A 58,115-nucleotide genomic window follows, 5' to 3' on the forward strand; every position below is an offset into this window, starting at 1 on the left:
GGCTAACGCACACAAGAGAGGTAATGTGTTAGTGCAAAAGGGAAGAAGGGAAGCTATTCAAGCAAGCAGACAGGACAGTGGCATTATTGGTGTGGTAATTATAATTAAAAATGGCTGCCTATGTGATAACTTTGTAATTCCTGTTTTCATTAAGACTTTAATTTTGTATTTGTCTTTGGGTATATTCTGTAGTTCTGGCTCATGTATCTTCTTGATCCTTGTTAGGCAAAGTTCTACTTGCCTTCATCAGATTTTATTATGTTTATAGAGTCTTCCTCAACTGACAATGAAATTATTTATTTGTTCCTAGTCTACTACAGAAATAGATGTAATTTTGTTTCATTTTAAGCAGGTATGTGAAGAGATATTACATCACTGTAACTACAATATCTACAGTGATTTCTGATACTTATTTGATTGATTTGTTATTTTGTACTGGCCATTCATAAACAAAACCATGTTTTGTATTGATGTCAATTTTTCAGAATTTCAGTTCACAAATGAGCCCATGCTCTGAATGGAACATGTGATGATAAACAGAAGCATTGCCTAATGACATAGTAATAAAAATTTCAGGATGCATGTGTCTGCTTTCATGTATAGAATACTACCCGCACCCATAGTCACCTGAAACACTTTCATGCTTAGTGCAAAAGTATAAAAATATTTAGTACTGTGTTGCAGTCAGAAACATCTAGTCCCAAAGAAGGAATTTTTGAAATAACAGTTTTGAATAAATGTATAAACATTATAATATTCTAAGTGCTTTCCTTTCTCTACACTCAACGCTTTCCCATGAGAGCCTGTTTATTCATTAATAATTCTATCTTCTCAAGGAAATTCACACATCAATCAAATATATGCTGTTTTGTTTATTTATCAAAATTTATTGCCTAGGCTTTTGGGTTTCTATTTCAAGTCTTTAATGTAATTGTAACACCAAGTTTACTTCCTAAGCAAATACTACACATTGATTTATCTCTTTTATTTGCTTGAGAAGATCTTCAAAAATAATCCAGTTTCAGAAACTTGAGTTATGTACAAAAGGAGCTGACCATCTCAGCATATTAAAAGATTTTTTTTGTTGACTGCTAGTGCAGAAAGAAAAAGTACAGTGCTGTTGATTTTGAGTCCACAGCTAGTGTGGGATGGAGGGGGCACTCAGCATGGGGTGAGTCTCCTCTTTTGGAAGCACACTGATAAAGTGGAAGAAGAAAACATTCCCAGAGGCATTTTTCCTCTCTTGTCATGATTGGCTCTGTTTTATTCTTTATTTCTCAGCTCTCATAGTTGAATTTAAAAAATGAAATAAAAAGGAGGACATGATTGATACTAGATATAGTGGAAAAGAGATTTAATGTAGATAAAAGGGAGCACATAGTTAGAGGCAGAGACAACTCGGAGAGTATAGTGTGGACATGGCCAGCACACCACGCCGGGCCATGGGAGGTGATGTGGGAGCCAGGAGACCAAGAGGCCAAAGGATAAAAAGGACCAGCAGAGCAAAGATGGTTGGATTATATAGGGAAGAGGAGCTGGGGGAAGGGCAGCCCAAACACTGGGCTGGAGAGTTCCAGGTAGGGGGCAGGGTATTCCAGCTATACCCTGTAACAGGTAGAGAGCGAGAGATGCTGGGAGAACGTGGCATCTGCTTCATTATGTTAAATAAGCATCTTAGTGACTTTTCCTGGGGTTGAGACCTAATAACAGTGTTCTGAGTTTTGGCTGACTGGAACTTTACATTTAGTGATTTATTAGCCATTTCCTGATTTCTAGAATCTTTGGTTCAGTAGAATTTAAGCACCAAGAGAGAAATGTCCGTGTCAGGATATGCCTCAAAACTGAGTGCGTAGGAGCCTCTCTGAGGTCAGCTAATGCCTGGGTATTATCCGTAGGATAACTATGGAGCCAAAGCTCCATGGATCTCACCAAAGTAGAAGATAGAGAAATGTAGCTGCATCTTTGCTGGAATAATTCAAGATGGCTACCACAGTGTGTGATACCTGAAAACTATTACAGAATAGTTTAGGTACATAACTATCAAATAATGAGGAAAGACTGTTCCGTATCTCAATGTCTTAGCCATTCCCACTTACACTTCATGAACCTAGACTTATTTTGAGACCAGGTTTCTCTGTGTAGCCCTGGCTGTCCTGAACTCGCTTCATAGACCAGGCTGGCCTCGAACTCACAGACATACACCTGCCTCTGCCTCCCCGAGTGCTGGGACTACAGGTGTGGGCCACCACACCCGGCTATGAGCCCAGATTTTTAAGGTACTTCATTTCTGTGCTAATTAGCGAACAGCGAAGCTCACACCATAGACAAAATTGGATTTTCTCCATTCTTTTAATTTTTATTAAATATTTAATTTTGTTTGTATGGAGGTCAGAGGACGACTTTCAGGAGTTGGGTCGCTTCTTCCACATTGTGGGTTCTGGAGATCGGACTTAGGTCATCAGTTTTGGTGACAAGCACTTTCACCTGCCAAGCCATCTCACTGGCCTCGGCTTTTCTCCATTCACATGCAGAACACTGGCCAGGGGATCAAGTTTTCACACCAGAACTAACAGGCTATAGTTACTTTATCTCTCTAGTTCTTTTCTATACAAAAATAAGTGAAAGCCCACGGTAGATGCAATAGCGTTTAAATAAATGAACAGAAAAACAGCCAGAACTTCTCCCTCTATTTCCTTCTAAAAGGAATAAGCCCTGAAAAGGTGTTTATTTCATTTACATTGTCTTTCCAGTCACATTATAGTTTCTACTGTGTAGTTTACATATTTTACAGAATTAAATAAAACTGCCATGACAATTTCTTTTTCTTAAGCCAGACTTATACCTACTAGAAATAAGGAATCTGTGCTAATGTTGCCCCTTCATTCACTCAGCATCACGCGCAGTCTTAGGAAGAAAAGCACAGCTTGGTAATGGATGTGGGCTGTTCTGTAATTATTCTTGGACACATTCAAAACCTTCATGTTTTCTTTCTGAGTCTCAAGTGACTATGAAGCTTGAGGCAGGCACGTCTGTCCTCTTTCTTTCCTTATCCCTAAAGCTAAGAGCAATGCTCAAAACCTAGCAGTTCCCAAATAAATATTGTTTAAAAAGACAATAATTATAGATGGGTGCCTGGAGAACTTCTCATGGTCAAACAAAACCTCCCTGACTCAGGCCAAGGAAACTGATTAAACAATATATCGTATTTTAAAACTTCCTTGTAAGGGAGAAAATAGTAATATATTCTCCAATATCTGTTTATAATAATAGTTGTCATTTTGTAATTCTAAATTAATTTACAATTACTATAAATTAACAAAGTACAGTAAAATACATAGTTGGATATACGTCTGTATATATTCTTTTGAGGAACAATTTCCAGTTAACAGACCTTTCTCTCTCTCTCCCTCTCTCTCTCTCCCTCCCTCTCTCCTTCTCCCCTCTCCTCTCCCATCTTTCCTCTCCCTGTCTCTGTCTCTCTGTCTCTCTGTCTCTCCTCCCCTCTCTCCTCCCCTCTCTCCTCTCTGTCTCTCTCTCTGTCTCTGTGTCTCTGTCTCCCTCCCCCCCCCCTCTCTCTCTCATACAATTATTTTATGTGTCTGGTATGTGAGTGCATTGCCTGCATGTATGTATGTACATCATTTTCATGCTTGGTGCCCATGAGGCCAGAAGAAGGCACCAGATCCCCTGGAATTTGAATTACAGTGGGTAGTGAGCCACAGCCTGAACGTTGGGGAATGAGCCAGGGTCCTCTGCAAGAAGAATAATTACTCTGTACACTGATCTATCTCTCTATCCCCAAACTCTTTTCTCATATAAGGTATGCTTAGTGTTATAATAATGCTCCATGATGCATGTCTTTTAAATCTCTTTGAAAACACAAATGAATTCATATGTACTAACAAATGCTCTATCTTTTTTTTGTTTTGTTTTTTTCAGAAACTTACGTTTTATTTGTTTCAATTAATTTTTTTTCTGATGCTGCAGATTGAACTTAGGACTTCATGCATGCTAGCCAAACATTCTACCACTGAGCTACACTTTTGGTTCTGAAGTAATTTTGTTCTGTGTGGGTTTTTTTTTCTTCTTTGAGACAACGTCTCACTATGTAGCTCTGGCCTGAGTTTAAAAAATAATCAAAATATTTCTTTAAAGAAAAACACTGGTAGAAGATGATACAGATAAAAGTTCATTTGCTTTGTGGTGCACACCTGTAATCCCAGGGAGGCAGAGGCAGGTGAATCTGTGAGTTCGAGGCTAGTCTGCTCTATACGGTGAGCCCAGGACAGCCAAGGCTACACACAGAGAAATCCTGTCTCATAAAAACAAACAAAAACAAAAAACAAAACAAAACAAAAAGTTCATTTGCAACTTCCACACACACCATCTTTCCTAGGTTGCTGATTCAGGGTGGGGATTTTCAGGATTGGCACCATGACTTTTGTGCTGCTTCTTGTTAGACAGAACCTAAGGGACACAATACCTTCAATTCTAGGGGGGTATTTTTTGACCCATTATTGAGAACCAGAAACAACTAAAAGAGGTTTCTCTAATGTGCACATTCATATATGCCCTCCAGAAGTTGTCATCAAAGAGCCCCGTTGAACCTCCAATGTGTGAGTGCCCGCTGAGTATTAAAAAGTTGACTGCAGCACAGTCTACATCTTTGGTGAGTATGCTGGTGGTCCTTAGTGTACAAAATCTCCATGAAGGACTTACTGTGGGGAGTAATGTATGTTGCTGTATCTTGTCACTCGGTGTTGAGATGTCATTGGGGAGGTGGAGCCTATGGTTTGGCTTATGTGAATGTCTGGACTCACCATTTGTGTCACTTGAATTTCCGGCCCTACCAAAATACCTCCACTCAGCACTGGTCCTATACAAGCATCAGGCATGCCACTGTTGCCCATGTCAGGCATACCGGGGCTAGCCACCACTCTCTCAGCATAGTATACATTGTGTGTGTTGGCTAGCTCGGCAGGCACACAAATGTTCCCTTGAACATCATAGACGGGTGCCATTACGGTCTCGGTCACGACTACATTGGGCGGAAGCTGAGAATCAAAAACAATCGTCGTGGGTTGTACACAGGAGTCAGAAGTGGTGTAGGTCTCAGTCACTATGATGTCCCCATGAATCACGGGCTCAGAGGCTGCGGCCATTTCTGCTTGGAATTCAGCCTCTGAGAGAGTCACTCCTGAAGATTCGTTGACAAAGTAATTCGGCCCGAGCAGAGGGAGGTCAGTGCTGATGGGTATACAAGCCTGCTGCGAAGGGAACGGCTCAATTTCCGTGTCCAAGCAGATTTCAGCCAGAGTCCTGAATTTCGGATCTAAAGTCTCCATGTAGCTCTCGTCTAAGTCATCCACAATCCAACTGCAGCAGCCGATGGAGCCCACGGGGGACCCGGCTCCTTCGTTGTCATAAATGAGCAGGCAGTCGTTGGCTGGCCGGCCTTCATCTTCATCCGCGTATGCATACGCTTTCTAAGACAGGGAGGAGGACAGAAATTAGAGGGTCCCTTTTCTTTACATCAACCAATAAAGAATAGCAGCAACGCTCCAGAGAGTTCTAACCCAAAGCTTTTGTGGGCTAAGTTAAGAAATAAAGCAATACTTTAATGTACCACTAAACTATTGTGTTCCTACGTTGGAGATCATTGTGTGTGTCAATGGGGCATAGAGTCTGAGGAATGCATATGAGTTTTGTTGTATTTTGAATCAGTTCTTTTGGATTTATAGATCTTTGTTTTTTTTTTTTTTTTAGAAATAAAATGTGTTTAGTTTTGTTAAAATATTTATTTTAAAAAATATTTTTTTGCATTTATTTAGATGTGCCATGTGTGGGTACGTGTGTACCATAGACCTCTTGTGGAGGTCAGACTCAGATTGTTGGCTTGGCATAAAACACCACACATGCCGGGCCATCTCTGATGTCTTTATATTATAAGAGAACTAAAGGGAGGGAAGGGGAGAGGGGAAATGAGTTGCACACTGAAGTCCCAGACAGCAAAAGAACAAAATCTCAGTGTGACTCGCATCTTTTTTCATACTGTACTGCTTCTCCTGTGCTCTATTCTCTACTTTCTCCAACTAGAAATGAGTGAATGTGCATCATGAAACCAAGACCAAATCACTGTGACCATTTCATAGTTTAGACGACCCCTCAGATTGTCCCATCTTGCGTGGAACACTAGTTAGTGGCCTGAGTGGAAAGGCTTAAGTATAAATTTATGATTTTTCCAAATGATTTAAAAGTGTTGCTGGGATAAACATAATTTGAGCCTACTTGTTGACTAAATTGATTAATGGTATTGATCCATTATTTAATAATCGATATGATTTTTTATGGTTTGCAGTAGCATTTCAGCTATTATTTTTTTTTTGCGTATTTTTGATAATTTAGTACATGGGTACAATATTGTGGTCACGTTTGCCTCATTACTCTCTCTTATCTTCTCCCACCGCCTCTGCTCTTTTTAATTTCTTTTCTTCCTTTCTAGTCTCCTTGCTGCTTTCATGACTTTAAAGTTTTTTTTTTTAGTGTTCTGAGTTGGAGCTTATGTAATGAGTTGGGGTTGCTTGCATCAGCACAGGCAAAGGTGGGGCAAATTGCCACCGGTGAGTGGAGAAAATGTCCACTTCTACCTCTATTAACAGCCACTAACTGGCTGGCCGTGGTGGTGCACGCCTTTAATCCCAGCACTCGGGAGGCAGAGGTAGTCGGATTGCTATGAGTTCGAGGCCAGCCTGGTCTACAAAGTGAGTCCGTGCTGGCCAAGGCTATACAGAGAGACCCTGTCTTGAAAAAACAAAAACAAAAACAAAACCCCAAAACAAACAAACAAAGCCATTAACTGCCAATAGCTCTTCAAGTAGAGGTAGGGCCTCGTGAGTACCTCCCTGCTCATGACGGAATGTTGAAGAGACTGGTCTTGTGTGTTCACAGCTTACTCAGACTTTTTTCCTCCAAAAGCAATGGTGACATTTATATATTAGCATTTGAGGAGTAAGTCTAATGGAGATAGATAAAATGCATTGCTGATTAAACAAAACAGTTTCTCAGAATGAGAAATTATTTATTCTTTCAAAATTATCTTTTTTTTAATGCCTATTGGTATTTTGCCTGCATGTATATCTGGGCACCATCTGTATACATGCTGCTAGAAGAGGGTGTTGGATCCCCTGGAACAGGCGTTATGGATGGTAGTGAGCTACCATGTGGGTGCCGGGATTTGAACCCAGGTCCGCTGGAAGAGCAGCCAGTACTCTTAACTGCTGATCTATAGCTCTAGCCCAAACTTATTTACTGTTTATGACACTCTACTAGCCCAACACAGGATCTTGGAGCATTTCTTTGGCATGCTGACAGAACCCCAGCACCTTTTCCTTGGGGGCACAAATGGATGGGCCCTAGACTGAGAGGAGGATGCCTCGATCTTAGGATCCTACTTGTTGTGATAATGTGTAGTTGAGTTTTAAATATTTTGTTCCACCACAACAATTGAGATGTAATATGAATAAATTAATAAAACATATTAAAATATTTTGTTCCTAGTGCTGTCATAATAATAATACAATAATAATGATGACAGCTCCTCCTCCTCTAACTCCTCCTATTATTCTGAGCCAGGTTGTCATCTATCCCAGCCTGGCTTAGAACTATGTAGCTGAGGATGATCTCAAACTCCTGTCCTCCTGCCTCTACCTCCCAAACGTTAGATTATAGGTGTGCACCACCAAGTGTGGTTTGTGATGGGGACTGGACCACGGGCCTTGTGCATGCTAGGCCATATTCTACCCACTGAGCCACACTGCTGCCCTGCCCTGTACCACATACTTTCTCTTTCCATTGGATCCACCTGCAGAACAAGAAGGGCATCATAGAGGACGTGAATGCCGTTTTGATTTTCTTTATCAGTATCCTTTTGCTATGTTATCGCTATGGGAACCAAAGGGAAAAAACCAGAAGGAAACAGGAGGGAAGATGCTAAGATAAGGTAACCAGGGGATGATGGGGGGGCTGTTGTTCTCTTCACAGTAGTGAAATGTGAAACACTGCTGTAAATTGCTGTGTGTCTTTTAAGAACTGGAAAAACATTTTAAACAGTTTTTAAAAAGTGAGATTGGGATTGGGGAAAAAGCAGTGGAATATATTTCCGGTCCTACAGTTATGGGTAAATTATATTTCCGGTCCTACGGTTATGCTTTCCAAGTCTATGTGCGTAAGCTATAAGAAGCTTACCTCAGAGAAGTAGCTGTCCAGGAAGGCCATGTTCATGCCGGTGTCTTGGTAGTCCCGAAGTGTCCCTATAGTTGAACTCCTCTTCCGCAGGGTCCCTGTTGCTGCTCCAGCCACCAGGCCTGTGGCTGTCTCAACGCCTGTGTTGAGCTCCACTCCTGACACGCCCCCTTCCACTGTTCCTCCACCAGCATAAGTATTGGTGTAGATTTCTGGAAAGACAGGGTGTTTCTGGGACAGTGTCCAAATAACCTGGATAGCTTATGCATGTGGAACACAGTCAGCTCCTTCCCCACCATCAACACAGCACAGAAAGAATTCCAGAAGGCTAAGCTATGGCAAAAGTTAAGTGATACAGAGAGAGACAGCTATGGGACATGGTTCATTCTTGTGCACAAAACGTTTGCCTGGGTATTCAAAGACACAGAATGTAGAGGCAGGCCTGTGCAAGCCTGCCTCTGTGTAGGAGCAGTGATCTTTATGCCCTGGTCCATTTAAGGAGGCACAACTAATCCCACCCCCTCACACACACAAAGCAAGGACCAGGCTGCTTCCAGCCACCAAAACTCCAGTCTTCACTTGCACTGGAGATCTGGCTCACATATGCTTTGTGAGGTACTTTTAGGTATTTTGTGCTATGTGGGCCTGGTTAAGTCAGCAGAGTATAAGACATAGGTGTGGGGAAAGCATATGTGAATTTAAAGAGCATCTTTCAACTCACTGTTCAAAGAATACATTTGCTGCTTTTCTTTTCTGTAAATAACTTTTATTATAGATAACCATTACAGTAACATGTACCTACTTCATTCCAGGCACTACTCTAATTATAGCACATTGAAGCACACAGGAAAATCGATCCATCCATCCACCCATCCACCTACCGATCCATCCATCCATCCATCCATCCATCCATCCATCCATCATACTCAATACTGCATGTTTATATATTCTATAAAACATATATGCGATTTAAAAAATGTTTACACCAATGCTGTGTAAAGATTAAAAAAATCACATCATATAGAATTACAATCACAACACCAATTACATGGGTGCCATGTAGCTTTCCTCTCAAGGAGGACTACATCCACATAGGCTGAGCCTTCACTAGGGACTTCTTATCAGTAAATGGCAAAGCTAGAAACAAAATCCCAATAATCGTTTCAGAATTTGCCTGTTAAATTGTTGTGTTATACTTTCCTTGACTGTAACTTTAGATAGAAAAATTGAGTGGCCACTTCAAGCGTGTCACTTGCACTCTGAATGCACTCTTATGCAATGAGACTCACACGTATGCTAATTTATAAGGTACCTTAACTTGAGATTGTTTGATAAAGTAATTCTGTAAATTTTAAAAAGGAAAACAGAACTGGATGTCAACTGACCAGAGGAATCAATGCGATCTTGGGTATTAGAGGCTGTCATGGGTACACATATATTTGACACATCCTGAAAGAAAAAAAAAAGATTTCAAAATAAATGTTTCATATTTCTTCCCTTAAAAGATGAGACCTGTTTGCTTTTGCCTTGCATGGAATTGTCAAGGCTAGGGAGTTCCCACTGAAACCCCACCCTTCAGTGGAAAGCAGCAGTGCACTCACCCTGTCCTCAGGATGGGCTCCCTCTATTCTCCAGGGCTGCATCACTCCTTCCCCTCCCTCAGGCACAGGGGCAAATCTTGTCCCCAGGCCTTCTGGCTGTCTTCGCTTGCAGCAACACATGAGCAGTAAAAGGGGTGACACTGGTCAAGAGAGTTAGAAAGTGGTATTATAATTGGAAGCAAAGGGCTAAATACAAAGGCAAAAATGTACAAGATATGCCCTCACCAGAGAATGAAGTATCCAATGTAACTATCCATGTTTATAAACACAAACACCAAATCACACAGGACCCAAGCGCTGGAAGCCAAGAGGTGCCGGCCTCTCCACTACCTGAGTTGAAGGGAAGGCCCATTCTCCCTGGGTTCCAGGACTCCTAAGCCAACTGATGACATCTTCAGGATTCTAACTCAATTATCTGAGTCCTAGTCTCCCATCTACATGCATGGAAACTTGTATATGTCTATGGATAGTGTGCAACTTACTGGTGTATACACATGGATGATCTTTGACTTATGACAGTTTCCCATGTGACTTCTCAACTTTAGGAGATTGCAGGAAGGATATACAGCCAACAGAAACTGAATTTTGAAATTTGAATTTTGACCTTTCCCCAGGATATGTAGCCTGATGAAAATGTTGTTGAATCTGGTTTTTAAAGCCTAGGTTGTGAGAGTTTAAGGTGCCAATGCTTAGGTGCCATCAGGCATGAATTATTGTAAAGATGTCTTAGTAATTCTTATGTGTGCCTAGGGTTGAGAACTGTTGACTTAAACTTGTTTATCATGACTGCTAACATGCCATAGGTCAGGTTCTGGCACATTTCCAAAGACATTTTGAGAATCAATCATAATTTTTGTATAACCATGCAAATCCCTAGGTCATTTTAAGAATGTCTGTACAAACACCAGATATTAATTTTTTTATATCTCAAAATGAAAATGTTTAAGTTTTTGCTCATTCACAAACACATGTCAACAGTACAATTTAATGAGCTTAATCATTTTGATTTAAGAGGCCAGTGTTGGATCGTCCATAAGTGTTTTAGGGACAATCTAAAATCCACAACTGAACTCTCTTTTGAAGACCTGTATGTTTTAAAATAAAGCACAGGGAAGGCAAGCCTCCTTTTGACAGTTTGGCTCAGGGGTTTGGCATTCCTAGGACCAAGGTCTTAGGGTGAATCTAGGGTTCTTCAAATTGTTTTCCCTGGATCTTGCTCTATCAGAGGGAGAAGCTCACCTGAGGGCCCAGTAATCACTGATCCTTCCCTGCCTGTGACCAAAGCTGGGAACACTTACTGCTCCAGGCATATTACACGAGGGTCTCCACACTGGCCCCCAGTGCACTGTTTCTACTTTTCTATTTCTAATTCCCCTACGTGCTAAACCCTTCCATCTTTCTCCCCAACCTGCTGTTTGCTATTTTGTTGGTGCTCAAGGCTGAACCCAGGGGTCGCATTGATCAGTGCCTTGTAGTGTCCCACCAGGCTACAGCTAGGGGCTGCTTCTTCATCCTAGATTGCCTTTCAGATTTACTTACATGCGTCACCATTCTGAGAAAGTCCTCAACTTTCAGGGCCCTGTTGAAATCCACATCGGTAGAAATTTCCATAACTCACCTCCTTTGAATTGTTTGCCCTTGCCTTTCCATTTTGAAGCATTTTTTTTAAAAAAAAAAATAAAGTTTCTATTATAGGATTTATTTTATATGCTTCTGTATTATACTTAATGATATGCATAGGTTTTCCGTCTTTAGGAAGAACTTTGTAGTTATCATTGCCAAACAGAGTCAAGCCCTTGTCTTCCCCATGATGACTCCAGACACCAGAAAGAAATGGCCAAATAAGCTTAGCAGTCCTGGCGTGTCTATGAAGGGACAATTTATAGTACTCACAGAGAAGTAGTAAGAGACCCAAGATAATCATGCCAATCCCTGCTGGGCCAAGTCCAACGTTGGACTGTCCAACTCCATCATCAGTGACAGTCCCATACGTGTCATCGGTCACCCAGGTGGGGTCTCCATTGTAGATGCCCGTAGTGCTGGATTGTTGGCATGTGTGGTGGTCATCACAAAAGCAGGCATCTAACAGTACAATCTGTGGTGACTCACACGCTCTGTTGAGACTGTCCTTCACAAGGATGGGGATTTGGTAAAATCCCGGAGACAAAGTCTGTTCGGTCATGAGGATTGCAGAGGTTTCTGGAGAATGAGGAAGACACAGGGAACAGGTCAAAAGTCCCTGGAAGCAACCCTTCCTGACGCCCAAGGCAGACTCAGCTCCTCTCTCCTAGTCCTGTGTCTTTAAGTCCAGAGTTGAAGGTTGTGCACATGGGAGAGGGCTATCTCCCTTTATATCAATTATGCACATCTTCAACTGTAGCATGTACTGCCACATTCAAGAATACCTTCATAGCATGCTCCATGGTTTACTCAACTATCTCTGTAATATTTGACAATTTATATTGAACAATTTTACTCTTATAGATAAAAATGAAGTAATAGCTCATTATAGAAACTGTTTCATTTGTAAGAAGAGAGAGTGAATATATACAGGATAGGAGGATTTGAAAGTCATTTGTGTATTTTTCTGAAATTATTTAAAGTATAGAATTTGGATCTTTGGTAAGTTATTCAAATTATATGTTTATTTCAACTGATTAAACATTGGTTTACTGCCCACTGGTATAAAATGATGAGTTAGGTTGTATTTACACACTATAGTTCATAGCTGATGTATTGAAATATTTTGGCTTTTTTTCAGTCTAATTTTCCCCAAAAGTCCAGTATATCTGAAAAATTTAATAATTAGCCAATTAATTAAGTAATTATATTACATTGTTTTTTTGGGGGGGGACAGCATTTCACTGTGTAGCCCCGGATTTCCTGGAACTTGCTTTGTAGACTAGGCTGGCCTTGAACTCAGAGATTTGCCCGCCTCTGCCCCTCAAATGCTGGGATTAAAGGTGTATGCCGCCATCACTTGGCTTTGAATTTAATTTTTTTTTGTCTAATGTAACTATGTCATAGAAGGAGAGAGAAAATTGTTTTTGACTACCGCACTACTTATTTGGTCCCTGCTTTGTGAGCAACTTTCCATCCTACTTACCACTGATGGACCTAATGTCCCATATGACATCTGTGTCTGGTGACTCGTCAACTATGCAGAAAGTAAAGGGGGCCCCGAAGTCCTGATCACTGACATAGATCATGACAGACGAAGCGCCGATGCAGACACTTTTTCTTTCAGCATAAATGACCGGACAGTAGTCATTGGCGTCAGGAACCTCAATGCATATGGTTCCTGTAGCTGTTCTCCCAGAGCCATCTGAGAAAGGAGAGCATCATGGGAGTTAGGGTAAGTCATGTTAGGAGAAGGCTCCATTTCATATCCCACAACAGTGCCACGGGAATTTTGACTAGTGCTAGTGACATGAGACGCATGGCGATGTCTACCTGGTGAGGCCGCTCTAGCTATCATGGCGTCTCTAGCATCCCCGCAGAGATTTTCCTCTTGTGTAAGCTGTCCACTCCTCTGAAGATGTATTTTCTCTTCCTCTCATTCCACTGCTCTCATTGGATATAGGGTGGAGGATGGCGTGTCCTTTAGAGGATGTTCATCCATGCCCTTCTCACCCTGCCCTAATGCCCTAATGAGGCGGACCCCACAGCAGCTGCCAGCCTTCCTTCCCACTCAGGGGCTGGCCAGCTCTGTGCATGGAGCATAACTCTGATGGGGGTTAAATAACTGCTTATATATTTGTATTGCATTTTCTTTATTAATGAGAATTTTTATATCTCTCTGTAATGATGCTTCTAGAAAAAAAAAAAATCAAATTTCCCCTTAATTTACCTGAAAGGAAGTATTGGTCAGTACAGTTTATTAGAAAAGGCAGAGGATAAAAATTGGGGTCTGAGTACAGTCCACTTGCTACATTATGCTGTTGTACTGAATAAAGTATTGTTGTTCTTACCCTGCAAGAAGCCTTAATTTTCCCATTTGAAAACTCATAGTACTCTCTCTAGGTTAACAAGCTAAGTCATTTTACAATACGTTAGTATACTTATTTTAAAAATATTTTCATTACATTTATTTATTTATATATTTATATTTGTGTCTGTGCATTTGTGTGTGTTTGTATGTGTGTGCATGTCTTTCTGTATGTGTGTGTGGTTGTGTGTCCATGTTTCTGCTTGTCTGTGTGCATGTGTGTGCATGTGCACATGTGTGCGCATGTCACTGCAAGTGCACGAAGGTCACAGGACATCTTGCAGTCATTGATTCTCTACCTCCATCATGTGAGTCCTAGAGATAGGACTCAGGTCGTCAGGTTTGGTGGCAAGCACCGTTCCTCATGGAGCCATCTTGCCTGCCCTGAAGATGTTTTTGTATACCTAAGGGATGGTGAGTTAAGAGCCTGTCTTTATCACATGTGATTCTGTTCACATACTTTATCATCACAAGACTTATAAAGCCTCTATTTGCTCACACTTTTATTAGAGACAATTCCTATCGTTCCGGAGTTGGTTCTACTTGTCATTCTTCGGTTCTCTATAGACGGCATGTAGCCTTATTACATGTTAACTGAACCTGACGCTGTTGCTTACAAAACTTGCTGTCCAGGGCTTCCGCCTATTGATTGTTGTGTACACATCCCAGCTCAGAGAAAGCCACCTGCATGATGGCTATACGTAGTTTGTGTCTACAGGGGTCCTGCGCTTAGGTAAGCGAAACTCTTCTTAATCTTCTGGGGCATTTTAGGAACAGGTTTTCTCTTTATTCTCATGCTATAATTATCTTTTTATTCTATTAATTGCAAATTTCCCCATATGACCAAGGTATGATCAAAATGATTAGACTCTGTTTTGAAAAAAAAAAAAGAAAGACTTCCATAATGCTGACAGTAAGCAAGAAAATGTTAGGTATATATTGACCTGAATGTTAAAAAGAGGCATACATGAACGTGTGGCTCCTCACTTGGACTTTATTATACTTTTGTTTTTTGAGACTTGCATTTGGTATGCAAGTCTCTGGATATGGTAAAGGCTAGATACAGCTGTTTCCTCACCTCCCGCCTCTGCCTTCCCTTAGGCTTCCATTTAGTCCTTCATCTTTCACTCCAGATATGGTGAAGGCCAGATATAGCCGTTCACTCACCCGCTGTCTCTGACTTCCCTGAGGCGTACAGTAGAGACATTTGCTGTTCTTTCTTACTATCAGCTGGCTTCCTAGGCGCTGTTCTGGAGAGTCATTAATTATTGACAAACTCCTGTTGCTCTTTACCAAAAGGAACATGTCATCGATTTTTCATGAAAGAAGGGCCCAGTCACAAATTAACTCCCATGTAATCTTTGCTTAAAGGTGGTGTAATTAGAATCATCTGGTGCTTTCTTGACCTAGAGCATCTTACAATGGCAGTGTTGTCTATTTAAGTAACAGGCAGGCTTCTTGTCATAGGTCAGTTCTGGTGACGTTGAAGAAGGGCACTCTCAGGCACACCGCCTGCCACCAAGGTGACCCTGTAATAAACTCTGGGCATGGTTTGCAATCCTGACTGGGTGGACGCATTCTTCACATACTCTACAAGTGAGATGAGCCACACTCAAGCTATGCGGCCATAAATAGAAACAAGCGCTTAATTATACATATCTAACTTTTGTGCTTTCTACTGTAAATCATACATGATTCTGACCTGGAACTAAGTGAAATAAATTATGGTTTGAGGATATTTTATGGTTATAAGCCTAATTAAATTCTCTTGATATTTTAAGTTTTATAAGCTTAGTTCTTTTTAACTTTTTTTGAACTTTTTTTGTTGGTACATTGGTGCTTTGTCTGTCTGTATAAGGGCGATGGATCCTGGAGTTATACATAGTTGTGTGAGCTGCTATGTGGGACCTGGGAATTGAACCTGGGTTCTCTGGAAGAACAGTCAGGGCTTTTAACCACTGAGCCATCTCACCAGTCCCAAAAGTTCAGTTCTTAATCTAACATACTTAAAATTGTCTTTAAGTTTTGTCCTACCACTAAATAATAAAATCTGACTTATACAACTATCAAAATTAGAATAGTTGTATTCATAATAGTTTGTATAATAGCATTAATCACATTAAAATATTGAAAAGACATTCTTACCTTCTATAGCCAGGATCTCTGCTGCATATATCCCATCAGTAATATATTTTGACTTCCTGTCAAACTCCCTAGAAAACTGTATCTCACCAGTCCTTGAATCAACTTTTAGCCAGCTGCCTGCATCATGGCCTATGATATACCTGTTTTTAAATAAAGAAGTTCATCATTATGCCTCTGCGAAAGTTAGCACTTTAAAACCACGCGAGACCTACAGTGCAATGGACCCACATTGTGTCTGTTTGATCCATCATTACAATTGTCTTAGTTTATAAAGTGTCTGTGTGTATATGTATCTATCCCAGCAAGAATCCAGTAGTAAATATATCATGTTAGGTTGATAACAAAATTTCATCATTCCTCTTGTAGATTTTCAGCTATATAGTAAATTATATAGTAAAATGTATGGATATATCTCAGGCCTAGTAATTAATTAATAATCTTGTGTTACATCAAATAAATTTTATCTAGTTTGAAAAGCAAATATTCTTTATTTTCACACGTGGCAGGCTCTGCTTGCTGCCTGTAAGCATGGGGCATGCTGGTTCCAGAGTGCCTGTCTGCTGGTGTGCTCAAGGCCTTGTGGTAATCTTACTCTGTCTCTCTGTCTGGGTATTGTTATGGATAAGGCTCTCAAGGAGTTAAGTTGATTGGAAGGAGGAACATTTGACTCTCTACCAAGTGAGATCAATGCCCCGCCCCTGCCCTGCTTCCTTTGTCTGATCCTCTCTGTCATTTATTTCATCATCTGAGCAGACTTCAGAAGTTTTGCTCAAAGCCAATTAGATCATTAAATTTATAGACTTTGTTCACTCTAAAAGTGCGGAGGAGAAAGAGGAGGAGATAAAGATAAGAAGAGTGAAGAGAAGAGCCTTCATAGAGTTTTCTAGAATTTCTTGACTTGTGTATAGTCTGTGCCCAAGTGTACCTGATGTGTACAGTTCTCTCTTCCCATTTTGGCTCTGTTCATCATATTTCTGAAACACCTATGTTTCAGCTTCTTTCACTGACTTTTTTTTCCCTTTTAAGTCAAACAGAGAGTTGAAATTCATCTCAAAGATAGCCACGGGTTTTATGGAAACAGTCAGTGAGTCATTCTTTATGGTGTGTCACTGGCTGCAATATGACCTAATCAGGCTTAGTTCAAGGTAGTACGGTTGAGCTCAAAGGAGCAAACAGACTCTCCTGGCCCTGTCAGTAGCACTTTGATATTGCAATCATTCACTGGAGGCACTTGCTTTGTAACTAGCCAGAGTTCCCACCACCACTAGCATGCTATTAGATTCCAAGAAAATGCCAAATGCTGTCATAGTGCCCCCAAACAATCGACAAGACAACAAACCAAACCAAACCAAACCCTCCCCTAAATACTCTACAAATTTCGCAGCACACGCCATGTGAATGAACAATGGCCAGAACTGCCACACAAGTATGAGAAGATCACTTGCCATACCTGACGTTTGTTGCAGGGCTCCCCGTGTCCACATCTATGGCTGTGTATGTGCCAAGCACATAGTTCATTAAGGAGTTGCCCCTTAGTCCTTCTCGTAGACTAAATGTCATGGAAGTTGGGCGGAAGGTCGGCCCTTCTCGCACATTAACAACCTGGATTCTCACTGGGGTGGCGTGCATTTGGAATTGAGAAGCCACCGAGTGGTGAAATTCAGCTTGGTTTTTAACCCCAATGCTGAGGTAAATGTTAGGTTCTTGTTCATAATCCAGCATCTGAAATGATGGATAGAAACAAACAGCTTTGAACAAGTAAAGGGCTCTGTCCTTGGGGAGGAGGATGACGTGTGGTGTACATAAGTGTGTCGAAGTGTGCTTTCATGGGTGTGGGAGGTACATGGGTACTTGTGCTTGTGAAGGCCTGATGGGGTGTGTCTCCCTCAATGGCTCTCCACCTTATATACTGGAGGAGAGTCTCTCTGTACTTGGTATTGTAGGCTGGTTTGGCTGGCCCCCAGTCTTTGTTCCCTTTGCTCTTGGGTTACCTGTAGCCTCTATGACCAAATGAATTTTTTGTGGGTTCTGAGGATTTGAACTTTGGGCCTCATGTTTAGTGGCAAGTACTTTGCCAGCCACAGCATCCCCGCAGCCCAGCGCTCCCTTTAGATAGAATAAGACAAGTCTCTGAGGGGCATTGAAGACAAGATAGTATAGTTTCACAACCAAGTTTAGTTGGTTAGGGGGCAAGATCGTTTTAGATCAAGATAAAGAAGTTATGCTATTAGAGTTGAGATAGGATAGATATTGAGTCTCATTCGGAAATTTAGACCCAACAAGACAGGAAAAACACTTCAAATGAGATGAGTGCAGATGGTCAAGTCACTATGAATGTAACATGTATAGAATTCACTATTCTCATGATTGTCACATGGTTCTCCCTGCTGTATGTAGTTTGTTTTATACATGTGTAATAAAATAAAAGTATTAAAAAAAAACTTAAAAAAAAAAAAAAAGAAAAGGCAAACACCAGGACAAGGTCCTAGAACTATGCAATTCTGGTTCTTAAACTGAAATAATTTTAATTCCATGGGATGTTTTATGCATGTGACCACTGAAACATTTAGGGCATGTGTAGGTCAGTTAAATGTAGAGGTTCATTTGTTATTTGTTTATCTTTGTTTGTCACGATGCTGGGAATAGAAGCCAGGGCCTTGAACATGCTATATGGGTGCTCTACCACTGAGCTACACCTGTCCCCCCTAAGCCTGTGGCTTAAAATTGTGATTATATTTTCGAGTTTTCAACTGTTTATATAAAAAAGAACCTTAAAATTAAAAAAAGGACATCTTTTATAAAAAATAAATCTGAAACGGATCAAAAGACAATAACCATTGACTGAGTAATTAGGACAAAGACCTCCTTTGTAGAATTCACATCTGAGACCATCTTTAAAGCAGTAATGACAGAATAAAGGAGACAATACCTACGATGCCAGCAAACATATAATTATTATTTTAGCTGATGCACACAATTCTAAGAAATCATTGCTGTTACTGCCTGCCTGATGCCCTAACTTAGTTGCACTGGGTCTGGTGGACACGGCGGCTCCTTTATTAGGCACACTCAAATTGGTAAATGCCGCACCCTGAGAAAAGGCCCCTGGAACCGAGTTTCCGGATGAAAGGTGAATGCGGTCTTTTGATCCAGAGTGACTGATGTGGGAACATGAAAGGTCACAGGCGGGAAAGCCGTTGTCGAAACAGGGCGTGCTGGGCAGTGTCTGTGAGGCGCTGCTCGGGAAGCTAAGTAAGCATGGCCGGCTCTCTGCTGTTGAGTCCTGGTTTACCGTCGCCAGGCTGGGATCCCACGGATCTGATCGGATCCCATCTTTGTCATTTGCCACCCAGGAGAAATGAGACAATTCAGTCTTTGGTTTTGTTTCGCTTTCTATAAAAAGGAATCGCTGATTTTCTTTTCAGAGCGTTGTGGGTGAGAAGAAGGTCTACGTGCCAAGCCTCCCTACAGATGGACTTTATAGCATAGGAGCTGGCGTAGAATATTGTAATTGCTTAAAAGAAAAAAAATTGTTTGCCCTTTTCAGTATTACACCAGTCATCCCATTGAGAGGGCCCCAGTTTCTTTGGTCGCTGTATGATCCTTTTTCAGACAAGCTTGCTTCAAAGGGACCTCACCTTCTCAGGCATCACCACTGTTTCATAGTTACCTCACCCCCTGACTAGACTTTATGTCACACACTAGCACCCCTATTTGTAGTCCTACTAATGGACATGCTACTTCCTTTGAGGGTACTTTGTTTTCTCAATGAAATATTGAACACTACAGGACAACAGACCCTCATTTTTTCTTGCTAATAAATATTGTATTACTAGTCTAGAAGACTCTTTTATCACAGACCACCCAACTCCTGGATATGAACAGCGTTCAGGTGCTGAGGTATTTTTTGGAGGCGTAATCTTGATCCAAGGATCACTCAGTGCTTTTTTTTCCCTTTGGAAAGAAACCTTATGGATCCCATGCTTACCTTGACCACTTTCAAAATGCCTTCATTGGTTCGTGGATCTGTTTGGATCTCAAACCAGTTCCCATCATTGCCGGAGAGGATTGTGTATTTTGCCAACCAGTTATCAGTGCCTTCTTCATCAAGATCAATTGCTTGTAATCGTATCAGTTCTGAGCTCAAACAATTTTCTTCAATACTCGCTGAGTACTGAAATAAATAGGTCAAGTCCATGGCATGAATTTGCAAAGGAATAAAGAAATTTACCACCATACAGTTAGCCTCTAAAATATAACAAACTATGCCAGCGATTTTTGTATCACTTAAAAATGATATCTATTCAATCATGGATGTAAGAATGACATGATTGTAAGACAATACAGTTAATTTTCTTGTGAAATCAATATCCTATTGGTACTTCATTTTTCTTATTTGTTTTTGACTTACTTTCCTCTTTTAAATAAGCAAATATATATATATATGCCAAATAGTAAGAAAGTTGGACTTTGTGGGTCTTCCTGGCATTGTTCATCCCTTCATGGCACAGAATAGTTAGAGACAACATGGGGGAGGAATGAACAAGAAGATTATATATATTGGGTTTCTGTGTAGCCCTGCCTGTCCTGGACTTGCTTTCTAGACCAGGCTGGCCTTGAACTCAGCAATCTTTCTGCCTCTGCCTCCCAAGTGCTGGTATTAAATGTGTGTGCCACCACACCTGGCTAAGAAGATATATCTTTACTAAAAACAGGTAGCAAGCCATTCCTGACCCTTTTTGGTTTTTGAAATTAAAAAAATTATTATGATTTATTCATCGTAGGATTTTAAAATTTCTTTTTTTTTAGTCAAGGTCTTGCATAGCCCAGGCTATTCTTGAATTTGCTATGAAGCTGTGAAGGACCTTGAACTCCTCTTTCTCCTCTTGTTTTTACTTCCCGAGGGCTGAGATTGCAGGAATTTCCCCACCACACTGCTGCTAGGGATCAACCCAGGGCTCAGTGCATGCTAGGCCACTGTTCTGTCAAATGGGCTACATTGCGAGTCCCAACTTGGTGATAAAGGTTAGAATGGGAGTTGAGGATGTCTGGGTATAAGTATAAGTAAGTTGTAAGGCCCATACAAAAATATTATTACTGTCTTATTGGATTGGCAAATTTCCCACATTTCTGTGAGCAGAGTATGTGGAGGAGACTGTTTTTTATAGAGGAGGTGTGCCTGGAACAATGAGTCAAAGATAGGTATACAGGGGCAGGGAAGATTGCTCAGTGGGTAGAGACACTCCCTGGTAAGACTGATAACAAGAATTTGCACCTTGGGACCTACATGGTAGAAGGAGAGGACCAGCTTCTGTCAGTTGTCCTCTGACTTCCATATGTGTACCATGGCACATGTGTGCTGACACATAACACACACATACACATGCACACACACACACACACACACACACACAAACACACACACACACACACACACACACACACACACACACACACACACACAAAGCAAATAAATGTAAATAAAAATAAAAAAGATAGTGGCTCCGCAGTTAAGAGCACTGACTAATCTCCCAGAGGACTCAGGTTCAATTCTTAGCATCCGCACGGCATCTCACAACTGTCTGAACTCCAGTTCCTGGGGATCTGACACCCTCACACAGACATACATGCAGGCAAAACACCAATGTACATAAAAATAAAATTTAAAAGATGTTAAACATTCACGAAAAAGCTAAACATATGTGTTACCATACATAAGAAGGTTTATATAATAAGGCTGAGTCCACCCACACTATAACAGCCAACCTTCTGAATTAGAGTGAAGGCAAACTGATCACTGCTAAGGGAGAAAGATCATTAGAATAATGACTTACTGAGGTTTTCTCTAAGATGGGAAAATTATCATTGACATCCAAAACCTTGATTCTGCAGTCACACTCAGAGGACAGCCCATCTGTGGCTCCATCGCGATCGGAGCCCCTCACGAGGAGGTTGTACATACTGTGTTGCTTGAGGAAAGAAACAGAATCAGAAGGCTTAGGTCCTGTGACTCCAACACAACCCAGTGCTGTTATTTGTCTTTTTAATAGATGCATAAAATGAAATCTGTATCACCAATCATTTGATTTTATTAAAAACGATTAGAGTATTTCTCCTTCCCTCCTGTACATCGGACTAAGGCCATGCACAAATCGTTTCATCTTTGTTTTTTCAAAACCCAATCCATTGGTACCATTAATTCATAGAAGGTCCTAACCTCTCTGTCCAGGAAGTTGGACATCGTGCGGACCTCTCCAGTGTTTCTGTTCACCATGAACATGGGTGCCCCAGCAGGCTCCTGGGAGATGATCTTGTACGCGATTTTAGAATTCAAGTGATTGTCTTCATCTGCATCGGTGGCACTTAACTTCACGACCAGCGCATCTATAAGTCAGGGTGGAGGTAGAGAATGGTTGGAATTCCACTGCAATCAGCCCACCCAGCCATTGGGTATAAAACGAGAATAGATGGTCTTTCTTCAATTTCTTTGAGTTCCTCGAGAGGAGTGACGGTAACTTACACCAGGGAGTCACATCACCCACACCAGTAGTTACAAAAGTAACAGTAGTTCACATATGAAACTCTTGATTGTTTATTCTTTCATCCTGTTAATTATAAGTTAGTAGCAAACTAGTGGTCTTTAATATGTGAAAAAAATTCGCTAGACTATCATAAAGCTGAAGGAAGTGGTTTTATCAGAATTGTTTTTACCTTGGCCTTGTGAAATTATTTTCTATTGATTAAATAAGAAGTTGATAACTCAATTAAATTCAACATTGCAATCATTTATTGCTTATCTGTGTGTATTTTTGTTTTTGAGATAACGCCTTTTTGCAGAGCCATGATTGTCCTGGAACTCACGATGTAGACAGGTTGGCCTCAACCTCACAAATATGTCTACCTTTGCCTCTTGAGTGCTGGGATCAAAGGCCTGAGCCACCACGCCTGGCAAATATGTATATTGTTAATTATCACTTACAACAAAATTTTTACTATTTGCACTAGAAGACAATTTATCAAAGTAAAAGTTATATAGTTATTAAAATTAATAATTGATCAGAGAAATGTAAGTTCTTAATTATTCATGCAGAGAAAGAACAGGCCCCGTGGCCATTCCCCACTGTCTCCAGGACTGGCAGATACTTCACCTCCCAGACTTCAAAGGGAAGACCCTACTGCAGAGACTCTTGGTACACTTAAACAGAAAACACGGGCGCACCAGGACTTTGGAGCTTAGGAAGGTGTGTCCTGGTCCTGTAGGTGACTGTTTAGAAGCTGTGCCAACAGGACTAGGAGGGCAGTAACAGCAGCGGACTGAGTGTGGCCTCCTTCTCTTCCATCTACAAGGTGCTCCGAGGAATGCCAACAGGGAATCTAAGGCCAGAGTCACCCCCACGGCCACCTCTCTTGTACCCCTCAGATGCAACCTTTCTGCTTTCCATGCCTGCTCATTCTGTATGTTTGAAACACTTGTCTTTTTCTGGCTTTCTTCTTCCTTTTGCTAATATTGCCTTTTGAATGTGTTTCAAGGGGCAATGTCCGATGCAGAACTGAAAGATAAAGGAATATTAGAGGATTGGAAAGAGGTAGGACTAGGCAGAGAGGGAGGAGAGAGAGGAGAACGGAGCAACAGCAGAGAAGCATACAAGTAAGAGGGAAAGAAAAAAAAGCAAGATGAAGAAAGCGAGGGAAGCACTAGACTTAGAATTAATCAGTAAAGAAACAGGAGAGAAGGCACACCAACACACAGACACACGAGAGAGAGAGAGAGAGAGAGAGAGAGAGAGAGAGAGAGAGAGAGGGAGAGAGAGAGGAAGGACTGTCCCTTGCTGGCTGAAGACATGCTTGCCCTTAGTAGTGGCCCCACAGGAGAATGCCTGCAGCATTTACTCCCTACTGTGGTTCACTTAGGACCTTTTAAGCCATAGGCCAGAATGGCGTCTGTTGTGGATTTTGGTTCTCTCAGTTTGCTCCTTCAGATCAAGTCAATCCACCCATTTCTGAGGATGATGCTGAGCATTGGCTCAACTGCATCTCCGAATAAGAGGCTACTTAGCATTTTAACTACACATTTTTCTATTTGAGTTGTGTTAGAATGGTTGGCGTTTATTCAAAATGGAGCTTGGCCTTTTCTGATATTTGGGTAAGCCATCATTTCAATCTTCTGAAGCTGTAAAGTGGAGGAAGGGAACAGACACGGTGCAGTAAAGGGCGGCGGTTCACTCACTGGCGTCGCTGTTTTCTTCAATGCTGGCTGTGTACACGTTCTGGGTGAAGACCGGGGGGTTATCATTCACATCCATGACTTTGACTCTGAGCTCCAGTGGCCTCTCCAAGTCTTCACCTCGTGAGTTGAGGGCACGACAATGGATCTGTGGAAAGTCAGAGCAAAGATGTCTTTCTCCAGTTAATTAGCAAAGTGCTTGGAAACATTTGCAGAAACATTCCAACAAACAATATTTCTCCCCTCCCAAACTCAGACTCCATTGGAGCCTAGTAACCAAAATACCATTAACATTTGTCCATAAACAAGTGTAATACATGGGACACTAACTTGTCTCTCTCAGACTTTTCTTACTCTTTCAAGCTCTTCCTTTGCTTCAATCTATTATTTTCTTTTTACCCACAGACTTGATTCATTTTCTTTTAATTTTTTTAAAGGAAAAAAAATAACAAAATTAAATGGAAATGCACTGCTGGGACTTACCAGGAACAGTGGGGTTATCTCCCTGTCCACCACTGAGGTGATGTTGATTTCTCCAGTCCGAGGGTTGATGGTGAACACTCCATAAGGCGGCCGATCAATCCCCGCTCCAGAGATTCGATATGTTATCCTCTGGCTCACTTCACAGTCTGATCTAATCTATAAGAGAGATGCCACAGATTGGGACCTTATTTCTGTGCAGTGTAGTTTGAGATGAAGCATCATAACTGACCTTCCCCAAGCTCTATACAATAGTGGGCAAAATGACATTAGCTCATGGGCTCATTGCAAGATTATACACGTGTGTGTGTGTGTGTGTGTGTGTATTTATGTGTGTCTACAATTCCTGTCTGATGAATATGTGCACAAAGTACACACATAGTTGATATCTACTGTTATGTCTCTGATTTTACTTGCATACAGAGTCTGACCAAAATAAACCAACCAACCAACTAAACAAAGCCCAACTCTCCAATGGATTTGTTTTATTGTATGTGTGTGTGCGTGTGCGTGCACATGCATGTGTATGTGTTTGTATCTGTGTATCTCTGTGTGCAGGTGCCCATGGAGGCCATAGGCATAAGACTCTTTTGGATCCAGAATGTGAGGCAAGTGCAAGCCTCCTGAAATGGGTGTCCATAATGAAATTCAGGTCCTCTGCAAGAGCAATTAGAGACTGTTCAGCACTGAGCAGCCTGCCTCCCCTGCTTTTTATATTTGAAACAGCAGGGCTGAGCGTCACCCTTGCTGAAGATGACCTTGAATTCTGACCCTTCTACCTCCAGTCCCTCCAGAGCCGGAATCACAGGCGTGAATCTTTATGCCTGGTTTTGTGTAGTTCTAGGGATGTATGCATGGCAGGCAAGATGCTGGTCTATATACCCAGCATCTATTTAGTACTTTAAAAAACAAAATTTAGTTTATATTAGTATTGTTCTGCTTGGGATTGAGTTCGAGACTTATAATGACATGTAAGTTAAGAGCATCGGATGAAAAAGTGGTGCGTAGGGACAACAAAAATGTCACAAATAAAAATCTCCTATGCCACTCTATGCCAATAGATAGTATAGCTAATGATCTGCCATGTGGATTTTGCTTTAGTAGTTTCATTTCCATTGATCATAAATTCAAACACTATAATTTTTGAATTTTGCCTTTAATAATGCAGATGGGAATATTTGTTAAAAACCTAAACATATCAGTTCAAGTAAGCTGGGGATACGTCTTTGGATTAGCTTAATTCTGAAGAGCTTTTCTACATAGCAGGAAATCTAGCACTTTCCCCAAGGCAAAGAAAAACTGACTTTGTCATATAAGGTGCATGCTAGCTCTATATCTAGTGATGAATTAAACAGAAACAATGTCTTGAAAGCTTTCCTCAAATCTGGACTTCTGAGAGAGAATACATCTTTTTTTGAACACAGTGCAGCACCCTTGCTCTCTTTTCAGCCTTAAGCTGCAAAGAACGGATTTTGGTGGGCTACTCTCCTTGATTTAAGTCAAGGTCCAAGGTCAAGATAGCGGAGGTAAGTGCCTCCAACTTCTGTGGACTGAGTACATGCATGTTTTTCTATAATGTTTATTCCCTCTTGCTAGCCTTTGTTTGTGGATGCCTCTTGTGACTCTTAGTTTTTGTGGCTAGTGAGATGGCTCCCTGTATAAATGCACTTGCTGCCAAGCCTGAAGAACTGAGTTAGAGCCTCAAAACCTGTGGAAGGAGAGATGCCCACAGGTTGTCCTTCAGCCTAATTCTCTCTCTCTTTCCCCCCCTCTCTCTCTCACACACACACACACCAAAGACACGTACACACACGTGATCAAAAACCTTTTTTAGGAAAATATTCTTAGTTTCAGGACTTTAGAGGGTTGGTTTTGGTTAGTTTCAGGACTTTAGAGGTTTGGTTTTGGTTTGAATGGCAGTATCATCTTTACTTCCTAAAATTAACCAGTGTAGCAAACCCTTGGCATTCTGAAGTCAGTCATCAGTCTCCCACTGTCATTAACTTGTGACGTATACAGAGCACAGTGAGAAGAACATATAGACAAAGTCCGTCCATTCATACTGGAGGTCCAAGTCCATCTTTCAGGATGATTTACCACAACCCTTCTCTTCTGTATCTGCCCCCAGCTTGGGATAGTTAATTGTGTCCTAGGGTTGGGAATATGTCTCAGCCAGTAAAGCATGAAGACCTGTGTTTGATCTTTAGAAGCCCCATTAAAGACGCTTGGGTATGGTGGCATGTGCTTGTAATCCAGGTGTGCAGCAAGTGAAGACAGGTAGATCCCTGAGGTTCACTGCCCAGCCTAGACTAATTAGTGAGCTCCAGGTCGGGGAAAACAAGGCGCTCAACAGAATGGAGGAACACCACTGAGGTCATCGGATGGCCTCATAGACACATTTACACATATGCATGTGTACCCACACACATGAGTGCATCTGCACACACACACCACACGTAAACATACATTAAAAAATAATATCTGAGCCACACAAGCCAATGGCAGCATGACATCTTTTTAAATCCCTGTGGGTTTTGGCAGATGTTGGCATAACGTTATTGTGTAATTCAAATGCTGATTGTTGTATCCCCCATATCTGGTTGTAATCCTTGTTCTTAGAATCTCCTGTCTCAGTGTTGTGTAGACACTGCTCCTCAGTTGTCCCTTGATTGTCAATAAAGCAGCTTTCAGCCTGTCACTGAGCAGGGGAGAGAATAAGATTGGACTTCCTGATGGTCGGGGGAAGAGGAGTAAGAAGAAGTTAGGGGATTGAGCCATGGGCAGAGATGCAGGAGAGATGAAAAGAGCATTTAGCTGGAGCAAAGAAAGAAATAAAAAGCAAGTTACTCGGGGATTTTGGCAAGATGGAATCAGAATAACATAGAAGGTAAAGGACAGACTTAAATTTCTCAAGATTGTGCTGTAAAGCTTTATAAACAATTATAAAAGAGTCTCAATTATTTGTGTGATAGCCAAGTTAAGAGAGGCAAACACAGTTTTATAAAAATAACCTTCAACAGGCAGGAACAAATCCTTGAGATATTCCAGAGCTTTCCAAGTACAAATGCTTCTAAGATGAACTAAGGCCACCTCTACTTCCTCCATCACTCACTCTGGCAATTGGATTCCTCTTGGAGTTGTCCTCACCCTCCCGACAGGCTGCGGCAAACTTGATCCACTCCCGCTTTTGTCTTCTGACAGTCTGCCAGGTAGTGTTGCCATTTTCAATGTCTAATTCTTTTACCTAAAGCAAAGAGATTCAAGTTTCTCATGGCATTAGAGTACACTGTACTTGGACAATTGCTTAACATTGTAAGATGTGTCCAGAGGAAATGATAAATTGAGGAAAAAAGGAAAAATTCATTTTCTGATTTATAACTGTGGACAGACATAATCTTTCCACCCCCAATGAGATTGGAATGGTCTCATATCTCTAGAAGATCCCACGGGAACAGGTTTTATTAGCTGTGCTGGGTGCTCTGATGATGGACTGTACTACAGAAATACATATAGAATAACATAGGAATAATAGTAAAAAAGGATAGATTATTGAATCTACTCTTTTTTTTGTTTTGTTTTTTTGTTTTTTCGAGACAGGGTCTCTCTGTGTTAGCCTTGGCTGTCCTGGACTCACTTTGTAGACCAGGCTGGCCTCAAACTCACAGCGATCCGCCTGCCTCTGCCTCCCGAGTGCTGGGATTAAAGGCGTGCGCCACCACGCCCGGCTTGATTATTGAATCTACTCTTAAACCAAAGAATATAACCTAATATTGGTGTTGATTTTGCATATTGATACAAAATAAGGTTATTTTTGCTTATATTAATATATTATTTTATATTAAATCAAATTTAAAGTTATACACATTTATATGTTTCAACTCTTGTATAAGGTATTGGATCTATACAACTCATTTATTTTATTTATTTTTATTTTTATTTATTTATTTTTTTTACTTTATTAATTTATTCTTGTTACATCTCAATGGTTATCCCATCCCTTGTATCCTCCCATTCTTCCCTCCCTCCCATTTTCCCCTTATTCCCCTTCCCTATGACTGTTCCTGAGGGGGATTACCTCCCCCTGTATATGCTCATAGGGTATCAAGTCTCTTCTTGGTAACCTGCTGTCCTTCCTCTGAGTGCCACCAGGTCTCCCCCTCCAGGGGACATGGTCAAAGTTGAGGCACCAGAGTATGTGAGAAAGTAATATCCCACTCTCCACTCTACTGTGGAGAGTGTTCTGTCCATTGTCTAGATCTGGGTAGGGGTTTAAGGTTTACCGCCTGTATTGTCCTTGGCTGGTGTCTTAGTTTGAGCGGGACCCCTGAGCCCAAATCTGCCTATCATAATGTTCTACTTGTAGGCTTCTAGGACCCTCTGGATCCTTCTACTTTGCCATTCTCCCATGCTTCTCTCATCTAGAGTCCCACTAGAATGTCCTCCCCTCTGTCTCAGTTTCCTGGTAATATACAACTCATTTATAAATACAGGTTTACTTACAGTCTTTCAAAAGCTGCTATTACAGATTGTTTAGGATAATTCAGTAATGAATTAATATTATTCAATCAAACTCATGATTATGTCAGATACTAGTCTAGTTTATTACAAAAATATACATCTTAGGTTGAACATATAGCAAACAGCTAGAAACAAGCAATGTTTGTCTCTTCAGATATGCTATAGATAAGTAGATAATGATCATGCACCATGTAAATGTGTACAGATAGATGGTCTTCAGAAACCCCAAAGGCCTACAGAAAATGTCATTTAAAGATGTTTCATTATTTTAAGGCTTCTCTGGCAATAAGAAATGCCAGATCGTGGCAGCACCTCATTTGACTTGAAAGAAGATGATAAACATTGAAGAACCTCTATTTGAAGATGGTTTCAAATGTGTCAAGCAAGCCACCAGACAAAGAAAATGTCCTTGCTTCGAATACAGACAGAATGCTGTCTGAAATGAGCAAAACTTGGACACAGGCAAAGTCAACTGCTAAGTTCTACCAAGCCAAGAGAAATTTTGGGTGACTGTATAGGCAGCTATCTGTTAAGTCTTAGTATTAGAAACTATTTGCCTGCATTTTCTACATACTAATGTAATATTATTTCCTTCTCAAGTTATGATTGGGTTGAAGGCTAAATAGTTTTAGTCTTACAATCAAACTTAAGCTGTTTAGGATTTAAGAAGATATTTTTAGATCTAGAAGATATTTTTAGGTTGGTAATGCAAGTAAGGATATAAAACGATTTAGGTACTCTGAAATCACAAAGATAGGATAGATAATAGAATACTTTCTTCTAAGTTGCCATAACATATGGACTGGACATTGTGAATATAAATCTTATGGTTTTCATAGTTGCTGTTATTGGGTACAGAGTATTATTGTAAGAAAAAGAGCCTTTTATTGGATTAAAATTGTAGAGAGAATTTCTTGTGTATTGTATGGATGTATCACCTGTCAATTAAAAAAAACTATGGCCTATAGAAAAGGGTAGAATAGAAGGTGGGACATCTAGCAGGCCAAAAGGGTTCTGAAATAAAGCAAGGTGGAGGGGATTCACCTGGGAAGACATGAAAGAGGACATACACATGGTACCTGAGCATAAGTAACCAGCCGTGTGGCAGAACTTAGATAAGAATAAATAGGTTATTAAGTTATAAGATAATTAGGGAATGAGCCTAGCTGTATGGCCTAGGTATTTATAAATATATATTTGAGTCTGAGCCGTTATTCTGGGAGCTTGGGGCTGGGAAAAACTCACAATGCTGCACTGTGTAGTGAAGCTCTTCTTCACTTCATCTTTGTCCCTAGGTAAGGATCTTGCCTGCCCTACCCTTCCTTCACTGCTGGCTGGGCTTTCACCGCTCCATATGAATGTGATCCATACAAAATGAGAGAATAGATTCTTCTGCTGATATCCCTGTGTGTTACTGTAAATCCGAATGTTTAAACTGCATTCACATCCCCGATGACACTCTTGTGGACACCTCTAGGATCTCTCAATGTGTATTTTATCTGAACCTCACTGGATGTTTGTCGTTTTCTGGTTTTATGTTGCTACTGTCTATAGATTCCCCAAGAGTTTGACACCACTGAGGAGTCTAGCAATTCTACTTCAAGCATGAATATACACGTATACATGTGTAAAGATGTATTATATGTATTTATTTCTGGAATTCCTAAGGTACTTATTGGATCATAGATGATCATGTTTACCTGAGGCTTTGATTGATAATCTTGGGAAGGCAGATGCCCCACATGAATGGAGTTTACTATTTCAAGAACAAAGAGTTTATACCTCCCATTTCAATCGTGCTGCTCGAAATGTCCCATATACTTATTATTTGTTGATGGAACTTGGAAATGTGATTTTATTTGCTCCAGGGACTTAAGACAATCACAATGAGGACTGCATAAGCACCACAGGAGGAACAGGATGCTTAAGCTGAATTCCCCAGTCCTGTTCTGAATGGAAGTGGATTCCCTGCCAGTCTGCTTAGTTGCAGATTACACATTTTTAACTTTGCATCTTTCTTTCGTTTACAGAGCACCAGTAGTATTTTCTCACTGATGTTCCCCTCCCATATAAAGGCTTTGGCTGCTTCTTTTCATCTTCTATGGGCTGAGAAACTTGTAAATAAGATACTAGCATAGTTTGAAGTGTAGAAGTTGCTAAGACAAGCTCTGAAAACCACGCCTAGGCATAGAAATCAGGACCTGCAGCTTTCCTGTTGCTATTTTAGCTTGGCTTTGGTTCTGTCTTTTACTTTTGTCAGGATAACTACAGTTTCTAATATTTCAAATTTTAATAGGTGAGGTGTTTTAACATCCAATTTTCTTTCCACTTTACGTAGGGAGGATAGTTTTTATACCTTACCTCAATGAATAATTCACTGTTTACTCCCAGTACCACCTGCAATAGAAAGCAAAGTATTAGCAAACATTTGCATGGTTTAAAAAGATCATAATTATAGAATTATGATATTTCTTTACTATTTTTCAAATATATACAATTAGTGATGTAAAACACAATTGGTATTAGAAGATAAGCAATATAATATGCCTTAAAAGTCTTTTGAACTTTACAAGAGTACACAAAGAAGGCTCTTGAGCTGAGGAGATTGCTCAGTGGGTAAAATGCTTTCTTTGCAAGGATGAGGCCCTGGGTTCAGAGCCCCACACTTTCTAAAAAGCTAGTGACAGTGGTGTCTATCTATAACACCAGCCATAGCGAGGTAGAACTAGATGCCTGGGCTTGTCAGGAAACCAATGTAGCAAAAAAGAGAGCTCAAGGTTTAGTGGGAAACTCTATATTGAAAAATAAGGGCATTAACCTCTGGTCTACATACTATATACATACATGGGTGAAAACACTCACACACACACACACACACACACACACACACACACGCAGAGAGAGAGATAGAGATAGAGAGATAGAGATAGATAGATAGATAGATAGATAGAGAGAGAGAGAGAGAGAAAGAGACAGACATAGTCTCTAGTAAGATGAGTTGGAAAACTGGCTTCAACAGAGTCATGACAGGTTCAAGCTGAGGAGAGCTTACTCAAGTTATCAAAATGGCCTGGAAGGAGGTCTCATAGAGGGGTAGGCCTTGAAAGGCTCTGCAGGAGGAAGATGTTTTTAATAAGAGAAATTGATGAGGGAGGACCATTTTTCAGCCACAGGAAGACAAGAGCATAGGTGCTAAGTCACTGCATTTCAGAGGATTGGGTAGTGGTAGCTACCATTGTCAGGAAGGTAGAAAAACTATGGAGATAATGATTGGAACGGCAATCGACGGGCAGACCATGAAGTACCTTTTTAAAAATATATATTTATATATGTTAAGATCATATATATATATACATATATATCTTAATATCTGGAATCTATGAGAATAAATTTTATTTTTTAAAAATTTTATTAATTTATTCATATTACATCTCAATGATTATCCCCTCCCTTGTATCCTCCCATTCCTCCCTCCCTCCCATTTTCCCCTTATTCCCCTCCCCTATGACTGTTCCTGAGGGGGATTTCCTCCCCCTGTATATGCTCATAGGGTATCAAGTCTCTTCTTGGTAACCTGCTGTCCTTCCTCTGAGTGCCACCAGGTCTCCCCCTCCAGGGGACATGGTCAAATATGAGGCACCAGAGTACGTGTGAAAGTCAGACCCTACTCTCCACTCAACTGTGGAGAATGTTCTGTCCATTGGCTAGATCTGGGTAGGGGTTTGAAGTTTACTGCCTGTATTGTCCTTGGCTGGTGCCATAGTTTGAGCGGGACCCCTGGGCCCAAATCTGCCTATCATAATGTTCTTCTTGTAGGTTTCTAGGACCCTCTGGATCCTTCAACTTTACCATTCTCCATGAAGTACCTTTTATAATCGATTTGGAGTTAAGAGTGCACTGGGGGCGACCAAAGTATCGTCTTTAAATGTATCATTACTGTAAAAGGAAGATGCATGACAAATGTTCAGGGCTGTGGCCTTTGAGAATTAGCGATTTCTTATGGAAGACAGAGAATGTGCATAGCGCTAAGCAAAGAGGATGGAGATCCCAGCACAGAGCTGATGAGACTTATGACTTGGTGATTTCATGGAGTCAGCTTGCGTTTATGTGTTGGTGGAGGTACAGAAGTGGGAGATGGCTCTGGACCAAATAATGGGATTACAGAAACAAAATGTATCAGGAGAAGACTACTATAAAAATGTTGAGGTAAGTCCCTCCTATCCATTGGTGCTTCTCATATTGTCAACAAATATAAAGTATGAAACCGTGATTTGTACAAAGGCTATTTTTCCGTGGAGCTGAAGAAAATGTGAACATTAAATGAAATGGTTTAAAAAGACCCAAGGACTCCAGTTGTAGTGGCACATGTCTATTGTCCCAGACTGTGGGAGGTGAAGGCAGCAGAGTCAGGAGCTCAGGGCGCTCTACTCAGCAGCATAGCAAGTAAGAGGCTAGCCTGGCTTATGCGAAGTTCTGTGTCAAAAAGGGGAAAGATAAATCATAAAGAAAACCAAAAACAGTGTAAAATGTGCAGATAAAAGAGATCATAAAAACAAACATCTCTCTGGAATGGAAAATCAAAATATATGCTGTATGTATGACATAATGTGTTAGGATGAAGCATACATACATCATGTAGGAAAGGGTGTTATGGCCCTGGGGACAAAGCTCAGTCAATAGTCAATAGAGTGCTTGCTTAGCACTCGATTCAATTGAGTCTATTAAATCAAAGCCTGGATTGGTTCCTGCTGACATTTGAGAGTGAGTGTGACGGTCACACTTGTAATCCAAGCACTCAGGAGATGGGTAAAGGAGGGTCGGAAGTTCAGTTTCACCCAGACCTATACAAGGCCAGCTCTTGGCACATAAGTAGATGAGTCCCTGTATTGATGAACAAGTTTACTAAAAAGTTCAAAACAGTGAAATAATGCAGTAAACACAGAAAACCACTATGAAGAATAGTTGGTGATACATTCCGCCCATGGCTGGGCCACATCTTTGGTGGTGAGCAGGGATGCACAAGTGCTAGAGGAGACTTCAGCAGGTCTCTAGAGGTCTATGCTGTGGAAGGAGACATGAAACTAAGAAAAAAGAGGTAGGCCTATCTGGCATTCTTGAATCAGGAAACATTTGAGTTCAGAAACTTAGAAATAAAACTGGGGCTATATCTCAGTGTTAGAGAGCATTTGACTAACATCCTCAGGATCTGGGGTTCAATCTTTAGCAACACACATGGGAAACAGAAATAAAACCACTATTGTGTAGAGCTGATAAAGAGTCCATAGACATGCTGGGGCGAGGAAGAACAGAATGAATAGTTCTTTTGTGTCTTGTCCAGGAGAACTTGACAATCTCTGAGGGCTCTGCGAAGACTTGGGGCGATGGTAAGATGCTATTGTGAACTCAAGAAGAGGAACTCAAGAACTGGGAACAAGTGGGGCAGCTGACACAGGCACAGAGCAGATTCTGGCCAGTGAGAGCTAGTGCAGGAGAAGGCAGGACGTGACAGGGCTTGGAACGGCGGATGAGCACAGAATGGCAGCAGCAGAATTAGAAATCCGTCAGTGTGGTGTTAAGTCTCCTCTTCATTCCCAGTCTCCTGCTCACAGAATCTCATTAGACATTAATTAACAAAGTGTCTAGGCCTGGGAGATCAGGGTCTCATGGGTGACACTATGCTTTGGTTGCACGGAGTGCATTTTATTATGACTATAGTCTTGATTCAAGGATAGAGTTTTGTTAGAAAAGCAGATCATTCTGGAAGTTATAAGGGGAAAAAAACCAGAATCTTACTATAGAGAGTGGCAATTTCCTTTGAATTTTTTTGCAAACACATAAATATACAATTGTGGTTGTTTTGATCAGAAGAAACTACACATATAATTTTACAATTTACTTTTTGTACACAGTGATTATTGTAGTAAGGTTCTGAGTCAAGATCTCTGCTTTGGTGGCTGCCTTATCTATCACATTCGTAGCTATTTGTTCATTTTGGTCAGTAGGAAATTAGGGCAACTAAGCACTATATACATCCCACAGTGAGACCTACAGACTAAATCTAAAATCTAGTTTCCAGCTGGAGGACCCACCTAGGCAATATTAGATCAATGACCTCAGCATGTGAGATCATTACCTAGAAAATCTTGGGGAGATGGCTCTGTGGCTAAGTTTCTTGCGCCCCTCCCCCAAATGAGAACCTGTGCTCAATTTCATGTCAAAACCTATGTTACAAGTCAGGTATGGTGGTGTAGGTTTGTAATCCCATGGGTAGTAGAGACAGATGGAGCCCTGGAAGCTTACCAGCCAGCTAGCATAGCAACCTGATGAATTCCAGGCCAGTGAGAGATCTTGTCTCTTAACAAGTAGCAGGGATCAAAGGAATAACACCTGGAGTTGTCCTCTGACTTCCATGTTCACACACACACACACACACACACACACACACACACACACACACACACGTAACTCCTCACACAAACACATGTATGAACAGACATGTGCTCACATGTAGTCCCACACAGACATGTGTAGAACTCCCTACCCCAGTTGAAAACTCCTGTCTTCTTTATCGGCAGCATCATACTCTTTCCTGTTTTCTCCCTTTGCTCTTTTCTTGGATGTTTCCCTCCTCCCTTCCTGACACCATCTCTGGCCTGACAGAACCACAGGAGCATCCTCACCCACATTTGGAAGACACGTGGAGCTGAGAGCTTCAGAGCTATAATCAACCAATATTCTAATTTAACTTGAAAGAAGTGAGAGTGAGTCTTAGCTGGGCCCTGCTTTAAAAAATCACGTAGAGATTTGCCAGGTAATTTTCACTTTGCAGTGAAAACAATCTCACCCTGGTTTCTGCTGCCTCCAAGCCTGCGAGGTTAACACCGCATTTATTCAGTGTTGGGGCAGCAAGTGAATGTGTCTCTGTTCTGCTAATCAGGACTTTTATTTGACACCTAAAGGTGTTTTTGAATCATCTAGTATTGTTTTATCAACTTGCTTTAAGATCGTTCTGAATTCTGGTGATGTATTTGTGCCCCATGCTCTCGATCAGCATGAGTGCCGACTACTTCCACTACCTTTCCGTTGTCCTTCAGAGTTTTCATTCACGAACCCTAACAATATTTGAAATGACGGATGCTCGGATGCGCTTCCTCAGTTCTCTCTATAGTGGGTGATAGCTACATTTGTTCATTGTAAGATCACAGCGTTGCAAAGGGTAAATTCTCACCTATTACAAACATTGAAAGCTTAAAAGAAAATTCATATAATTTTAAGGGTGGGAAACTAGAGTCTAGAAGCCCCTACCTCTTGATGAGTAAGTACTTTAAGAGTTGGAGTTTGTTTAGTTTCTCCCTTTTCCTTAACTTCAGTGTCCTGTTTCTATTGAGCCAATTGATTGGGTTAAGTTTACAATTATAAAACGCAGTGTGATTAACCAACAATATGCAAATATGGAGATTTTGATGGAAAAGAACTAAATGTAGAAAGCAAAATGTCTTGCTAAGGATGAATGGATCTGTCCAAAACTCATTTTGGATAAGCCTATTTATTATTAGAATTAAACAAGGTTCACAGAATGCTTTATTTGGCTTCATCCTTGGCTTGTATGTGAAGTCCCATAGGGAACTTGTTACGGTAAATATGTAGACAGCATCTATAGAACTTTCTCTTATCAGGTCATTAGATTCTTATCACTGAAGACTGACAGGTGGGCCTTGTGTCTGCAAGGCAACTTTCCAGCCCTGAGCTTTGTCTATTGATCTATTGCACTGTTTATTTTGAGACAACAACCTACTAAGTTGGTTAGCTAGTCCTTCTTCTTCTGCTTCTCCTGCCTCAGTTTCCTGGGTATCTGGGATACAGGTCACCAGTCCTAGATAATACTTTAAACTTATTCTGAATTGTATGACCTGAATCTACAAAGCAAATCATCTTGAAGTGATTTATTATCAGACGAGTCTTACAGGCTGCCTAATTTTGTTGGACTGTTCAAAACTACTTTACTTGTAAAGGATTCCCCAAGAGCTTTTGAGTCTTTTGAGTTAATGCCAACCATCACATCTGGGATTATCCCCTGGTGTCTCCTCAGACAGTTTCACAATGCACTGCAGGGCATCTTTGTCTGTTTGCTAAGGGTGAATGGTGTTCATTGTTTGAATGAATGGCGTAAATTCTTTTGAAGGGAAATTTGGGGGAGAAGAACTATCTTGATAGCTCCAGTTTAAAGGCATGCCATTTATGTTGACTTGAGGAAAGGGTGAATGTACATATATGTTTTCCTTATGTATGTGTGTATCTACATGTGTATGAAAGCTGAAGATCTAGAAAACAATTTGTTTAAAAGTAATTTTGCACTTAGACCATTTGACATGATTGTGAACTTCATCAAAATACTTTCCTAAGCTGATAACTGTTGTTATGATTGCAACCAAGCCATAACAGACTCTCTTAAATCAGTATATATTTAAAGGTTAAGAATTGATATCCCCCAGTGGGGGGTTGCATCTTAAATTGTAATTTGACTGGGTAGAAAGCACTGTAGTCAGAGATAAATTCCTATGACTTAGAGATAGAGGAGTAGAATTTGAGTCATTTTTTCCTCCTTGTGCTAGTAAGTGACTATGGACAGTCCCCCAGCTCTTCTTGTTTCAGGCCTTTATCTATATAGAATCAAGCTGTGGAAGACATGGGTGCAGTGGATTCTAGGCACAGCTGTAGAGATGAAGGAGGAGTAGAAGATGCCTTCTGCTTTGGAAAGTGTGGTTGGTGTCTTCCTCTATACACAAAAGTGCTGGCTAATCGGAAGAGCTGACATTTCCCACATTGGCCAGATGTGGAATTTATATCAAAGAGATAAGCATCTCTTGTCCTCGTCACAGAGCCCAGCTCCACGGATGAGTGGCCAACATCCAGGGCATTCCCGAGGATCCTTGCATATACCCTTCACATCTCTTTTCTCTGATGTTTGCATTTTAAGGCCAGGACACCCGCAATTCCAGATCTCTGGGTAGAAGTCTTATCTAGCGACACACTGTGCCTGCTGGAGGTGTCTGTGGTACCCTGCAGCTCTCTGTCCAGTTAGCTTTATTGATGATAGCCACAGTGGCCGATCTCTCCCTCCGAATCACATCATTTGAGGTTCAGGTCTCCCTGCGAGAGCTCAGCATGTGTGACTGTGAGCCTAAATCCTGTCTCCATGCTGTCCAGGGAAACATCTGTCAATGCGTGCTTTAGCTCTAAAGGAAACATCTCATCTGGCAGAGCCGCATGGCCTTCAAGCTGTGAACAACAGCTATAGGCTCCCAGAAAGCTGGAGAATTACCTTGCCTGGAAAAGCCACCTTTTCAGAACGTATGTGGGCCAGTCATTCTCTGATGTGGTTGGCTAGAAAGGCTGCCTAAAAGACGCCCACGCACAAGGGAACTGGATGAACCAGTTGTCACGATGGTAGGCCATTAGCAAAGGGAGTTAGAGGCACCTGCTGTTGAAGGAGCAAAATAGCTGGAGAAATGTGGGCTTTCTAACTGAGTTAGTTTCTGTGGGCCTCAGTCATGAGACAGCTCTTTATCTACTCTTCTTTGCATGTCCTTATTTTATACTGAACTGTATTTTTGAGGAAACATTTTAGGTTAGATTATGCTGTCTCCCATATAGCTGTACAAATTTGTGAGAATGCAGTAAAATGTAAAGCCCATGACGGCAACAAAGAAAGGACAACAGAGCCGGGCGTGGTGGCGCATGCCTCTAAGCCCAGCACTCAGGAGGCAGGGGCTGGCAGACCTCTGTGAGTCTGAGGCCAGCCTGGTCTACAAAGTGAATCCAGGACAGCCAAGGCTACACAGAGAAATCCTGTCTCAAAAACAAACAAACAAACAAACAAACAAACAAAAAAAGAAAAGAAAAGAAAAAAGAAAGGACAACAGATTCTGAGATGCATCAGACTCCATAAGAGAGGCATGTCCCGGGTTGGAAATATACCCAAGGTATAGAGGGACTGGATTTTAGTGCAACTGAAAGAATTTTGGTCTTGAAGAATTGCATTCGATCTTAAACGGTCTGAATAAGTGCTGGCTCGTTTTCCTCCTTGGCATTGTTTTTTTAATTTGCAGTGCCTTTACTTTTCAGACTCTCTTGAAATAACCTCATTAACTGTAAAATGCTTTGTTACTTTAAGGTGACAGAATGGTAGCACCACGGCAGACCATACCCTACAGAGCCAACTCGGCCTTGTCTCAGTTTAAGGCACTCAAGCTCATTGTGAAATCCATTATCTGCCTATTAGTGAGTGGGTGGCAAATGGCTAATGTGATATAAGGCGACTATTGGAAGCTGAATCTAGTCATTCACTAAATGGGTTTTGCTGACAAAAATAATTGACAGGCAATGTCCTCTGTATACATGGCAAGTTGTGATGTTAAATCCCAAAGGAACTGTAAAATATACAATATTCCATTCCTATCTAATTTTAGCAAATGTCAGAAATTTAGGAGCCTTGTGTTTTCTTACAATATTTGTTCCCAGACTATCTGGTGATTTTATATCAACATTATTACCTGGGCTCATCTCAATATTAAAACACATTATTCCCTTATATTCTGTATCTTATATTTATATCTAAAGTAATATCTACTGAATAAGACTTTTCCACCATCTATATGACTTTCTTTTTGAAGTTACTTGTACATCCAGGACCAACTTATTAATGAGCAGTTCTTCCTCAAATAATGCTCATAAAAATTATTGAGTAAAGCACTTAACCATCTTCCTAGGCATATGGTGCAGATGCCAAGTTCAAGCCTAATTATACTACTTTTGTTTGTAATTGAAGGTATAGCGAGCGCTGGCCTTTTCGCTTGTAAGCCATGTAATTTTCTATGTAGAAAGGAAGGACAAACAGTTCTCATGGACGTAATGTTCCGGGACTTAATGTTGGTCCCTCCTGTCTCACAGCCTGTCATCAGAACTGGCCTATGTCAGTGGGGAATTCCAGCTGCCATAGCTTTGGGAACAGGAAGGAAATGCGACCACAGCCTGGTCAGTGGTCTAGGTGCACCATGAAGAACTTTCCCCCGCGTACTTAGGCTCCAGGAAGGAACCGTAAAACCCGGTATTTAGGTTGCAGGATGTTCTTAAAGGAAGAGAAATGTCTTCTAAAAATAAAAAGCAGGCACGGCACATGCCTTTAATTCCAGCACTCAGGAGATAGAGACAGATGGAGCTCGGTGAGTTCCAGGCCAGCCTGATCTAGAGCTAGTTCCAGGACAGCCAAGGATACTTAAAGAGACTTTAGTTTGAAAAACCAAAACCAAAATAACCAACACCAAAACCCAAACAAACAAAAAACAAAACAAAACAAAAGCATTTCAGTCTAAAAAGCCATGAAATATTTTTAGAGCTGGATTGTGTGTGTGTGTGCGCGCGCGCGTGCGCTTGCTTGTGTGTGTGTGTGTGTGTGTGTGTGTGTGTGTGTGTGTATGTGTGTATGTATGTCTGCATCTCCCTCTTTGTGTGCTGTATGTTCATGTGTATGTGTGCACATGGTATATTCATGTGCCTGGGGGCCAGAGGTCAAGTCTGGGTTTTGCTCCTCACAACTGCCATCTCCCCTTATTTTCTGAGTCTTTCAAGTGTTCTGGAACTCACTGATTCAGATAGGCTGCATGGCCACTGTACCCAAGGGATTAGGGCAGGATTTTTATCCTGCAACTCTCTCTGGCGGTAGATATTATTGGAAGAGCTGTCCTCAAGCTAGAGACTATAGTATGGTAGTAATTCTAGGTATCTGTGAGGATATAAAAATTATTCTTATGTAAAATCGCTGCCCTAAAACACGCAACAATTTGAAGGAGAAAATATAAAATTGTCCAGTTGTCTTATAAAATACATGTACTATATACAAGTCTTTGGCCACTTATACCACCATCACCACCAACCACCACTACCAAAATAAGATGTCGGCTTTAGATGCAGCGGTCTGTGGCATGGTGTGATGAGGATGCTATAGCCTCTGTGAACTAAGCCAAACATGTACCACTTTCTAGGGTTGGCTATTTAGTACAAAGGGAAATCCAGACAATGTGTTTTTTCCACCTATAATTGTATTTCTAAGAGTTTGCTTGCCAATTTTTTAACGACCAATTGAGTTCTATGTACCAACATAATGCTGTTTTCGGTGAGGGCTAATATAATGAGGTTAGGCTAGCTCTAAGTATAATTAAAAATTTTTTTCGAGACAGGATTTCTCTGTGTAGCCTTGGCTGTCATGGACTCGCTTTGTAGACGAGGCTGGCTTTGAACTCACAGTGATCCACCTGTCTCTGCCTCCTGAGTACTGGGATTAAAGGCGTGCGCCACCGCAGCCTGGCTGTATAATTTAAATTTTAATGCCTGTTTTCAACTTAGGGTAAGATAATATTACCTGCTTCATCACCTACATATTTTACTTTCCAGGAACCAGGGTGTTTGCTTGGAATGTTTACATTTCATTTGTAGAATGCTTGGTCACTGTATGTGGATAATAATTCTTATCTGATCAATGGCTACTTTTTATGATCTTATTAACTCTTTAAAATATAGGCCTCATTTGGCTAATCACTGTCCAGCCTCTGGTGATCCTTGCCTAATAAAATGTATACAGCCTGTAGCATTGCCCACCTCTTTTGATTCTCCAGGCAAATTTGTGAAAACCAAATTCTACAGCCAGACATGAACTACTACTGGGTTAAGATGTTGGTAGCAGTAATTAGAGAATTCCAGAGCTTCTATTGTGGAAGCAACTTAGTGACATCATGTCTAAGTGCACAGTCTCCACAGGGCACAATGAAGCTCTGGGAGAACAGATTGCTTTCCCAAAGATACACAGCGTCTTTGAAGGGAACCATGACTCAAACCTGGGGCAGCCGAGTCTTGGTCAGAGTCAATTGTTCCTCACCTCCCCATCCGGTTTATGGCTGAAGAACATGATGAACACCCTTAGGAGAGAAATCGCAAAGCACCCTGTGCTGAAGTGAAACACCCCACTGAAACCTCCAGGTTTGAGCTGTCTGTCAAAACCCTGTCGTAGGTACAAGAACTTCTTATGGCTGAGAACTAGCTGACACAAAGGCGGTAGCTGAGAGGTTGCCACACCTTCATTAGTGTAAGCTGCAGTGATGCCCTAGACAGGCTTTGATTTAGTTAATGAGAAAAGGGACACAGCTCAATGGCAGGAAACTAAAGACAAGTAGGAAGAACACGTATTTCCATGTAGATTCTCCTCAGTCATTTGCACTTGCCTGTCTTGACCCATGCTAGACAGCTCTACTTCCCATTTGCAGACATTAAGGGTGCTGTGGCAAATGCGTAAGCGCCTACTTCTCTCACAGTTACCACGGAAGCCTAACACAGAAACTTCAGTTTCTGGAAGAAGTGAAAAAGAAGCAAGCCTCAGTGACCACTAACACTACCATGGAAAAAATAAACTGGCACTACCCAAGAGAGATCCTTAGAACCGGAATCATGATATACTCATTCCAGATCAAAGAAACAAATGAACTCTTCAATTAAACAATTTTTATCATTAAACATGCCTGTGCAGAAAGCAATAAGCCAGGTTGGTTGAATGCTTATACACGGCGTCTAAAATCTGGACATGTGTAATTTTCCCTGCCCCCCCCCCCCACCCCCAAAGGTACAGTACAGCAGAAACGTGAAAACAGCTCACAAAACTGTAGCAAGGAGAGCATACTGACACTTGAGTCTAGCTATGAAGTACCCAGGAGCTTCTGGAATTTTCTTTCAGGCCCTTTTCCATCCAATGTTGTTATTGTTGTTGTTGTTGCTGTTTTTACTGGACATTGTTATAGGGCATCACACCGATACTTGAAAATTTCTTGAATAAATTTTTAAAAGGAACGCTTTAATAATCTGTCTCCAAAATGGAGAATAGAATGTTCCACCTCTGTTCTCATGTTCCCTTTCCATCTTGGGCTCTGTGCCCTTGGGCAGTGTTGGAGCCTCTGCAATACGTCCAGTCCATCGCAACACAAACTCTAGAACAAACTTACGGTGCCAACTGGTCAACGATGTGTCCAGCCATGACTATTAAAAACAGTGTTCTCAGGAACCTGGAGAATGCCACTTGCCTGAGATAGCGTGGTGTCATGTTGAAAGTTTCTGTAAGCATGCACATGCGGACGCTTCTGAGAAACTGACAGACAACCAGGCATTTGATTTTTTTTTGAAAAAATACCTTTCTCTCTTATTTTTATCTTATTTGTAAGATGCACTTTGACTTATTTGCTCTGTCATCTGATCATGAGTTGACTGAAGTCCGATCTAGTCTAAGCTGTCTTAATTGAGTCTCTGATCAAAATTTCCTAATTGACAATAGTTTGATTCCTTTTCCATCCCAATCTTAGAGACATGGAATTAGAAGTAGTTTTTCTTCCTTCTTTCAAGGGTATGAGAGGCTGGTTGTTTTCAGAGTGGGGAGCAGTCCATACCTAGACCGCCTCAGAGTGGGACAGAAGTAATTCTATATCCCAAACATAAGTGTTTGCTTTAAATAAGTAAATCATCTAAATCTTTCTGGCCTGTAGGAATGCTTTTGTAATGTGACTTAAATGTTTCATAAGTAGTTGCAACATAATTTTGGCACAGTTAACAATCCTTGATTTTGCAAGAAACTCACAGGGAAATAACTGTTTGTCAGAATTGGGCTTGATTAACTTTTGCTCCCTTCAAATTTAAAGCCCTTGGAACTTTTACAGCAACCTGTCTAATTTAAGTATAAATAAAAAGAAGCACAATTTTTCAAATGTCCAAGTATGAAGTTTAGAAATTCCCTAGTGTCAACTCTGATTTGATGACATACTGAAGTTAACTTAATTCAGCCCCATTCTCACCCTGTTTCTCCATCTCATTTAGTGCCCCAAGCCACAGAGAGCTCTAGGGGACCAACAGAGACTGAACTCCTTGCTCTACCTTTGCAGAAAGCAGATTAAAAATAACAAAGTCAATGTAGAAAGCTGAGGGTAGACAGAAAAGAAGAACTGGACCTTTTCTTCCCAGACCCCAAAGTTCCACTTACTATGAACAGGATCAGAAGGCAAATATTTCTGACGAGAAGCCAATCCATTTCTTGAGTCTCTCTTGTCCTTGAACCCCAGTGAGAGTCAGTTTTGGTCCTGGTGTTCCAAATCCCAAATTAGTCTTGGCAGCAGGGTGCGCTTGACGATGCTCTGTCAGGAGGGCATGGATGATAACTGTGGTGCTCCCTGGGCAGAGGATGAAGATACTCTATAATGACTCTGTTTCTCCACCCCAAGCTCCTGATCTGGTCTGGAAGGCTGGCATTGTTTGGGCTCTGGGTAAGAACTTAGACACACCTTGCTTCTTATTGCAATGAAACCCTTTGTTGGACACCAAAGAAAAATCTTACAGAGCAAGGGCAAGATTTACAGGGAAGATACCCAATGAATAATAAATTACTCACAACATAAAAAATAATTAAAATGCTAGGGCCTATCATCATGGTGAATAAAATTAGAAGGCTCCTTCTGACTGCCAACATTGTAAAAGCAAAATTACATAGACCAACAAAACACAGATACACAGACACACACACACAGATACACACACACACACACACACACATGCACACACACACACATGTCCACCACACAACCAGTTTCAAGCAATGGAACCTTTAGCAGAGAATAGTGTGAGAAGGCACCAGGCCAGAGACCCTGAGAGGGAGGAAGAATAATAAGATTCTCTTCTTTCTGGTGGTTTCTGCTTTCCCCTGAAGAAGTCCCACGCTTTAAAGACAATGCCAATTTTAAAGATTTCCTGGAATGAGCATTTAAGTTGAAGAGAGTCTGATTTATCTGGTACTGGTGTTTCCAAACACAAACATCTATGATGCAATGGAATTGAGTTTTCTTACTGCTCAGCACATTTGCATGAGAAATTGATTCCAATTTCAAGCCAGCTAATTAAGTAAAGGTAATAGAACACACACACACACACACACACACACACACACACACACACACACACACGGGATGTGCTTTTAATTATCACACATATTTATTAAGAAGCTGAACTTAGAAGTTATATTACTTAGGAGAAAACAAAAACCAAAGTAGTATCCAGATCATTTTGATGGTCATTTTCCTCTTTTAATTTCTTTCTTCCTCTTTGTGAGAACACGTCTTGAATGGAGTGTAGTCTCTAATGGAAAAAAAATGCAGTTTGGCAGCCACACTGAAAACATAGAAAGAAAATGCAATTAAATGTTCTCTAATTGCTAATCTAACCTGACCGGGGCGTTTCAAAGGGAAATGGCATCTTCTGTCCCCCGTCACTTTAGTGTAGACGCTGCTAGGCAGATTAATGGAGTATTTGAAGAAGTGCTTGGTGTCTTGAGAAACTTAGCTTAACAGTTGTGGAGGCACAGGGCAGAGCACAGGCAATTAGCAGGCTGGTGTGGTATGCCCAGATGAAGAGAGGTGGATTATATGTCTGAAATGCTTTTAGGAAAGACAGAAAGGAGTCTTGTTCCCATAGTGGGAAAAAATTAATCATTACAAAGAGGCAGTATTAAAGACACCCATCAAAGTGAAGCTTTAATTTTTAGAGTATCTGCGTGGGTCAAAGTTATGTAAAGCGAACAAATAAAAAGCATGTTTGGTATCAGCTTTAAGATGCTTCTTCAGAGAGCCCCAAGTTATCTGAAGGTAGGTGCTATGCCTTCCTTAAAAAGGAATTTAAAAATATTGTATTAATGTATTCATATTACATCTCAATGGTTATCCCATCCCTTGTATCCTCCCATTCCTCCCTCCCTCCCATTTTCCCCCTACTCCCCTTCCCTATGTCTGTGACTGAGGGGGACCTCCTCCACCTGTATATGCTCATAGAGTATCAAGTCTTTTCTTAGTAACCTGCTATCCTTTCTCTGAGTGCCACCCGGCCTCCCCATCAAGGGGGCGTGGTCAAATATGGGGCACCAGAGTTCGTGTGAAAGTCAGTCCCCACTCTCCACTCAAAGGTTTTCTAATCAGGGCAACAACTGCGCTGTCTCAACAAGTAGTTGAAAGGACAAAAGATGCCAGCTTGAAATCAGCATCATTTATAATTTATTTCAGTGGGATTTAAATTGGAGAGCAGGCACTTGAATTGACATGAGGATGTTTGGGGTAGAACAGCACTTGCAGGGCATTTTCTAACCCACGGCTATGTGTTTTATGCAGGTCCTTAAACCAAAATGTGAAGGAATAACTTCGTATACCCAAGTAACCATTTAAAGAGAGTCTTTCATCATTGTTTTACGTGGAAATGAGCTTTCATTGTTTTTCATTTTCATGATGTGTGTGTGTGCATGTGTGTGTGTGTGTGTGTGTGTGTGTGTGTGTGTGTGTGTGTGTGTGTGTGTGTGTGTGTGTAGAATCTTGGAATATATGACACCTGTAGCTATCATGCAAGGTGTTTCCATTTATATAGAGACTAGAGCAGTACCCACTTTCCACTAGCAGTATGTATGCCCTGTTACTGATGGCAGTAAACTGGATTCTTTGGACACAGGAAATGCCCTTTGATTCTCAGTGTGTGGGAAGTTCACATGATGTCACAAACTGGAGACCATGTGTAAGCAACAGAGGAAATGATTCTTTCCAACCCACTATGTCAATCTTTTCATTGGCTATAACTTCTTTGTGGTCTTTTAAAAAATTATTTATTCACAAAGCATTTGGTTTACTTTGAAACGAGATAGTGAGGATTTGTGTTAGTGCGTGTTGCATGTGGGATAGCCCTTGGCTATCAATCCAGTGTGTGTTTCTAACTTTAGAGACACATTGTCAACACATATGCAGATGGTTTGTATCTCAGGAATTTAGGATGCAAGGCTGCTTAATATGTGAGTCATAGAAGTACAGGAGAATGTAATGTGTCTCAAATGACTGGACTTCTAAACTTAATTTCATATGGTGGGCACACTTCTTTTATTTACTAGCTAGTTTGACATGGCTCCTGAATATAAAATATGTTTTGGTCTTCTCAGATAAGGAATACCAGAGGCTGTTGGAGAATATTTAGAAATTTCAGGATTCGAACTATTGTGCTCTGGGGCTAGCAACCAAAAATTAATATAGGAAGACTTAAATCTTTAAATTATTCTTCTTATACTAATTGTGTGTGTGTGTGTGTGTGTGTGTGTGTGTATGTGTGTGTGTGTGTGCCATGGCACACACATGGAGGTCAGAAGACAATCTGAGGGAATCAGGTCTGCCATTTTACCCTGTAGGTCCTAGGAATCTAGAATTCAAACTCAGGTCATCAAGCTTGGTGTGTCACCTTGGCAGGCTGTGTAACGCTTGACTGCCTGAGAACCTGAGGGGTTCTGGTGAAGGCCTATGTCACTGCAGAAGGCGAGGTGCCAAGAGGTTTGACATGAAACGATGGTTACGCACTTTGGGTCAGCCAGAACATAAAAAAGAACCAAGGGAAAAGAGAGAAACCAGCATCCGGAGGCCACAACGATGATTTTCTATTTGTGATTTCTTCCAGACGCTAAGGTAATCTAAGCTGCTGTGTCTTGTTAATGTGTGTAGTTGAAATTTCCATTCTTGAGCCAGCTAATGCAGTAGATTTATTTTATTTTATTTTATTTTATTTTTATCTAGGCAATATTGAATTAGGGTAATTCTATTCTTCTGAAAAATTTAATGCAATCAGTGTATTTGTGTCCCATTGTTTTTCACAGGAGAAAACCCATTATTACTAGCTTTTTTAAATTGTTGTTTAAATGTCTGATGGAAAGGCATATTTTACATGCGTTCTTTTTTGAAAAGTTGGTAAGGTTTTCTATCTTCAGAAATGCAATTCATAGAATGAATTTAAAGAATCAAGCAACAGAAGTAAGTACAAGATCATTTGGTTGTGCTTCTACATTTGTTACTCCTGAGTTTAGTGACTCCTAACACCTGAATGTAGTGTATTAGTCTTTTTTATTGTTGTTGTTATGACATAATACAAAGGCTAAGTACTGTAAAAAAAGAGATTTTTTTTTTTAGTACTGTAAAAAAAGAGATTTTTTTTTTTACAGTTTTGGAAGCTGAAAAGTACAAGGTTGGATGAACTCATTGGTGTGGCTTCTGTTGAGAGTCTCTGGCTATATCATAACATGGCCAATGGCATCATGGGGGACTGTCGTATAGAAAAATATAAAGCAGATAAGAGAATTCAGGTTTGCTCAATTTATAACAACACACTCTCTTGGGAACTAACCAGATCTCTTAAGAACTACGGTAACACTTTCTGAGGTCAGATCTGCAATGACACTCTTGAAAAATGAAGTGTAGCTGTGGCTCTCAGCATAGGCAGACAAAGAGCAGCTATTCTCTTTCTCCTGGGGATGTCCAGGCACTGTCAGAGCAGAGCATGAAATATTAGTGCTTAAGCAGAAGTCTTAGAATCCAATTTTGTGTCTCTTCCTCCTCTGAGACTTTTGTTTCTGTGATAGCTCAGACTGTCCAAAGAGGGGTAATAGTTCCATCCCCTGCTTCAAAGCCAATGTACATGTCTAAATACTGGCCACTTTTCAGCATTGCCTGCATATGTGAGGGTGAACATAGTTGACAGCTAAATGCTATGATTAAAAAATGACTTTGCCAGCCGGATGTGGTGGCACACACATTTAATCGCAGGACTCGGGAGGCAGAGGCAGGTGGATCGCTGTGAGTTTAAGGCCAGCCTGGTCTACAAAGCAAGTCTAGGACAGCCAAGGCTACACAGAGAAACCCTGTCTCAAAAAAACAAACAAACAAAAAAGGATTTCCCATACTTCAGAGTTTACTAAACTGTTGAGTTTAGCAGTTGTTCTTATGAGCAGAATGTTATTTTAGTAAGTCCTTTACTGTATGTATATCTGACATCAAGCTAGTGGTATTTTCTCAGAAAAAAATGCCCCTTGAGTTTTGAGAATGTTCTAGATAGTTTATCATTGTTTTTGTATTACCTTCCCATTGTCTAAAACAGCAGGACACTTGTCTGTCATACTCCTGTGAAACACAGTGAGAACTTCTAGCACTTGTGACTTTGGAAGCAATGATACAGAAATTTTCTAATGTGATTCCCCCCACCCCAGAACAAGTTCTCTTTGGAGGGAAAAAGGATCAATAACTTATGTAGACCAAGAAACCATGGAAAGACTGTGAAGAGAATATTTTCTCTCACATTATGATAGCATGGGATTCCCAGAAGATGTTGACTAGCCTTCTACAGACAGCTTTTCTTCTGAAAGCCGATGTTAGATGAACAGAAATTTAGGAATGTTTATGGTCATGAACTAGCTTGTCAAATATAATGCAGGGGACTTAGAACTGGTGTAGGCAAGGAGGCTTTTATTAGCCTGGGCTTGGGAGATAGACAAACGTAAACAGCTTTGCCTTTGTGTTGACCCAGTGTAGTTGCTGTGACGATGTGTCTGGTGGGTCACTTGCAGCACCGAAGATAAACATCCTTTGCCCTCATTAAACCTAATTTATGTACAGCGACAAAGGACCAACAGGTTATTTAGTAAGTGTTAGAAATTATGGAGCTTAAATGTTAGTTTCCTGAAGAGTCATGTTGATATCATAAGCATAATGCTAGTTTGCACCCTAAAATCATATATGCACCCTAACTGAGGTGCACTGCTGATTTTCTTTGTGTGGAAAATGTATTCCAAACACATGGACACAGAATAGCTTGGCTTCTGGTTCTGTGTTAATTGAAGTCTACCACTTACGCATTCACTACATACTCGCCCTGAAAATGCCAGCTTCATTGGCCTCCGAATTCCTGATTTTGACAGAGGCACCTGTGTTATAATCACCTAGACACCAATCTTGTTTGCTCAAGGCCACTGACTGTGTCCTTCCTGTGGCAAAGCTTTACTGGGTATATTGTTTACCTTTGATTCATTAGCTCTGTATCTGGTCAACTAAAATATAGGATCTGGGCAACTCAGTATGGCAAAGAAAGCCAGGGATAATAAAATAATAAGGAATCAAATAATAATAAATAATAAGAAAAAATAAGAAATTGCATTTCTTGGGTAATAGGAAAATGCAGATTTCTTGGCCTCTGATCTACTGAATTAGAATCTGCAGAGAGTGAAAGAATTACTTAGTTGTTACATGCCCCTTCCCACCCCCCCCACCCCCACTGGCCAGGTAACGCTGGGTTTGCTGGTTGAAGTTAAGAACTATTGAGTCATGAGCCAATGAGCTAGCTTAGTAGGTAAATGTGCCTGCCTCCAAGTCTCACAACTTGAGTTTCATCTTGTGATGGTCTGAATGAGAATGTCCCTCCTAGGATCAGGTATTTGGATATTTGGTCCTCAGTTGATGACACTGGGAAGGTGGTACAGCGTTGATGGAGGAAGAATATCCCTGGGATGAGTTCTGAGAGCTCATAGCCTTATCCTAACTCCAGTGCGCTCTGTCTGCTTCAAACGTGGGGTTAAGGATGTGACTGCTCATATTCTTGTTGTCTACTGCCATGCCTATCTAGCCGTCATAGACTCTCCCTCTGTAACTACAAGCCCAGGTAAACTTGTTCTTCCGTAGTTGCCTTTGGTCATGGCATTATCACAGCAAGTTAAACACATCTTCGGGATCCACATGGCGTAAGAAGACAACTCATTCTTGAAGTTATCTTCTCACCTCCTCAGGTACACCATACACATGAGTGCCCATCCCCATACGCCCCCACACAAGGTAAATAATGCACAATAAAAGCATTTTAAAAGAACCACTGATTCAGCCCTTACCTTATTCTATGCACGACCCAGAGAAAGAGGGCATCATGTCAATAAGAACCTTGTGTGCCACGTGTGGGAGTTGGTTCTGCTTTTCTCTCCCTACTGGGTTGAACTTAGGCCATCAGGCCTGATCGTCAGTATCTTTATTCACTGAGCCATCTTGCTAGTCTGAGGACATTCTTCTTATGTCCTTATGTGGGGAGTGTTAACCATTAATATTTATGTTTCTATGAAAGGGTTGCTTCCTTTCTCCTTTATTCTATCTTGTTAATGATATAATGTGCCAAGAGCTGCGATGTTGCCACTCCTAAAGATGGCGCTGGCTTCCACCTTCCACCCTCCCGACGGTGAGTGCTCTCCCTAGTAAACAAGTCCTTATACGGCTATCAGCACGGGCATCAAGCCTTACGGTCTCCGTGACTCATTTCGGACCTATGGAGAGGCTACATGTGGCTCTCCCTGATTGGCTCTTGCTGAGGGTATAAGCCTTTGCCCGCCTGGGGGCGGGGCCATTCTCTGCCAAGCGATACTGCTGTAAATTCATTCCTGAGTAAACCGCCTTGAGAAGGAACCTGGTTGTCTTGAGTCTTATTCCTGCTGGTCAGGAAGGGCATGGACAATAATGATTGCTAATTTATAATCACACATGACTTATTTAGAAAAACGTGAGAGTGCAATCTTTCAGGAGTCTGATCTTTCCCTCTCCTGCTCACCAGTCATGTCGAACCAGGTTTCCATTATCAGGCAACTTTATAGTTGCTTCCTATATTATAAGGGGTGACATCTCTTTTGTAAAACACTATATTATTATAGTTGCAGTTCATTCACATTGCTAAGCACAAAACTGAGGCTGGTTAGCTTATGCACAGCATGGGTTTGTTTCTTACTGCCCTGGAGGCTTAGCATCCAAGACCACAGCTCTACGGGATCCTGTGTATTGAGAGCTTATCTCTTGTCTCCTAGGTGATACCTTTTTACTGTTTGCTTTCATGGTGGAAGAGCTGACAAACTTCTTTGGGCCGCTTTTATCAGAGTAATAATTCCATTCATTAAGGCTCTGTACTATGTCTTAACCATTTCTTGAAGGTCCCACTCTTAATATTGTCACCTTGGATTTAAGGTTATATTAGTTACTTTTATTATTGCTGTGACAAAATGCCAGGCAAGAAGCAACTTAAGGGATGAAAGGGTTAATTCAGCTTACAGTGTGAGGGGGCACTGTCCATTACTGTGAGCAAGTCATGGCAGCAATCAAGAAGCAGAGAGAAATGAACGTATGCTCGGCCGTCTTTCTCCTTTTTATTTATCCTGAACTGCAGCTGCTGGAATGATGGAGGCCCATTGCTACAAGCGAGCAGCTCTTCCTACCTCAGTTAACTTGCTGTAGGTAATCTCTCTCACATGCCTAGAGGCTTGTCTCCTGGGTGATTTTAGAACCTGCCAAGTTGACAATCAGTGTGCAGTCTCACAACGCTCTCAATGTACTGGTTTGGAGGCACACAGACAATCAGAACAGGATCAATTCTGAAATATATAAACTGAGTAGCTCTATCAGGTATACTCACTGGTTGCACGTGGCTGAGGATCACTACCAGTGTGGTCCAAGTTACAACTGTGAAATTACTTGAAACAGTATGAAGATTTTGTGCATATGTCTTTTTTTTTTAAATTAGAGTTCAGGGTCCTTGAGTTTGAAACTTGTTTTTGTATTTTGAGATAAGGTCTTAACTACGTAGTTTTGGCTAGTTTGGAACTTGGTAAGTGCACCAGGCAGGCTTTGAACTTGTAGGAATCTCCTACTTTTACCTCCCAAGTGCTGCAATTGCCAGTGTGAGCCACCACACCTGGCTTCAAGGATTTGTAGAGGACGTTGTCAAAAGACTGGGATGGGGCAGGAAAGGGACTGGGAAGATGGCTCAGCAGTTAAGAATGCTCACTTGGAAACCAGGAGGACTGGAGTTTGGATCTGTGCATCGACATTACACACCTGGAGAGCCACAAATTTCCAAAAACTCCAGCTGTTGGGATCTGATGCCTTCTTCTGGCACAGTGTGGATCTATTGTGCATATACACCCACACAGATACACACAAACAGAAACAAAAATTTAAAAACCAAGAATTTGAATTAAAACAAAGTAGGGCCTATTTGGGAGACCTTCTTAGTCTGGATGTAGATTTTACTTGACTTATGAGGTGTTCTTTGTCATTTTTGGTCAAAGGAGTTAGCTATTGCTTTTAATTCTTAGAGAAAAGGGATTATTTTTCATTCTTACTCTGCATCCTGTTTTCCTTTGGCTTCCTGGGGCCAGGTAGAACAAAATGTATGGACTCTGCCACCTTTTACTGAAAATTCCCAATGCCTTCATTTATCATTATCATCAGGTCTTGCTATGTAGCAGTTACAGTGTATGCACGTGTTAAAAGCTCATCCCCAGCTGTAGATTCAGCTGTCAAATTAGGTCCTTACCTGAAGTTAAATACACTATGTTAGTTTGGCACCAGGAAGCATGGGACCTTTAGATCTGGTTTCACCAGAGCTGCTCACTTGCTCTGTTTTTTTTTCCTATTGAGTTAATTAATTGCTCTTAATTACAAATTTCTCCTATATTCTTTGGGAGATTAAGTTAGATATATTTATGTAACAAAAAGAGCATATATTAGATCCTCCTTTGAGCAGTAATTCTTTTCAACTTTCTAGCATATCTAATCTTTAAGTTTATCATATGTGATATTTGTTAGGATCTATGACACTAGGCTGAGATATGTTGTTTTTATGTACATTTATATATATTTTGAATGATAATAACTAAATGTAGGTTTTAGTTCTTTTTTTTTAAAGCCTCACTCATAGTATCTCCTTCCTGATAGTTTTCTCCTGTAGCTGAAATTTTATTCTGTTTTCACCTGTTCTTGGCTGTTCTGACTTACGAAGCATAGCTTGTGTCTTCCTTTTTACTTGTTTCAGAGAAAGAAGCTTGCAGGTGTCAGGCTTCACAGGACAGCAGGCATCACAGGACAGCAGGCGTCACAGGACAGCAGGCATCACAGGACAGCAAACATCACAGGACAGCAGGCGTCACAGGACAGCAGGCATCACAGGACAGCAGGCATCACAGGACAGCAGGCGTCACAGGACAGCAGGCGTCACAGGACAGCAGGCACCACAGGACAGCAGGCATTACAGGACAGTCTTCCCAAGAGAAGGCAGACTCCAGCAAAAGTGAGACTGCTGCTTTCCTCATACTGCATTCTCCCAGTGAAAGGTCCCCAGGCTCACATTTGCTTTTGTTTGTATTGGAAGCAGCTCATTTTGTTGGCAATGAAGTCTCAGCTGCAGCTTATAGAAAACACTGCATAAAGCAGGAGTTAATCTGTTAGTTAGCAGTGTGCAATAATGGTGCATGAGAGCCAATAAGTTTGTGTCTTCTGTGCAAGGGATGTCCTCTGCTTGCCTTAGCAGCCAAAGATTACTTATTTCTCCTGAGTAGATGGAAGAGGTAGGTATAGTGTGATATATATATCAGTGCATAGGGATTGAGCAATTATGTCCCCTTTCCTTTACAGTGGAAATATTTCTCTTTTTTTCTTCTTATGGTGAACAGCTTGTGGAAATCTTTAGAAAGTTTTTAAAAATAGATTTTTTAAACCTCATCATTTAGGCAGTTTTTAATATATTGTTTGTTATGTTTTGTATTTTAAATGTCCTCCCAAAGTGTGTATGTTAAAAGCCCTTGCAACCTTCACTGCAAAGGAAAAAAAATCCTGTTGTGGAAGCTGTAGAGTTTCTCAGTGTCCCACACTTTTTGTTCACACTTCTTTGCTTGCAGATGTTTATTGCGGTGAGTCTCTGGTCTGGTTCGTGGCCTCTGGCTTCTGGTAGACGATCAATGCTGGACCCACCCCAGGACTCTCCTTTTGGTCATCCTGTTGCTCTCCTGTGTCATGGAGGATTCTTCATCTTGGAGGCTTTTCATGTGCTCCTGAAATTCACTGATCGGGTAGATATTGGCATGGGCCAGCTCAAAGCCCTGCATGTGGGCCTCGGAGGTAGTTGAGTTCGTCAGCCTGCCAGCTCTTCCACACTCACACCACCAGGCCAGGCTTTCCAGCACTGCCTTGGATAGCTAATCCAGTGCTGCAACCGGCAAGGGGCAGGGACAGATCTCCTGCTGTCGAGCCACTGGGGTTGGCTCACCGGCACCCATGAGTGCAGGGCCTACTCTCCCTAGTGTTGCAGCAGGTGAGGGGCAGGGACAGCTCTCCCACTTGCATGATCCCAGGGCCAGGTCTCCTGCCTGCTGTAGGTGGTGAGGAGTGAGGGGGGCATGAATCATCAGTCCCAGAATATCATGTTTTCTCTCATTTCTGAGTTTTAGACATTATAAACATGTTGAATCATAAGATGTACTGATGACATGAGACAAGCTAACTGGGGAGTAAAGGGGACTGGCTAATAGGAAGAAAGGGAAAGAGAAGGTGATACTGAGAGGGTGTGAGAGGAATATGTTCAAAGTGTATTATATACATGCATGTTGTGAATAGTACTGCATTAAACACTGATGTCCATTTTGAAGTAAACTTGTTGAGCTGGACAGTGGTGGGGGGACGCCTTCAATTGCAGCACTTGGGAGGTAGAGGCAGGAGGATCGATGTGAGTTCGAGGCTGGCCTGGTCTATAAAGTGAATCCAGGATAGTCAAGGCTACACAGAGAAACCTTGTCTCAAAAAGCCAAGAAATAAAACAAAATGAAATAAAAAATAAATAAACAAAGTAAACTAGGGGTAGAGATATAACTCATAAGGAACAAACTGGCATGATGCTATTGACAATGTGTTGGAAAATGGCTACAGAGTGATAACTTTGGTGAACCAGTCACCTTTATTTCTGGCAATAAACATTCATCTACTGAGGCCATTTCATAATATGCATGAATTAGCAGAGAATAAGTGAATGCCCGAGCTCTCAACAGGGGCAAGCATCTAATTAATGTAGGTGTTATTACACCAGCAATGTGTAAGTTAGTGGCAAGGGAGATGAGACTTCCCAGCTCTACACTGTTGGCCTTCCTTACTCAATATGTCAATATGTTGGCTCAGAGCTCATCCTTATTGATAGCGGAATACCCAAGCTAGTCCCGCCCCGTCAGGACACTCATCAGAGTTGAGTTGCACAGATGAGTGACTGGCCTTGATGAAGTCCTCTTCATATTTTGCTTCTATCCTACCTATCCAAACAGCTTCTCCATTTTTTTTTCAATTCAGTGATGCCCAAGTTGCTTTGTCCATGTAGTTGGCAGGTGGCCTAGCTTATTAGCCAGAAGCAGCTGGCATACAGAAATGCACACTCTGCTCTCCTGTGTGCGTGCTTACTTCTGCGGTGGGCACTCTAGCCATTGGTTCTCTGTTCTTTGCCGGGCAGCCTGAACTTTGGTTGCCTGTGGCAGCAATTGCTATCATATTCTGGTTTTTTTTATCATCTGCCTTCCCTCCCATTTTCTCTCTCCATGTCTGTAATGCTTTTTAACACTTTCCTCCTAAATCATCTCAAAATCCATTTTATGGTCCAACTCTGAGTAAACCTAGAATAAGACCATAGCCAGAATAAGCAGAGAAGCCCAGTCCTACAGTTGACCAAGTCTGAAAGAAATAGCTCACAAGGTAAATAAATAGGTATTTTCCTTTTAAAAAAAATGTGACAATTTATATTCTGGGACAAACCATATGTGTGGTTTGGTGAGATTCAGAGTCTGGTAGTCTGATGTTCAGGAGCCAGAATCTCTTTCCCCTGGGTTATGTGTAAGAGAGTCTGAAAAAACAGGTAATGCTGGGAAACAGGTGCATAGACTGGTGTGCAAAGATAGGTCACACAGCCTGAGATGTTCTGACTAAAGCAAAGAGATTGGGGTGTACATTTGGGGTATACAGCTGTTGGGGCACACAGATCCAGGTGCACAGAGTAGGTGCCAAACCAAGAAGAGCCAGTCTTTCCTACAATGGCAGAATTTGTCTTATTTGAATTTAGTCACCAAATATGTAAACAAAAGCAGCACCATTAAAAGCATGCACCACACAGTTTTGATCAATGTAATGTTTTTAATTGCTCTACTTTTTTCTTGAGTCAATTTACAATGAGATTTAAATTTTACTGGCTGACCTGGAGTCTGTCCTCATGGTTTTTCTCAGACATATTTTTTGGACTAAATGTTTGTTTACAGTAAAGGCAATTATCTTGCAGCCCTTCAGCATCGGGTTTTGCCTCACCAGCTAAAACAACATCTAACGCTGGTTGGAAAATACCCCACAATTTCCCAAAAACTTTTTTTTTCATTTTCCCAAAGAACAAAACCTCCTAGCAAGCATTTGAAATGCAACCTCAGAAGCCGCCAACAACAGTGCCTCAATGTCTCCAAAGACATAAGCCAGACTCTTTCTTGGGAAGTCCCCACACACTCTTGAACTCTGTCTGTCTTTTGAGAAGCTTGTACCCACTCTTGGATTTCTCTTACTCTTTTTTTTCTGAGCACCTCTCCCTCTGTTAGCTGCCATTTTGAGATCTGTTGAAAAGTTTTTTATTTAATTCCAACTCTCTTCCATACTGGCGCATCCCAAAATTCTTTGCTGAGGCAAACCGAAGACTCCTGCTTTTCCTGGGCACTGCAAGAGGCATCATGGAAGAGCATTTCTACTCCTGCCAATGCTGATGTCATTGTGGGTGTGTCCAGCATCTATATGATGCATGCTAGGTGTTTCCTCAATGGCTGCTCATCTACTCTGCCCTGCTCTTTGCTTTCATGTTGTTGTTTTCTGGCCAGAGACTCATGTAATGTTTAATTGCGTGTCACTGACCTCAGAAAGAGAAACTCTCTTAGGGCTATAGCTATACCCTACTCCTGAGCCAAATGAGCCAGTGCACAGATTGTCCTGAAAGGCATCTTATAACAAATCTCCCAATGTTCTAAGATACTCTTTTGTCTCTAAGAGAGCTACGTGAGACCCCTTTGAAGTAAACTGACTTGGAGTGACATCTGGAGCAACCAATTTTATTAAACAGCACATTCTGGATCCCAGACATGTTTGTCTCTGGAAAGAATTCCTTTAGCTGCTGGCAAAAGCATGGAGGTTCATCA

The 58,115-nt window shown here is 41.2% G+C and overlaps 1 protein-coding gene and 1 long non-coding RNA gene across 2 annotated transcripts in view; one reads left to right on the top strand and one right to left on the bottom strand.

Annotated features, from left to right (window-relative positions):
- Positions 1-86, top strand: part of LOC311596806 — a 12,173-nt gene extending 12,087 nt beyond the window's left edge. Inside the window, exon 4 of the long non-coding RNA XR_014778986.1 lies at positions 1-86. This exon is cut by the window's left edge and continues 345 nt beyond it. This is a non-coding gene — a long non-coding RNA (uncharacterized lncRNA).
- Positions 87-3,570: 3,484 nt separating this feature from the next.
- On the bottom strand, positions 3,571-44,578 carry DSG4 (desmoglein 4). The gene is made up of 16 exons (XM_084780635.1): positions 44,268-44,578; positions 31,559-31,594; positions 27,792-27,923; positions 24,683-24,838; positions 24,203-24,347; positions 22,193-22,359; positions 21,810-21,944; positions 19,964-20,149; positions 17,426-17,697; positions 15,976-16,115; positions 12,949-13,167; positions 11,736-12,041; positions 9,843-9,982; positions 9,627-9,690; positions 8,245-8,453; positions 3,571-5,486 (listed from the first exon to the last, which is right to left on the bottom strand). Exons 1-16 carry the CDS (start codon positions 44,313-44,315, stop codon positions 4,716-4,718), a joined length of 3,126 nt encoding a protein of 1,041 aa, XP_084636761.1. The 5' UTR covers positions 44,316-44,578; the 3' UTR covers positions 3,571-4,715.
- Positions 44,579-58,115: the final 13,537 nt, after the last annotated feature.

The sequence above is a fragment of the Acomys minous genome, assembly GCF_964271855.1.
Source record: "Acomys minous genome assembly, chromosome: 4".
Taxonomy (NCBI): domain Eukaryota; kingdom Metazoa; phylum Chordata; class Mammalia; order Rodentia; family Muridae; genus Acomys; species Acomys minous.

Coding starts and splice junctions, on each gene's coding strand:
- DSG4 (XM_084780635.1), bottom strand. CDS start 44,315: ATGGATTGGCTTCTCGTCAGAAATATTTGCCTTCTGATCCTGTTCATA. Junction 24,839..27,791: donor AGAGGAATCCAATTGCCAGA/GTGAGTGATGGA, acceptor TCTCTCTTATAG/ATTAGATCAGACTGTGAAGT. Junction 9,983..11,735: donor GGGTCTCTTACTACTTCTCT/GTGAGTACTATA, acceptor TCTCTTGACCAG/TGTCACCCCTTTTACTGCTC.